The sequence below is a fragment of the Glycine max genome, chromosome 11 (assembly GCF_000004515.6).
Source record: "Glycine max cultivar Williams 82 chromosome 11, Glycine_max_v4.0, whole genome shotgun sequence".
In the NCBI taxonomy this organism is placed as follows: Eukaryota; Viridiplantae; Streptophyta; class Magnoliopsida; order Fabales; family Fabaceae; genus Glycine; species Glycine max.
In genome coordinates this window covers 5,743,232-5,815,320 of record NC_038247.2, presented here as the reverse complement: position 1 = coordinate 5,815,320, position 72,089 = coordinate 5,743,232, and the positions used below count along the sequence as shown (strand labels likewise).

At 32.4% G+C, this 72,089-nt stretch overlaps 4 protein-coding genes and 1 pseudogene across 6 annotated transcripts; 1 reads left to right on the top strand and 4 right to left on the bottom strand.

The window, feature by feature from the left end:
- Positions 1-13,231: 13,231 nt before the first annotated feature.
- Positions 13,232-14,117, bottom strand: LOC100800959 (chaperone protein dnaJ 11, chloroplastic-like). The gene has a single exon (NM_001254354.2). It carries the CDS (start codon positions 13,991-13,993, stop codon positions 13,517-13,519), a length of 477 nt encoding a protein of 158 aa, NP_001241283.1. The 5' UTR covers positions 13,994-14,117; the 3' UTR covers positions 13,232-13,516.
- A 7,522-nt stretch (positions 14,118-21,639) lies between these two features.
- On the bottom strand, positions 21,640-27,245 carry LOC100805954 (calcium-dependent protein kinase 28). Its single transcript, XM_003538831.5, has 12 exons — positions 26,532-27,245; positions 25,434-25,564; positions 25,187-25,228; positions 24,910-25,021; positions 24,745-24,823; positions 24,456-24,625; positions 24,177-24,303; positions 23,138-23,253; positions 22,943-23,050; positions 22,756-22,818; positions 22,372-22,545; positions 21,640-22,183 (listed from the first exon to the last, which is right to left on the bottom strand). The coding sequence occupies exons 1-12, from the start codon at positions 26,937-26,939 to the stop codon at positions 22,025-22,027; spliced, it is 1,689 nt and encodes a 562-aa protein (XP_003538879.1). The 5' UTR covers positions 26,940-27,245; the 3' UTR covers positions 21,640-22,024.
- Positions 27,246-33,949: 6,704 nt separating this feature from the next.
- On the bottom strand, positions 33,950-34,313 carry LOC112998336 (naringenin,2-oxoglutarate 3-dioxygenase-like; annotated as a pseudogene).
- Positions 34,314-35,413: 1,100 nt separating this feature from the next.
- On the top strand, positions 35,414-37,221 carry LOC100805416 (uncharacterized). 2 transcript variants are annotated; one of them, XM_003538830.5, is made up of 3 exons: positions 35,414-35,641; positions 35,724-36,106; positions 36,486-37,221. In XM_003538830.5, exons 1-3 carry the CDS (start codon positions 35,557-35,559, stop codon positions 37,056-37,058), a joined length of 1,041 nt encoding a protein of 346 aa, XP_003538878.1. In that variant the 5' UTR covers positions 35,414-35,556; the 3' UTR covers positions 37,059-37,221. The 2 variants fall into 2 exon arrangements, with proteins under 2 accessions (XP_003538878.1, XP_040862574.1); XM_041006640.1 differs by having other exon boundaries at positions 35,448-36,106.
- A 2,757-nt stretch (positions 37,222-39,978) lies between these two features.
- Positions 39,979-71,884, bottom strand: LOC100800422 (transformation/transcription domain-associated protein). Of its 2 annotated transcripts, XM_006590663.4 has the most exons (35): positions 71,432-71,884; positions 70,201-70,916; positions 68,357-68,482; positions 68,189-68,274; positions 67,429-67,537; positions 65,437-65,532; positions 64,865-64,927; positions 64,718-64,777; positions 62,008-62,076; positions 60,461-60,542; positions 59,933-59,985; positions 59,755-59,820; positions 58,447-59,679; positions 57,113-58,105; positions 56,696-57,031; positions 55,693-55,948; positions 55,374-55,596; positions 54,900-55,287; positions 53,253-53,402; positions 52,954-53,175; positions 52,608-52,829; positions 49,093-49,743; positions 48,075-48,335; positions 47,644-47,991; positions 46,609-47,021; positions 46,101-46,530; positions 44,461-45,759; positions 43,832-44,092; positions 43,449-43,739; positions 42,885-43,364; positions 42,177-42,608; positions 41,769-42,047; positions 41,046-41,594; positions 40,708-40,917; positions 39,979-40,394 (listed from the first exon to the last, which is right to left on the bottom strand). In XM_006590663.4, exons 1-35 carry the CDS (start codon positions 71,487-71,489, stop codon positions 40,275-40,277), a joined length of 11,631 nt encoding a protein of 3,876 aa, XP_006590726.1. In that variant the 5' UTR covers positions 71,490-71,884; the 3' UTR covers positions 39,979-40,274. The 2 variants fall into 2 exon arrangements, with proteins under 2 accessions (XP_006590726.1, XP_025980155.1); XM_026124370.2 differs by lacking the exons at positions 62,008-62,076; positions 64,718-64,777; positions 64,865-64,927; ... (4 more) ...; positions 70,201-70,916; positions 71,432-71,884 and adding an exon at positions 61,313-61,931.
- Between the last annotated feature and the right edge of the window lie 205 nt (positions 71,885-72,089).

Sequence of the window (72,089 nt, the reverse complement as noted above, 5' to 3'; positions counted from 1 at the left end):
GTACCTAGTATGGTATTATCCTACGCCACCAGAGATTCACACACAGCTGCCTTTTCCTCCAAAATCAGTAGTACGTACTTCAGAACCACCGCACGTATGATTGTACGAAGGTGCACTTTCCCTTTTTTTAATTTCTGTGTGTTCTGATTTGAGCTTGTATTTGGAAAAAGGAGTCATCCTTCATTTATTTCTTTTTAGTTTGTGGTAAGTGATGGTAACTAACTCACTATGATTCACGTGGATTCTTTACACAATTTTGCTTCCTTTGAAAAGAAAACTTAACTGAGTGAGAATTTGGTTTTATTCAAAGAATGGCTTGAAAAGAAAGCTGCACTGAAAAATCCAAAGTGTCTTATTGGTTTCGTGTTTAATTACTTAGGTTGAAATATCACCTGGAGTAGTTATAAATAAATTTTTATATTGAGAAACTAAATTAAACAAAGTAAATAAAAATAGAGATTAAAAGAATAAATTTTACCAATATTTTTTCAGTGACAGATGATGGCCCAGGCAAATGCCTTTCCACATAGTACCACGTATGTATGAGACCCTCCCCTTCCCTGGCGCGCTGATACAGTAGCGTTGAACTGCAATAACTAATTTGGACCAATAATTGGAAAAATATCATAAACAATCTGTCATGGTTGATGCTTCTCACAGATTCAATCCATCACATGGTATGTCAAAACCAGCAATGTTTTTTCAGTTTTCACTCTCGTCATCTTGTAAATTAATTTGTAGCAATATTGTTGTCTGTGCCGTATTTTGCCTTGAAAGGAAAATTGTGCCATATTTTTATAATATTATTTCGTAAACAACAAAATAATAAAAACACTTTTGAATAAAATATATTTTTAATTTGTGATTTGGTTTTAAAAAATAAAGACAGTGTTGAAGCAACATGGTTCATACTCTATTTTGGTCAAGATCAACTTAATTGGTTTACTCCCAAAGACAATCATCGTCCAACTATATTGATCATGCAAAGTGTGTTTGGTTACCGGTTGAACTATGTTCAACAGGATATATTTTTTCATTTTCCAAAACAAGTAGAAGCAAGTCCATTGTTACTTTAAAATGAAAGCTCGTTACATTCAACATATATATAATTAAATTTGAATAAATGAAATTAAAAAGAAAACAGAAAATATAATTAATTTTTGATATATATATTATCAAAAAATTAAAACTAGGAATTTTCAAGGAAATTTTTTTCACACTCCTCTTAGGGTGTGCAATAAACGAGTCAAATGAAAAGAGATAAATAAATAAATAAATAAAAACAAAGAGAGAGGGAGAAAGAATGAAATTGTGATAAAACTTGAAGAGATCGATACATAGAGAGATGGAAAAGAAAGTATTAAAAAAGAAAAATTATAATTTGTAAGACCAATTTTATTAGACTTAAATATATTTTTCATTCCTATAATTTAGTATTTCTTATTTTTGTTCTTATAAATTAGTTTTCTTTTAATCTTTAAAAATATATATTTATTTTATTTTTTGTCCTTAAAGTATTTTAAATAACACTTTGAATGGTAAAAAAATATTTTGAGTAATAAAAAAATACTATTTAAAGTACTTTAAAGATAAAAATATATATTTTATAAATACTAAAGCGAAAAAAAATATAAAAAATATTTAATTTCAAATCCAAAAATATATTTAAGCCATTTTATAAGTTGGTAGCCTTTACAAGAAATGTGAGTTGATGTATATCCTCACTTACTTTGAATTTCTAAAAGAGAAAAAAACTGGTGGCCTTTGAAATGGCCGAAAGGGTATTATTGTACGTGTAACATGATCTGAATTATGTGTAACACGATCTGAACTTTACATGGCCATTATTATTCCACATGAGCAAGGATTACCTGAGGCCCAAGCCTTTTTTGTCCGGTGACATACGACTGATACGAAAGTTGAGAAAAAGAGATAATAATTGGGGTCCCATTGCCAACAAGATTGTAAACAACAAGGCCCGTTGCCATCTAAAGTAGGTATAATAACTTTATACGTTTACATGGGAAATATGTCTTTCTATGTTGCTTTGTATGTGGATAACGATAAACTATATATATTGAAGCTGATGCACCAAATATTGCATGCACAACTGTTCCATAACTTATTTAAAAAAAAAAAAAATTGTTCCATAAATCGTAAAATCATCTGATCAGTACTAACCCCTTTTAGTGGCTAATTTGCAGGGAAATCTGCATATCAGTTAATGGTCAAAAGGACCAATTCAGTGGCATTACCAATGAAACAAAAAGCTAGGAAACACGACAAGGTTAACTAATAGCTAGAAAATGTGGTGACAAATTAACGTTAGTGTTCCGCATAATGCATGCTTTCGATGTTACATGCATTCACAGGATTGGTTCCTTTATATTTGAGCTGATGAAGAGCATACGTTAGCTTCCTATTTGTAAGTATCAGTGAGACACAACAGTACATAGTACATGTCTAAATCACATATATGGCTTTATAACATGCTCCTTAATTATAATCTTCTTTCTCAGTAGTACAAACTTTCGAGGAAGCAACCTCGTCTGGATTTTACTTAAAAACTACAAAGGAATAATGATAGGTCATTTTCTAAACATTGCCGAATCTGATCTTTTCCGCACGTTAAACTGTACATATTGGCCCAAACAATAAAAGTGAGCACAAAGCAATGTGCATATAAATAAGCTACTCATGAGGAAAAATTTGGGAGCTCTTATCACTCATTGTCTCCATACTACAGACGTCTAGCTGGTATCAGCTTCACAGTCGTCAATTAATTAACCTTAATTTCACTTTCAGGGCTAATTAGTTCTATTACTTTTGTATAATACAAAATGAGGGAGCATCAAGTTCCAGACTGTGTATCTTATAAAGATCAAGAATTTATATAACCTTTGTCAATATCATCAAAACTATCATGCACATTATCAGATAAATCAAACGTATATATAGTTATATATTATCTTACAATTGATATTTATTTGCATTTCAATTAGAAATTATATTATGCATTAAATTAAATTTTATTAATGAAATATCAAATAATTATAAAATTTTATAAAAAAATGTAAATTTGATTCACTAGATAAAAAAAACGTTTAACAGTTAAATTATTAAAATTCAACATATACAAATTTTTTTATCAAAAATAACTTGATCCTCCCTTCTATAATATAGAATAGAGTTTCTTTATTAGTGTCATTATATATGCCAGTTACCAAGGTCTCACGCATCAGAGGTTGCTTTGCTTATCATGTAAACCTTTGGAGTGAATATAAGTAGAATAAAAAACTAATAAGAAACTCATGGTTAATTTTTAAAAAAATAGAAGGACAAATATGGGTTAAATTTTTTACATTAAACGAGGATGAATAAATTGAGCTAACATATACGAATAATTGTATACTTAATTTGTTAAAATATTGGATTAATTAGATATGATATTTTGTGGGTGTGTGTGTGGGTGGGTGTGAGAGAGAGAGAGAGAGGCCATATTTGGGTTTCACACGAAGGAAAAGTAGGTCCATATTTGATTATTTTCTGCTCTTCTACATGTGACACAGTGTCACACTGTTCTGTCTTGCTCTTGAATAAAGCAGAGAAAATGAAGCCAGCACAGCCCTTATCCAGTCCAGGACTCTACCCCAACCCCATTTGTCAGCTTTCATTTTCCCGGCTCATTGTGAATTTGGGATGGTTAGAGTGCCTGAAAAGGAAAATGCTTTGTTAGACACCCTAGATGTGTCAATACCTTGAAAGAGAAAGGAAGAGACATTGATTCAATGATGATATAGTTTGATAGGGAAAAAAAAAGATAAAGAAAAATAAGAACTATTGATATATAGGGTGTTTGAAATTTATGGATGTCCACACTCACCTGAAAAAAATTTGTATGTGTGGGTGGCATTTAATTAGAAGGGATAAGTTCATATATACACTCCTCCTACACCCCAATTATAGATAGATTGTTTAGATGTTTATAATCATTTTTCTCGTCCTTTTTATTTTAATTTCTCTGGAAATAACCAATTGTTTGAAGACTGGAAATCAATTATGTAACCAAAAAGAGAAAAGCCATCAATTATTCCAATTGTTTTGTACATCCGAGCCTGCATTTTGGACGCTTTTGTGAATGTGAATAAAGATGCACTGTTCTTTCTATTGTCAAAACTACATGCTAATCGACTATGTATGTTACCATATTCAAGTATTTCAGTTTTAACCCTTCATTTGAGTGTTTGACAGTGTAGAGTATCAAAATAGTTCTGATATTTGAATATAAAAAAATAACAATTTTTTTGCAATCCATTTATCTTCCAACCGAGAGCTTAAGGGACTACATGATTGAGAGATGTGGTTAATTATTGACCGGCCATACTGCTTCATGTTGGTAATGATTGAGAATGAATCGAGCCAATTCAAAAATATTTTGAAATTTAATTAATTTGATACTTAACGCATTCAACTTTGCATGAACCAAATAAGTGGGCTGCAGAATTATTTTTTCCCTTGTTCTCACAGCCATAATTAAGCTTACCAAAATTATATAGTACTGAAAAATGATAATACGTACAGATGTTTGGAGCCAAATTAAAACACGTACTACCAATCAGTTTGTTTTTCACCGACCTAACACCTTGGAAAAAGTAGGAACATCACAAAAAATAGTATGTTTGGAAAAGTTTGGTTAACGACTAGTGTTTAATGCCCTTTTTCCTGTTTGAGAAAAAAAAAACATGCACCACTTTATAAGAATTAAATTATTGCTAATCACTATTTTTACTAAGGATATTCGTTAAAAAAATCAATAATTTTTTTTATTAAAAATAATACTAGAAGAATATTAGAAATTATAAAAAAGTACGCTAACAATATATTTTCAATAAAAAAAAACTATTTTGTTCCTTAAGAACACTTGTCATTTACTTCATAAACAATTATCCTTTCACTTTCGATACACAAAATCACATTCTTCTTTTGCCTTGTCACGATGGAATGAGAGTGAGGCAGAGTGAAGCAGAATCGCAGTTGCGGAAGAGTAGTTCTACTGAGGTCGCGGCAGAGTGAAAGGCACCAGAGAGTGAGGGTTCGTGTATAGAAAAATTAATTTAGTAGTAAACTTAAAAGACCATTTTCTTCAGATTGTCATTGTTGGCTTAAAATCAAAGACGTAAAAAACGGTCGTAGTTTCCTACAAATCAAAGATGATTTGATATAAAAAAAAACGTTGTTAACACCTTCTATCAAACTAGATTTTTATAAAATCATCTTAAAAAGTTAGACTTAATTTAAAAAATATCATCGCTTATTTTTTTATATTGATTTTTCGAAAATTGACCTAGATAGTAGATACAACGATATTAAAACACATTTTTTTAATAGTGGTTATATTTTCTTATAGATTTTTCTAATTTTGGTTACCGTGTTTTGTCATATCTTCTCATCTTGTTTCCTTTTTTTAAATGATATTCGGTGTGTTTACTGTTAATTTATTTAGAGGTGCCAACATAATTGGAATCTCTTCTGCTTGTAAACGGTTCACACAAGTTATATATATATATATATATATATATATAACAGGACGAAATGTTAGTTTCCGGATATTTGGCCTGATATTGTGGGGGCAAAGTTTAGGCTTTAAACTAGGAAGGATAGTAGGATCAAGGATGCAGATAGGGAAGATGCAAATAAATATTCGTTTTTAAAATTTTTATGTAATTAAGTAGATAAAGATATTTTGACACTTCGTACGTACATGTTTAGAAACAGACTATTTATGAGAACCAGTTACCTTTTTCATAAAATCTATAAATAATATAACAAAAAAACTATTTCTCCAAAATCCTTTAAACTAAAGACATATTTCTGTTAGAATAATGTTTGATCAACATCCATTAACCTATCCAACACAAATAAAAAGATAAAAATAAGAAGAAAAAAATATAAGTATAATAAAATTTGTGATATGATAGAAAAAGAAAGATAAAGAAAAATATATATGTTAGTTTTCTAATTATTTTTAATTATTATAATCATTTCATGATAATTCCAATGTTATGTGTTAGATAGAGTGCAATAATAAGTATATACATAGAGTAGTGAAGGTAAAAAATTGATAAGAGTATTAATGAATTATGTGAATGACAAAATTAAGAATAACAATCATGAAAATATTACGTCGTGATGAATATAATCAGTATAAGAAAAACATGATTAGTCTTAAAACTTTAGACAAACATTAATTTAATTTAAAAATAAATGAAAAAGTGCATAGAGGATGAGTATATCTAACATTTTTTAATTTCAAAAGAGTAGAAGAAACATATATAACACACATCTTGAAGAATATTAAAAATATAAGAGAATATATGTGATGAGAGAAAAAAAATTTAACAAAATTTCAAGTATTTTCTACAATTGTATATTTTTTTAATATCAAAATATCTTTTATAAGTTATAAAAAAGATAATTAAATATCACTATATTTTGTTGTCTTCAATTAAAAAAATTCAATTAAATAACACATAACTTATTTATTTTGACTAAATAGCACAAAACTTTTTTATTATATAAAAAAAATTAAAATCTTTTTTGAAATCCTAATCTAATTTCGATCTTTTTCTTTTTAGTCGACAGAGTTTTTCGACCTGAGAGGCAACAATTATCCTCTTTTTATAACACCTTATCGGCCCAACGTCCTCCAGACCCCAAACTTTTAAATTGGGCCATCATGTAAGAACTCTGATCACTCTTGGGCCATACATTAATTCATAATCCAGAAGTTAGACATTCACGTACCTATATATATATTTAAAAAAAAAAAAAACACTAAAGCTTGCCCCAAAAAATTTTCTACTATCTGTTACCGGAGTAAAAAATATCTCTTTTCTTTGAGGAATGGTTAAACTACATAAACTTTGCCAATTGTTGGTTTAACTAAAACTAGACAAAGCATTCTTATTTAAATAAGGAGAGTTCGAGCAGCTGTGTGAATAAAAAAAAATATTAGAAAGGAAAAACTTTATTAAAGATATTAATCTTAAGAAAAATATTAAAAATACAATTTCTAGCACATTTATTTAAATTTAAATTTTTTTATTGGTTAAAATTTATTAAAAGTGATAAAATTTAGTAGGTCTCATATGATATTTAGTTAGAATTCTCCTGTAAAAATTTATTGACGAAATTGATAAATATTTGGTACTTGTAAAAAAAATTACATAAACTTTGTTTGGCCGAGCTTTCAATTTGGTAGTCAAATTTACAACTCATTGGTAGTGTTTGATTAGTTTTTTTCTTTAAAAAGATAAATTAAGCCAGACATTTTAAAAATATCTTTTCAAAATAAAGAGCTTAATCTTTATCAAAATGGAGAAAAATAGCCTTTAAGAGAAAAGAAAATAATTGAAATAACTTTTTTAAAAAAGTTGTATATCTAACCCTCCTATTATTCTCCTTCTCACAAGGACCTAATAGATGAGGGACAAAAAAAAACTTTTAGTTTAAAAAAAAAATTAAATTCTATATATTGATGGTAATCATAAATTATCATTTGAATTATTATTAGATAATTATTTTAAAAATCAATAGACTTATCATACAAGATGAATTGTGATTCGATAATTACGTAAAAAAAATTAGACTGATACATAACTTTTTTCTGATTAAAATAATAATAAAAAAAATATAAATTGTTTGATAGTTAATTTTAAAAGTTTCTTTTAAGGAAAAAAATATTTAAACATAACTTAAAGTTATTTTACACTATCTATATATTCTAATCAAATTGAAGAGAAAAACTAAGAATCCAATTGGTTTATGATGAATTATTTACCAATGCCAAAGTGGGTTCTTTTCATAACTTGATATCTGATTCAGCATTTGGCACCGAGGAGCTGACATTGATTGCAATCAAGTGCATTTTTAATTGCCCATCGGATATTAATCATAAAGATAAACATATAGAGACTAGAGGGAGAAAGCGAAAACAAAAAACATATAATACACATATAACAATAAATTATATAATAATTTATACAACATCATATTTTATATTTATTTTTTTCCTCAATTTTATCATTTATTACAATTTCATTTTTTTTTATCTCTTCTTCTCTCTTAGTTGTATAGTTTGTTTTACAAATTATTTTACAAGTATCATTTCTATAAAAAAAACGTCTACGAACAATATTTTTGTAGTTTTATTTATTTATTTTACTAAGCTACCTAATGAGCGTTCGCATATGAATTAGCTTCCTCAATAGATGCAAGTCCAAGTCCAAGAGACACTATTTGCAGCAATTTTGAGTGAGTGTTTGTAAATGATTATATATTTAATTCGGATGTCTCAGAGCTCAAATATGCATAAACAAGACTTTCCATGTGAAGTCACTTGCACGGTGAATACTAAATAGCTTGGATCATTGTGAAACATGGGTGGTGTTGTCTGTGATCAATGTTATCATTGATTTAGGTTGTTTTTATTCTGATATTTATTTATTTATAGGATGAAATACAGTTGAAAAGAGGCTCTTTGATGTTTAGAAATGAAAAGATTATTTTTGTAAAAAGTAAACACACCTTTATATAATGTGTTCATGAGATTTAGGTAGACAATAGATAATCCAATGTGGAGTATTGAATTTCAATGTTAACCATGAAATTACAGCAAGCAACAAATAAAAGTCATTTGACTTAAGTTGCCTCAAGTTTTGCATCCCTCCCCACTCAATTATCCCTTCAGGCTTCAGCCTCTCTTCCCTTTGCAATGGAGAGGCACAACAACACATGTAGGTCCTCAATAAAGATGCTTCTTAATCATTAAGGACTAAAAATTATTTTTCAAAACTATCTGTTCAAAAATCATCTTATCCGTTCATTTCTTAGGGTATATTGTATCAATGGATACGATTGATCATGGAGGCTAAATATTTGGTCGTACTCTGCTCCACCGTAAGTAATAAAACCATATTTGTTTATATGTGAATCTCAACACTGATAACTTTATTTAAGGTTGATAAAACAATTCATGAAATCATGTATAATGAAATAAAACAAGGTAAATCTTCAATTTGGTTCTCTAAATTAATTACTTACTTATATATATATATATATATATAGATATTAGTTTTTTTTTTAAAAATGGTAATTAATTCAGTCCCTAAAAAACATCACCATTAGTGTTTTAAATGTTTTTTGATTAAATTAATTCTATAAAGATTTGACACATGGTTAAATTAGCTCTTTAATATTTAATTTATATATTCTAGTCTCTGGTTTCCAGAGTGTTGCACGAGGTTTGAAGAAGGGAAAAGAGAGTCTTCAACAAAGTGTTTCTTATCCCCATGGTATGTTCTAGTGTTCTAGAAACACATCTACTATAAGTATAAGCATATCAAATTAGGCACTGTTTCTTATCTCCGTCACATGGAAGGTTGTAGAAGTTTGTTCTGCGAAATCATTGCACACTGCAGCCTGCAGGTAAACCACACAGATTGCCCTTTTTGTTTTAAATTCTATACCTCGTTCTACAACTAAAAAATAATCAAACAATAAAAATATTTAAAATTTAAGTCAATGATAGCTCATAAACTTCTGATGAGATTGATTATTCCTGTGATTATGGCGTTTCTATTTTTCTGCAAAATTATAATATATATCATCTAAAATAACAAAATTTACAAAGTGAAAAATATAAGTATATGTACCTTTCCTTTAAATTAAAATAACTTATAAATTTAATCTTCTATAGACTAAGGATAAATATATTTGTATTTTGTATATCAGTAAAGGTTTTCTTGCCTCTCGGGAAAGTTAACTTATTCCCTAGTTGGCCCAAAAATTAAATAGATTGAATCTTGTGAACTCAAACTGATTTTATGAAGATCGATCCGACAATATTTTGAATAAAATTGGGTCAACCGAGTTGTTGGCATAATATATTAATTTTACCATTATATATAGTTAAATTATAAAATTAAAGTATAGGACTATAATTGAGGTATATTTTATAATTATATTTAAGAAAAATCATATCAATATAAATATAATATTATGTTAGATAAAACATTATTTATCAAGTCTAAGAATTTGCATTGTTAATATATATTTGTTTTAAAAACTATATTCATTTTCTTCTTATTATAAGGTCCAAATTAAAAAGTATTACTTAGTCTTTTTTATAAAGTTCAATTTAAAATGTCTATTGCATTATTTTTTTTTACAAAAGTACTCTTAATTAAAATTTAGTTATAAAAAAATGTAAAAATAAGAGAAACATAATCCATTTAAAATATTAACTTGGGACAAATTTAATGCTCAATTAAACTAATCAATTTATTTAATCCGATGAATTAGTTAGTTAATCCTTAGAATAAGGACCGAAAGTAATACCTTTTTTTAAAAATGTAATTAAATTATAGATTGAGTTGGAATGGTTTAATGTGTAACTCGAATTTGTCCTCAAAGTACATTAAATTTAATTTTTTAAACCCAAATTTATCGTAAATATTTTCAAGCTAGACCAAAATTTTTATATATGTAAATAAATTAATTATTAGATCAAAATTAATTGTCACAAAATTTATTATCTAAATTTCCATGTGCATTAAATATGTATTAAAATTTTTAGTGTTATATATAGTGATATTAATTATTTTATAACATAATTTATCTATTAGTTAAGTTGGTTAGAGTATCGTGCTAATAACGTAAAAGTTACAAGTTCGATCTGTGCATGAACTATTAATTTTAAATTAATTCATAAACATATTTTTGAAAGAAAAAAAAAAGTTATTTGAATCACTTATGGATTGACAATGAGTATACATATTACCGATGTGTATAAGCTTTAAGGAATGACAAAATTAAAATTACACATATTATACTGAGTGTGGGCTTGCAAAGCAATGCTCTGCGGTAGGTTCAGGTTGTGGATGTCATCAGTGGCGTGAAAAATGAGAAGAGAAGGGAGGGATATCAAAGGGTTCAGTAAAAAGTTTTTTATCATTTACTATTGGCAAACTTCCTTTTACTACTCACACCTCTTATTTCCTAGTTGTCTTCAAGCGGTAAAATTGAAAATGCATAATTATTTTATCTATTTATTTTTCTTTTATTACTCTTATAATCATTTTAATTTAAAACTTTCATATATTTTTAACTTCATTTCATCAATATTAAAAAAATCATCTTTTTTCATCTCTCACATCTTCATTCTTTCAAACATACTTTAATATCCTAGCAGCCTCTAAACATCTAGAAGGTTTTTTTTTTTTTCTTTTCTTATATACATCTAGAAGGTTATCTTCTCTCTAATGTTTGATTGTGTCTACTGGAATAATTTGTCATATAGGTTTGGAAGATAGTGTCTAGTCCATTACAGTGATAGATAAAATAATATGTTTTATTGTTTGTACCATTCAGGGCCACAATACACATCACGATGAGTTTGCTACATATCTGTTTTTTAGAAGGATAGGGGGACAACGACAAAATTAATTAATTTTCAAAGCTGCTGAAGAGTCACCTCCACGAGAAGGAAAATAATGCCATTTTCCTTCGTTTCATAACCTGTGATTCGTTTTTATCATTTTATGTCTGTATTTTTTTCTTTACGTATTTTCTCTAAAATGTAGAATGGTATGTAGTTAGCAGCGTGAAAAATTTGTTATCACGCTAAAATTTAAAAAAAATACACTTAAATTAATTTCAACTATGAATTTTATATTAAATTATGTCACAATAAAATAATTTAATTGTTAAGTATTTACCAAAGGGGCACTTTGTTAATCATGTTTTCCGACACATTTACACAACTGTTATTTTCTCTTTCAGTTCAAGAGAATTAAAGTCAAAACCTCTGATCTGAATGAATATTCTTTCCCTTTCTTCTTTCGTATGCGGAGATTATGTTCTTAGGTACCCAACAAATAAAGCTTGTTGATATGTTTCGTTATTGTCTTGGTGGTCCATGCCTAGTGACACTGCAACAATGTCTGATATTTCAAATTTCATGTATATATTAATCATTTATCTATTTTGTTGAGTAAAATAAATATATGCAGTCAATATGAAAGTTTTGATTCTATTAACTAATTAAAAATCATCTTAATTTATACCATGTTGGTTTGTTATCCATTTTATGTGATAGAGTCATAGAGATAATCAAGTAGTTTTCTATTGGTGGGGTTCGCATGAATTGGAAGCGGATGTTTCTATTTATGGAATAATGATAAATCAATCACTCATTAATTTATTAATTTTATACATTTTATTAATATTTTTTTTATTTTTTTCTATTTTTTTCTATCACATCATATGATCATATCATATGTTGTATCACATATATATATATAATCTATGATTTTTTTTTTATCTATTACCCAGAATAAAAAAACACGGAAAATTTTTAAAAGAGTAATGCCACGGGATCTTAGCACATGCAGGGGTAATAATGTATAATTTATTAGATGAATATTAAGAAAATAAATGATGAAAAGTTTTAAATAAAATATTTGAGAACTATTATTTGAATATAGAAAGCATCACTAATACTATTATGAAACACATTTGTCGTCCATTGACGCCAATTTTTAATTTTATTGAACACTGAACACATACCTAGATGTAACATGAAGACATTATAATTATAAAAAGACAAAAAAAAAACAATATTGAACAATAAACAAATTTGCGTTTACCGGCTAACTGTTCGCAATTTCAATCGGAACACGCACCTTACTTTTCTTGGTTTGTCCTTCGCAAGTTGGAACTTGGATCACTCAAAAAGGGAAAATGAAAAAGTAGATTCACATCATCACATGAATTAATAAAAAAAAATGCATAAAAATCAACGATTAATTAATCAACCGACAGTAGAATCGCAAAAACGGCACGCTACTCCATCTTCTAGAAACCTTGAGCTTCTAGCACTTTTTCGTTATGGTGAACGACTCATGAACACGCCAAATGCAGTTGACTTTGGATTCTAATAATAGAACAAAAAATTCCAAATTTCTAGGGCTCCAAGCAAATTTGATTTAGAAAAAAGCCAAATAACCTTCTGTGCTTTAGGTTAACTGCCCCTAACTCAATCAACATCACAAATCTCTCAATCATGTTCTCTTTTTTTCTTCTTAATTTCTTGAACTGATCAATAATGAATCAATAATAAACCTAGGATGTTCTTAATTAATCGAAAAAAGTAATAAAAGAAGCAAAAGTAGATATTGGGCAATCGCGTATACCAAAGTCAATTTTCTTTTCTGTTTTTTTTTTCTTTTTCATCCATAAAATTTTTGATGAAAAGTTTATATTACAAGAGTACTCAGTACAAGTGGCAGTCTATTCTACTCTACGCGTATATGTATGTATGTAGCTATACATATACGTAGTATCATACAAACTCTAACGACTAACTAACTAGTGATTAATTACTTATATGCAAAGAAAGGCGCTTCAATAACCGCGTCTTCTCTCATTCACTCGAGCGAGTCGACTCAGTGACTCACTACCAGCACTGATCCGTTTCCCAGTTCCGACGCGTGTAACCGGAGAACACCGCCGCCGTCGACAACGGCCGTTGTCGCCGGAATAGGCTCCGATCGTAGTTAGCGCGCTTGTCGGGATCAGAAAGAGTAGAGTACGCGGCGTGGATCTTCATGAATTCGTCAGCGGACGAATTTTTCCGGTCGATGGCCGCCACGTCGGGGTGGCAGACTCTGGCTAGTCGCCGGTACGCGGCCTTGATTTCTTGGTTAGAGGCGCCAGCGGGGATGCCGAGGATATCGTAAAGCGAAGAGCAAGAGGAGTTCAGATAGGAAGGTCTCGGTTGCTCCGTCCAGGAAGAGCGAGCTTCAGCGGTGGCAGTGGCGGTGGCGAAGGCGACTATTGGCCGGGATTTGACGCGGCACGACGGCGAAGCCATGGCGTTGCCGGAGAAGTTAACGGCGGGAAGAGACGCTGGAAAGGACACGGAAGAAATCATGTTTGCTGCTTGCTATATTGGGAGCTTGTGATACGTTGTCGTGGGAGAAATTGGGAAGGAATGTGAGTAACGAAAATTGGGGATTAGGGTTGTTATATAAAAGTGAGGGGAGAGAAAGAAGGAATGTGGACCCCACAGTGAACCGTGGTTTTGGTGTGTTTGGATTTTAGGACACGGAAACAGAACTTATCCAATGGGCGTTTGCTGGACGATGTGCTGAGTCAGGACGTATCTGGCTTATATTATCTGCTTCCAGATCCACCACTAGTGTTCTCAGTTAAACATCCTTGTCATATATTTATGCATTGCACTTGCATAGTTTTCCAATGCTATTTTTTTTCCTGCCACATTTTTATTCCTGTCTGTGAATGCCATTCAATAGTTTTATCTGATTTTTTTTTTTTCCCCACAAATTTTTCTATTGCTCTGGTAATATAAAAGTTACTGTATTAATTTAAATTTTGGTTTTTTTTTTTGCAGTGTCTAACTTTCTATTAATGGATTTAGTAGGTAAATCAGTGATCGGATATCAAATAAATATAAAAAAGGGCAAGTTATCATAAGAAACTACCTAAGCTGCCAAGGAATTTAAAATAAAAAATATTTAAAATGTCATTAATACATTTTTAGTGTGATTTCTAATGTACTCTTAAAGTGAATTCTAATAAAAAAAATATTTTGAATTCTTTTACTGGGTCAGCAAGACCTGAAAGAAAATCCTATGGGTATTTTTTATACCAAAAGAAGTTTTTTTTGTTAATTTATCATGAATTATAGAAAATCCATCACTAATTAACATTCAATATTATTTGTTGGGTGGAGGAAGATTTTAAAATTATCTTAAAATCAATAATTGAAAATAGTATTGAATGTTAATTCTAGTATTGAATGTTAATTAGTATTAACATTCAATACTATTTTATTATATAGATTTTAGTCTTTTAAGCTAGTTATATTGAAGTATCCATATTTTTTCAGATGTATACCGTTCACATAAAAATTTGAAGATCTTGGATTCAATATTATTCTTCTTTGTTTTTTTTTTTTCATGCTATTGAACACCAACCTACGGTAAGGAAGAAGAATCGGCGTGTCATTTGCTGTCGTATTATCCGTAGATTCAGCTGCACATAATTAATTAAACACCGTAACTTTTGTTTATAATTTCTCGGATGAATAAGCTCCAACTTCCCTCCCCCATCTCAAAAAATAAAATAAAATAAAATTAGGGCAATTAATTAAGTTGGAATACTCTGAAATCAAATCGTACGCGGGGTTGTTGCACCACAATGAGATAATTAAAAAAAAAAAAAACTGAAATCGTATTTAAACATAAGATTTCAGTTCTTAGAGAATTTTTTTAAAAAAAAATAAAAGTAAAATTATGCTTTGATTATACAATTTCTTGTGAAACCATATACTATTTATCCATTTTCATAATTTTTTTTTAAAATACCCATTATAATAATTTTATAATTTTTTTTATCTATTTCTGTAATTAACCTCGTATGCGGCCTCTGAGCAAGGGCCCGCCAGCTATCTTTGTTGCAGAATTGGAAGATGAATTGAAGAGCATCATCATGTTGGTGTATACGTCAAGTATCTTTCTTCTAGAGACAAGGCCAAAGATATCTTATATACCACCACCAATGCTACTTACATACGACTCACAAGTTGCGCCAAATGCATGACCCCAGTGCTTTGCTCAGATATTCAAATTTACATGGAAGCAATGTATACTAGTTTGATTCTAATTAATCTATAGAAGCAATTAAATATGTCTCATTCCGTTAATTAGTACTAGTATTAGGTCTAGGCTTAGTTTGAATTATCTTTTAATTTACGAGTCCTTTAATCAAAATAAGTTTGAGGATGATGCAACTTATATATTTAAATTTGGTATTTATAGAAGAGTTATTGGAAGAATGTTATACAAAAGTTAAAGGAAAAAGTTCCGGAAAATATTTATATATAAATATTTATTTTAATTTATGTCAAGAGTTTTATTAATTTTATTTGTCTTCTTCAATAAATACTTTATAATTTTTTTATATGCCGGACAACATGAATGTCTTTTAACTTACCAAATCAAAGACTAATCTCACTAATACTTACAATGAATAATTATTACAATGAATAATTATTATTAATTTGAGAAAATTTTACACGATAAAAATCAAACATAATTTCTCTTCCTAAATAAATTATTTTTACTTATATTAATGCAACATATCCTTAAACTATTTCGTCAATCGCTTTGGTTAATAAGTTTATTTAAATTGTCTCACAATAACTTTGCTTATAATTTAAAGATGACTACAGTAAAGTATGAACTGCGAGGGTGATGCTTAAGCTTTCGATTAATGATTTAATAAGAAAAATACATTTGGAGAAAAAAGAGTGTACGTCCGACCAGAAAGTCTTTTTGGCTTTTTAATTTGTCGGACAATTATGAGTTTTTTAGTAATAGATAAGAGTTTAACTTGAATGCCCAATTTACCAATTTTTTTTAATCTATATTCTGTCAATATAAAGTGATAAATCTGGGCAGAGTGATAAAAAAAACTTCACATATTAATAGGATTTCATTATTTTAATTACCACATCATTTTATTCATTAATATGATGCAGTGATAGTGTGGATTTATAATGAATGTCGCTGAGTAAAAATATTTTACACTCATATTATATAAGATTTAAATTAAAAAAAAATTCTTTATAATTCAAATTATTAATATAATAATTTAAAATCTTCCTGCAACACTATTTCGAATCATCCTACAATTACTATAGATGAAAACACTATTAAATTAGACTGATAGTTTTCATTTTTATATTAAAAAAATGTTGTGCATATATATTTAGTAATGTAAGATTAGAGGTTTGGTGTCACAATAATCATAACTGCACTATTAAGCATAAATGCATAATGCTTCTTCATTCATCACAATATAACACCAGATAAATATGGAGATGTAAGATTGATTGATTGTTTAAGAAAGAAAAAAAATAAGAAAAATGTCCTGAATTCAATTTCTTTTGGGGATATAAAAATATTCAAATATATTTTTATGTCATTTTATTTATCAACTAATTGAAAGTTTATTTTCATCAAATAATTCTAAGTTAACAATTTTAACTAATAATTAAATTTTTATTTTTAATAATTTTTACCTATTTTATCAGTTATCACATATAACCTAAAGTGAAAAAATGCTTTTAGAGAATAGAGTGCAGTTATATATCTTTTTTATTAATTAAAAAATCAATAGTAAAATAATTGACATCAGTGTCCAAATTCAATTTTAATATATCTATGTGAACCGTTTGGGTGATTATCACGCTGTGTACTGTGTATATGATTTTGTTGTACTCGTTGCACATCTTGGGCATCTTAAAGAAGGATGGTTCTATTTATAAGAAATAAATTGTAATTTATATATTATTTTTTTATAAATAAGATCAAAGGTAATATTTTATTGTCGAGAAAAAAAAATCAATTAGACGGACAAATCGATTGAAAATTTTATATATATTATATTTATCAGGATGCGACATCATTAGTAAAATAAAAGATTGTCTTGCCAACACAAATCAACATCAGCATATAAAGTAACATTTTTACTGTTTCAATTGCGGCTTATGTTTATCTAATACTACATTTTGAAATCGTGAATATTTTGTCCAAGACTGGTCTGTGTCAAACGTTATATTCAAAATTCCATTACTTGATGAATGGTTCTTATCTTCTAGAAGTGTTTTGTTTTTTGAAGGTCCCTATATGTGGTTACTAGCAGTTGCATCAGAGCGTCGAGTGGTACAACATGTATTTTTCGTCTTTGATCTTAATGGTCAATTTACGCAAAGGCATATTGATTTGCCACCCCAATGGAATATTCCAAAAACATATATCAATATTTTCAAACTCCAAGTGTATACGTTCCTACCATTCTAATTTTAACGAATGAAAATGGGAATGGAATTGGGTTTCAATTTTTTCCCATTCAAAAAGTTGAATTTGGGATGGGCTTGGCTATGTTATTTCTCGCTCTCACCCATGCCCCACTCAGATACAATAAATATTTATAATCTTATAATTTTAATGAATTAATTATTGTTTTATGTATTAAAATATTTTTTTCTTATAATTATGTATACTTTTTATTTAATTTGTTGTTAAACATTTGAAATTTCAATTTTGATAAACAAGATATCATGATGATTCTTTTTTTAAACTATTAAAAAATAAATAAGACCGAACAATTTTGTAATAGATTCAATCTAATTAAAAAAATATTATCTTATATTTTTCATTATAAAAAAAAAAAAGATAAGATCATAGACCATACAAGGATGGATTTAATTTTTGGACCCTAAACAAAAATTAAAGGTGAAAACAAGAAGGACGTAAAAAACAAAGAGACTAAACCCGTCCCATTATGGTGCGTATATCAAACAAGAGAAAAATTGCAGTTACATAGTATAAGACATATATTATATGAAGAGCGAGAAGATTCTATCTAGAATAATTAAAATTAATTTTTATTAAAAAACTAGTTTTGATTATTCATATGAAATAGTTAACATATCTTAATGCACCACATACACTTTAAGAAAAATGGTCATTGACTATTCTAAGTATGCTCCAAGTTCCCCTTCTTTGTCCCTTGCATCTTCCCAGTTATGTCCGGACACCACAGCTTGGCGGACATCATTTCTCCCAATTTTCTGCATCACTAGCAAAACAGGCTTCCTAACCACTACACTCCTAGGTGCCTTTTTTAAGTTGTCACATTCTTTTTTGTTTAAGGATCATTAAGCTAATCATATTAACAGTTCTGAAACTATCAATACAATTCTATTAGGATACATGATTACTTTTGTCCTGAAAATATAAAATACTTACACTTTAGTTTTTAAAAGAATAAAGATTTTGAATAGTCATTGAAAATGTAGAAAATGTGTCAAAAAACATCTCACCATTAAGTATGAAACGTCAATATCAAATTAATTATAAAAAACTATAATTTATTGTTAACTAATTTTTAAACATTATAATTTAATAACAAAAGAGTTCATGAATCAGATTTATAAATTAAATTTAATGTTTCACACTTAATGGAAAAAAAATAATTTGAAGCACGGACAAGAGTGATCATATATCCAATTCTCCTGTTAAAGAGAGACCCTTTTCCTTTTCTATATATACATATGCCCACATGAGAAAGTTGGATGCGTCCACACACAGAGAAAGTTTACATACTATCAAGTTATAATAAATAAGAGTATTTTGGGAATGTTCAAAATTATGGGATGCACTAAGCAAAAATTAGTTGCTTTAAGTTTTTGCCTTGATCTGGTACCAAAATATTTTGTTTGTTTCTCTTTTTATCTCATTTCTGTCTTGTTGTACTTGGCCCAATTGAGATTTTTTTTCCTGATATTCGAATGCTGCTGGGCTTGACCCATTTATGTCAACAAAAATATCAGCTTATGTTGTTACTTTGGGGCCAGGTATGCAAAGTTATTTGAATAATAAAGTTATGATGATACATTTAGTAAAAATTAAAATATGAGAAAAAATGTTATGGTTAAATATAAAATAATTTTACATTATCATTTAATCATAATAAATTTGTTAATTTTTAATATAATTATCTTTAAATTTTTTATAACAGTTATTTGTGATTGAATTATAGGATAAAATTATTTTATATTAATAGCAATTAATTAAACACAAAATATTTTTTTGAATAAAAACAAATATTACTAATCAGATATCTCTTTAATCAAAATTAAATACTTTGACATATGATTAAATAGATGAAAGCATAAAAGTTTGTTATGCTTTTTATGATCTTTTGATACTTTAATTATAGTTTTCACATTCTCAATTGTATAGAACAAAGTCAAAATCAAGCTATTCCTAGACGGGCAGTCTTTGTGGCCATCGTTTGCAGCTGGTTCCGTCAAGGAGTTTAAGCCTGAAGATGTCATGTAAGGCATTCTTGTTGAGCAACAATGTCACGAATGAACACATAATTTGCTTTTAGATTGTTAGAAGAAGAAGAAGAAGAAGAAACGATTAAAAGTGTTTTGCTGTGACAGAGACTATTGCCTCGAAAGAAAATTTTAACTAACCTTTAATGTAACCCATTATCTGATTTTACTCTTCAAGGTTTACCCAGTAGCTAGCATTCCTGGATTTATGCACTCAACAAGGCCTAACGTGCGTGGAGAAATACAAAACAATTGCCAAAGCGAGAGACGTAACGTAAGCTAAAACAAAAACGACGAGGAAGAAGAGTTTCCGTTACTGCCACTGCTTTCCAATGTTTAAGGTTTTAAACTGTTGAAACATTGATCCATTGGCAATGGTTCAACTTCAACATAAGATTTATAATAGCTTTCAATGTTAATCAATCGTGATAAATTTGAACTAACATGTATGATGACTAAATAAAACCGTTACTTGATAACAACAATTAATGATGGATGAGAATCCAAGTTACTTTCTATTTAATATATAATTTAAGATTTTGACATTATCTCGATGATCTTACACTGATATACATTAAGTTTTAGATAAATCTAACTTTTGTAGTTGGGTAATTTATAGTCAATATTTACTTGTATTTTTATTTTATAAAGATGCATTGTCTTGACATATTCCAGATCATAAAGAGTGGAGATTATCCTCCTCTTCACCAGCATGCTTCGCTGATATTGATGGTCTTTGATATCATCTAGAGGGTTTAAATTCTAGCTATTGATCATATTTATAGGAAGCCAGTAGGCAGCTCATTTTCTTTTGTTTATGGGGTTTCCTGTGTTTTTTATTTTATTTTTTCATCGAATAATAGAAAAAGATACATGACATATGTTAATTGTTAAATGAGTGTTATAAAATGATTCTTTATCACACTTCTTCAAACATACTTATCTATTTAGTTAAAGTTTATTAAAAATATAAAATAAGATAAAAATCATTAAATATGATATGAAATTCAAAATTGTCATTTCTAATAAATTTTAACTAATAAAAGAGTGTTTTCAAAAGAGTGTTAGATGTTAAATTGAATATATTTAATCAAGTGTCCAATGATTTTAAAGCTTTATAAAAAAATAAAAATTAGACCTGGTGTATTCAATAAAAGCAAAATATTTAATATTTAATATATATATATATAACAAAATTAATCTTACAAAGTTATTCTTCAAGTAACTTAATCCTCGTCCCCAAAATAATAATTATAGAAGTTATAAAATCAAGTGTGAATCAACATATCTATTTAGTTAAATTAATTTTTTAAAATAATTAAGAAATATAATTATTGTTCTTATTTTAATTAAAATTATTACCTAATGGTATCCTATTATATCCGTATCTATCTCATTGATTAATTTCTGCTATCATTTGTTAATCTTCATTTCTCTCTCTCTTAAACATAATTGATTAAATAATAATTAATTGTACACTTTCAAAATGACAAATAAAAAGGAACAAGACTTTATAAAAAAAGCCAAAAATTAATTATCACGATTTGACGTGCGAACAAGAAAAGAGATTAAAAGAGTAAGAAATAGAAATCTAAATATATTTCATTGGATGATTAATTGAAGGATTATTTTGGAGGGGGAGGAGGTGAGTAAGAAGTATTTTTATTTATAGTTACAATAGTATTACAGATTACATGTATGGCACTAACAAGCCCATAACAGAAAACCTTGGCACTTAAATGAAGTACACCGATGAAACTCTGATCCACGCAGGGTCTACATACACTATTTAAACTCCTCTTGAAATGGTCCTCTAGACTAAGCTTAACACAATCCTGTGCGATATGCCATAGTCAATATTGACTCTAGTTTCAGAGCCCCATATATTGATTGGTCATAGTGCAAAATGTGCAGCAGAATAGATATATCACAAGGAGGTCTTCAGCACAATCTGCATATAAGATCATCTTAAAGGAAATCCATTACTCTCATATCCTGAATTTTATCTCAGCCTCCGAAACAAATCTAATCTTAAATCTTTCGATGGCGGTGACTTGGGCTCATTATGGGTCGAGAACCCATGCTTGCAGTTCTTAGAAGTCTACGAAATTCTGGTAAGCTGATTTTTCCATCTTTATCTATATCGGCTTCCTCAAGCAATGGATCAATGGAGCCTCTCAAACCCGTATGCTAAAAAGCCAACAAAATTAGGTGATATTAGTTGCATGCAGCAAATCTGTATCCTATGTAAAAAGCATTACTCTACAAATATATAGAGCTCAAGCTGAGTATATTATTACAGTCCTATTACTAATTTCTAAGGAGAGAATTTATAGCAGAAAATGTTAAGGAAGACTGAAAAAAGACATGAGACCAACCATTCTAAGTTCATCTGGAGTAATAAAGCCATCCTTATCCAAGTCAAATTTCTCAAAAGCAGCCTGTGACCGCTGCTGCCACTTGTCAGAATCATGTTCCTCCAATTGATGTACATGTAATGTAGCTGCCACAAACTCGGTGAAATCCACTAGCCCATCTGTGTTGCTGTCTATCTGCCAACACACAAGACAAAAGCTATGGTGAATAGAGTGCCATTAGGAGAAATATATATTGTCTCTATAAAAATACAATAATAAAAGAGAGAGAAAATAATATCATTATACACCAAGGAAATTTCATGTGTTTCAAATTTTTTACAGAAAAGGGCTTATAAGTAACCAGCAAAATTGTGGCGCCTATAAAGGATCATTTTAGATACTAACCGCTTGCAATATCTCCAGCACACGTGATTCTTTCAACTTCCAAGGTTGATCTTTAGCGAGAGCCTGCACAAAATATACCCTTTAGACCGAAGCAGGGAAAATATATTCAAGAGGTTAATTGTTCACCAATTGATAAGTAACGAGTTTAAATTTAATACAGTCAGAAAACGGTCGATTAATGGGTTACCTGTCTCATCTCCTCAAGACTAATAGAACCATTTTTGTCCACATCAATTGCATCAAACTGATCTTTTAGATCAGACAACTCTCCTTCATTAAGTGTGCTAGCCAATGCCTGCATGATAATCAAGTAACAAAAAATCGGCATCAAACAAGTTTCATTGCTTCTAACATGCAAAGGCTTTAATTTGTCTTTTCTCACCCTTAGTGCAAATTGTTTCAACCGACTATATTTCACAAACTGTCGCATGTTGTTCAGGACAGATATATCAATAGGAATCTCTAATGCCTCTCCTCCTTCTCTAACCCATGGATGTGCTAGAAATATCAGAATTCATCAGTACAACACAACATTAGGGTATAGCTTTGTTTTAAATATGTTTAGATAAGGAAAAAAACTCCAGTTAGAATACAGTTAAGTTTGAGTCTCAGTTAATTATTAAATTGAGAAAACTCTGTACAGAAACACCATTTACCATAATTGCTGAGGTTGAACTGAAACAAAAATTCTATGAAAAACCAATGCATTAATTCAGCAAAACAAACTTGGCCGAACAATTAGGCAGTTAAGCCACTCGCTAATTTTGAAGATGAATATTTAATTATTACCCTTTATTTGGATTTAGATAAACAGTTTATTGATTGTAAATTTATTGTCACATCAGCATACTTGCACCAGTAAAAGGGCAAGCCTTTCCTGCAATGGTAGGGTTGTTGCCTATTGGCCTAGAGGTCACAGGCTCAAATCCTAGAAACAACCTCTACACTTGTGGAGGTAAAACTGTGTACATTTATCCTCTCAAAACACCACTAGGTGGGAGTCTTTTGCATTGGGTCACCTCACTGCTCCACACTTGCAGCAATGCTTATGTCCCTCTTCTGTTCTTTTTTGAAGATAACTTACCTGTGGTCTTTTGGGTTTATGCACAATCAATTTATAGTTTTCTTCAGTGTTTTACTCTCATTTTTCATTTTGAAAATTTGCTCCATCTATTTTTTACTTCAATAGTAATTCAACACAGTAACATACATTTAATTTAAGCAAGCATCATTAAAATTAATTGTAGCCTTTTTAATGAACAGCTTTTCAAATGCTATAAATTCAGTGCTTAAAGCATTGATGAATGCCCTAAATTTTAGGCAGCAATCAAAATGTAATTATATTTATTTCAAGGAAAGGAAACAAGATATGGTAATAAACAGCCTTCTCACAATAAGAAAACAAACAGTTGGATACATACATAGAGCCTGAGCAGCAGTATATCTTGCACGAGGATCTTTTACCAACAATTTCTTCACAAAATCTTTTGCAGCATTGCTTATGGTAGGCCATGGTTTCCGCCGGAAATCCGGCTTGTTCCGTAAGACCTGTGTATCATAAAATCATAATTTAAATGTAATAGCAAAATATTTATTCAAGTTCTTAAAGGCCAAAGATTCATTCAAGTTCATAAAGAAACAAGAATAGTTAAAAATCCCACATAAATTACAGGAAACTCCTGTCATATAATGAAATATACCTCCTTGAAGATACCATCCTCCGTCTTATCCCAAAATGGGCGTCTCCCACAAAGCAATATGTATGTAATCACACCAATACTCCATACATCTGACTCGGGACCTGACTTTCGTTTTAACACTTCTGGTGCAACATAGTAAGCACTGCCAACAATATCTTGAAACCTCTTTCCTGTTTTGTTTTCAAAGAGAGAGAACAAATAACTCTCAAATAAAGATTGCAAGAACATGTTGAATGCAAAGAGGGATAAAAAGGGAACAAAATAACGATTAACACATATTTTTGCTCACCAGGTTTTATAAAATCAGACAAACCAAAATCGGTAGCCTTTAAAGGTGAATCTTCTTTGGTTGACTTGAAAAGAAAATTCTGCATGCAAAGAGGAAAAATTTAATATATAGAGTAAAATTACACAACTCCATATTGCGTAGATATGCCAGCAAACTTGACCACACCTCTGGTTTCATGTCCCGGTGTACCAACCCATGTAAATGACACTCAGCCGCAACCTTAAGCATTTGCCTTACAACCACAGCTGCATCTTTTTCAGTATAACGACTGTCCTTCCTGATAAATGTGAAGGCAGAGTAAGTTCCAGTACAAGAAAAAAAAAATTTTTAGTCATCAGGGGTCATGATTCTGAAATTTGATCACCATAGACACACTGAAGAGCCACTTAAACAAGGAAATAAAAATAATCACATTCAAGATAAAAGATAAATTGGAACTTACTTGGCCAATATCCGATCTAGCAATTCTCCACCCTCACATAGCCTAAAAAGGTTCACAAAGTTCACGTTAATAATAACATTGATGTATATACGAAGGAACATTAGAAAGAATAAACACAACACAAATGATTTGACAAATCTGCTCCCAAAAGATATATCCGGAGTACATTGCAGTTAAGTGATGCTCAAAATCATATTAACACATTGAAGCAGTATAGAAAAGAGACTAAAAAATAAAAATAACTTACTCCATAACTATGTACACGTATGATTCATCATCAAAAGCATTATGGAACTGAACCACATTTTCATGGCCTGTAAGTTCTTTCAATATCTTGACTTCTCGCTTAACATCCTCAACCGCTATGGGGAGAACCATCTGCCAGTGCCACCAAATTCAAGAATTGATTCAAGAATGCACGAAACTTCATATGAAAACAAATCGGAACATAAATAATAAGAAAACCCTGAAAACGAGCTTGTGTAAAACCTCTACACAAAATCCGTATTTCACATTAATTCAAAATCATTGCAGGCATCAACATAGCTAGCCAGATTCATTATTACCCCGCCACTCTTTATGTGAAGTGGGTGTTTGGAAACAGATCGGGGGCGTGGTTTTTCACATCACAATGGACACTACTAGTTTTAGCTTTTACGTTTTTCACGTCAAGATCATGATTTGTTGGTTGTAGAAGTAGAACACGTTACCAAACACAATCGAATTCACACAATTCCATATAGCATTAATTATCTCTATCACGACCTTCCTAGGAGGATGCCGCGACATAATGGTGAGCTAAAGTGATATGCAAAACGGAATTGTCAACAACTCGTACTGTTTTCTACAAGCAAGAGCGAAAGGAAAACACACACACACACAACCAAGTGGCTTTATATACAGATTGCAGAGAAAGGCATAATTTATCAACCTTGTTATGTCTAATAAAAATCGGGTATACAAAAACTTCAACCTCGAAACCGGAAATTTGAGCTAGTTGAGGTAAACATCGAACAAAATAATAGTAGATGCAGTAGGGGAATCAGCAGACATTCCAAAAACCCCTTTTCCAATCAACGAAACAAAATTAAAAAAAAATCATCATTATCCGATACTCCAAACAAATTAATTTACCAATCTCCAGCACCAAAATTAGTAGTACCTCCAGAACCGGGAACCCCAAAAAAAATAAAAAAAATCATAATTCTTCCTACCCATTGACCAAAACAAAACCATAATTGGAGAAGACGAGAAAAACAACAGAAATTTACTTCCATCACCGCACAACGATCACAAAATCTAAACTGCGTATCCACGGAAGAACAAAAGACACAACTTTGAATACCTTGCTCTTCTCGAGTCTCTTAACGGCGACACGATCCCCATTTGTTTTGTCTATTCCAACGTAGGTGTAACCGAATTGTCCATGTCCCAACAATTTCCCGAGCGAGAATCTATTCTCGAAGTCTTTCTCGTACCCGAAATCCGTTCGCTTTCCGCACGGAACATGCGTCCCTTGCCGACGCGCACCCGCTTTGTCTTTGGAGCGTGGGTTCTTCTGCGAATCCTCCGGCACTTGCCGCCGTTTAGCCTGCGACGGTTGCTTCTTCTGCTTCCCCGTCACCGGCTCCAGCTCCGGCTGCGCTGGCGGCGCCGGGGCCGGCGCGGCCAGACCTTTGCGGTTACGGTTGGATGCGGCGGCGTTGTTGCTGCTAGAGCCGCTGACCTTGGTGGCAGAGAAACAGATGCCCATGATCGAAGAAGAATGGCAGAGAGATCAAAGGAATAATGAGAAGATAAAGATATTACCATTCATTCATTAGCAGAGAGAGAGAGAGTTGAGAGCTATATGTGTAGTGTGAATGAGAGAGAAAGAGAAAGAGAAATAGGAAGAAGGAAAGAAGGAAGCAGCGACGACGAAGAAGGGAAGAAGGTGGTGGTCAAAAGAGACTTTTTGAATGAAATGAGAGAGAAAAGAACAGAAAAAATGGCGTTGGCAAAACTAAACTACTTCCAATAATTCCCATTGGGCATTGTAATTTTATTTTTTTAATTCTTCATTCTTTAAAGTTAGCTGGCACTTCCCCATGTTAGCCTTTTTTGAATAATTAATTAAATTCATTTTAAATAAACAGCTTGGTTTTTGGTGAGGACTGCCTTAGCTTGATTTTGCATATGTTTTGATTCATTTTGTTTTTGATAATATAATTCATTTTAAATAGATCAATAAATATCTGAGTTTAGATGGAGGTTTGGAAAACAATAAATACATCTAATGAATGCTAATCAAACTTAAAAGAATTTATTAAACAATAAGTGTGATTATTGAACAAGGATAATGCATTGCTTATTAATTAACGAATTTAAAATAAAAGGACTGCACTATTTTAAAGTGATGATCGAATTACGACTCACTCTTTATTGAAAGAGATCCATATTTAACAATTAATCGGATTTCAAGTAAAATCGTCTATTACTGAAAATATTGTGAGAAAAAATAATACTTATTTATTTAAGATGGATTAATAATGCCAACACGTTTTAATAATATTTTTGGGGGACATGTTTTAATAAGGATACCGTAAAAACTAACTATTTAATAAGAAGAATAAGTTTTACCTAAGAGAAGATAAGTTGAAGCTTGTGGTAATTTTGTAAAAGTTTCATTCTATTAGTGTAAATATTTTTAAAATATCGATTAGAAATGATCTTATATATGACTTTTACATTGTTGTTATAAAAGAAATCAGTGTATTCAAATACTTTTTTTTTATAAAAAAAAACATGGTGACTATAATGAAACTTTGAGCTTAGAACATTTTTCAATCTATTTCCATGAATTTTGAATGTTATAATACGATAATCTCTTTTCTTATTTATTACTCTTACTAAATGGAATACTTTCATCACCAAAATCATTTAAAATTAGAATTAGATTTGAACATTAATGATTTGTCGTGTACTAACTCATTTTTCTTTCCTTTTTTGCTTTTTAATGGCCTCCCAATACCACTTGCTCGACCTCTAAAATCAACTTCACCAATTCCAATTCTAAATTTCACTCTATATTTTCACCTACTAACCATAACAGAAAACCACCGTGGCACGTACGTCGTCATGGCTCAAAGTGGCATACACAACCTAAGACACACCACTAAATACACTAACCTCTCCATGGCATGGACATCATCTATGGCTTGCCATTGCCAAAATGGACATTTGCTTAAGGTGTTTTCATTAATGTGAATGGACAAAAAGTTGACGTTGAGCTCAATTACATCACTTTCATCTCACTCTTCTCTGGTAACTGATTCCTTACATAGTAGTATCTCCTTTAGACATTAGAACTACCACACATGCACATACTCACAAATTAACTTGGACATAAACGATACCATGCTGGTCACTACATTGATTGACATGTGTGCTAAATACTATGGTGAATTTTGCTAAGTTAACATTCAATTGTAAAATTAAAGGGGTGTTAGAAATTCGGTGTCTTCGAACACATGATTGATAGGTATATCATATATAAAAAAAGGAAGTTGAAGATGCCTTCCATCTTTTCGAGGAAGATAGGGAGGACACATACCATTGCTTGTAGATTTGGGATATGAAGTATTCTTTCTATATTTTCTACAACTATCATATTATCAATTATTTTAAAATTTAATTTCACATTAATATTTTATCTCAGATTTCAAGTTCAATTATTTTAAATTGAGAAAAAAAAAGACTATATACTAAGGGTGTAAAAAAAAAATTATACGCTTATTTATTCAAAATTCATTATGTAGGATAAATTTATCGATTTTTTAAATAATTATTTTAAAGTAATTTAACATTTATTTGTAATTACATGACGATGTAAAATTATTTTAAACATTAAACTTTTCTAAATTTTGTATGTAATTTTTATCTCAATTCTTGGCAATTTATACGTTCAAAATATTTGAAAAAATTTAAATTTTTCTTGTTCCTTTTTTTTCTTCAGTTTCTCACATAATCTTTTCTTAACAAATAATTTTATTTGAGATAAATAAGATATTAAACATTAATATCTTTATTAACAAAGATTTGAACATTAATTTATTATATTATGAGAGACTGACATCTTTTATTAAACTCAACTCTTGAAGATTTTTTTTCTTATTACGCATGAATCTATATACTTATTTTTTTCTTATAATTTTAAATTGTTTTATTTACATTTTTTAAATCTCCCTTAAATTAAAAACATTTTGTGCAGCATACAAATTTATTGTTAAATTAAACTATTTTCATGGCACATTTTGATTCGAATATTTTCATGTGTATATAACTATATCTCTTTCATCCAAATTTCATGCCATTTTTTTTAATTTAAATATCCTCTCTGTTACTTTTAATTAAATACTAAGATTTCATACGATAAAATATCACAGGAGAAAATTTAAACTCATTATAATTTTTTTTTATCGTGATATTGATGTCAAATAATTTTTATTCATAATCATTAATATACAATGGACATTCAAACTCAAACTCGCCATTTGTACACTTCATTTGACGATTTTATTAATGACTACAGTACCTCTGAATTGAATATCCAAAAAATCACGCGAGATTTAGAACACCAAATGCACTAATGTTGACCAAGTCTTTTACTCTTCAAAATAAAAATACTATGATCATTTAATCGGACAGTAATCAAATGAACCGCAATTTCTCTTTCGTTGGGTCCTATAGTTGCTGTTTTCTGGCAATTTCCTTTTTTCTATTGCTATTCATTATGACAAGACATTGACACAATTTTAATACACATGGTTTTATTTTATAATATAATAGTATTTCTACACCAAAAGTTTTAACTACTTATATATCCGTTTAAAAAGTGTACAGATTGACAAACGAATCTGTAATTTAAGTATTTGACTTCAGCTTATCAATTCAAATTATGAATTTATTAGTTGGCAAATTCATATAACTTTCGTATTAATTTTGAATTAAATCATCATTTTTTTACTGAGAATTAAATCATCATTGTCAAGCACAAAATTATGTAAATAACATGAAGTGCAGGTATTGTTTTCCTATAGCATTATTTTCTAGAAACAAAAACACATACGCTAACCAAATCCAAAAGTAACTCTTGCATTTCAAATTAATTTAGTTAAGTTATAATTGACGTATAACTAGTAATCAAATTAGTAGTCTGTTAGACATGATTTAACTTATTTCACAATACAAGTTGATCAAAATTGAGTATGAATTTTCATATTTATTTATTTATCTATAAATACGCATATATATATATATATATATATATATATATATATATATATATATATATATAATCTTGCAAAAAATACAAGTCATAAATGATTTGGTATTTTTATCAAATACCACAGAAAAAAGGAAAGAAAAAAAATCCACACATAAAAAAGTACCAACAGTCAATCACACCTATAAAAGTATCAACAGTCAAACACGCACATACATACATAATTCATTTAAGAAATTATCTACCCTTCTTAAGTTGTACTATTACTAAAAAATAAGGAAGCTCCATTTATTAATGTTTAACACCAACTTTTTAAGTACTTTCATTAATTCAATTGTTTCTTTTCAGTAGTAACGTGCTGGACTGTGATGAGTTGCAACGTCATGCTAATGCTATTGTCAGGTTTTTATTATTATTTTGCTATAAAACAAATAGAGAATCCAGAGCCACGTCGTGCCATGGATTATTCCTAATATTGATTGTGTTGGCAATAGAAGAAACATATCATTACCAGGAACGAAAGAAAAGGAGATGATGGAGTGTGCATTGGTTGAGTCTTGAGGATATTCGTGTATATATAATAGTATATCCTAGACCATTATTAATTCTTTTTCTCTGGTGAAAATAATTTAATAAGAAATTAGACTTTGACTTTAGCACTTGACTACGGTTTTCCACCATACTGTTTCTTGTTAGGATGCTTCAATTTCGGACAACGCGTAGACTTCCAAATTCAAAGTTTCCACTGATCTAGCCTCGGCGGAACTGAAATAAATTACGTAGAATGTACTGTTCCTTGATAAGGTTGTGTTTGGCTACGAAAAAGAGAAATAAAGAAATAATTGTGTGAATTATATACATGTTTCGCATTTTTTACAATTTTTTTTTTAATTCTCTAAACCAAATACAACATAAATACTCAATCCGTCTTTTTCTTAAGAATTGGTTTTCAGAAAATTATTATTATTTGTTGTTTTTAAAAGTTTAAAACAATCAATATTTTTTGTCAATATATTATATATGATATGATAGGATTAATATTTAATTTTTATATAATTAAATTTAAAGTAAACAAATATTTTAAATATAATGAATAAATTATAATATAAACTACTATTTACTATTGATAAGTAATTTAAAATATATTCAAATTCAATTTAGAAATACATATAAGAAAGGACAGAGAGAAAGAGATGGGTGATTAGAAAGATCAAATATCATAGGTACAAATAAAAGAATACATTTTGAGATGATCGATTTTTTTTTTTTTTTGGATGATACACTAAACATAGCTTTAAGTAAAAAATATTGAAAATGTTTAACAAAACGAACGGGGAGAGTAAAATGTATGACGAGCATCCCAATATTTTTTAGTAAACCTCATCAAGAGGTGGAAGCTAGAGAACTTATAACGAAGGGGACTTTTACACTAAGGCAAATGTTTGACGAGCATGGCAATATTAAAAGACATGCAATAATATTATTAGACTTAGGCAAGAATGTGTCATCAAGAGGCCTATTCTTAAGGTCCTTGTTGTGTACATGCAGGCTTCTCTTCCTTTTCAACTTTGAGTTTTGGAATGTGGCTATGGATACTCGGCTGCAGCTTCAGCTCACCACTGCTTGGTGATCATCAGCACTCTTGAACCTTCCATTACTCGATCAGATACTGCTTCACAAATATATATATATATATGTTACCCGCATCATAAATTAATTTAATTACAGGGACTCAAAATAATAATAAAAAGTCAGTCCTCAAAAACCATGAGAATTTAGGATGACAGAACCATTAATACGGTACCGCATTACTCCCCAAAAGCTTTGGATAATTTTATTCCATTAAAAACACACATGAACTTTGTTATTTGTACATGCATGCACTATAAAAACATATTTTAACCTATTATTACACTTAATTACTTAATTCCTAAAGTTAGTTAATTTAGTTGATAATAATAAATTTATTTTAAATTTTAAATTTTGTTTTTAAAATTATTATTGTGATTGATATTTCTTTTTTCTAATAGGTTATTAATACATTTTTTTTCTTTAATGAGAAATATTTTTAATCTAAAAATAATAATTAATGCAAGAAATATTATAAATTGATTCTTATAAAAATAAACAAATATTATTTTAAATTTAAGTTTTATAAATAAAAACAAAAGTATGATGTTTAATTTCAAAATATGAAATCATCTAGTACTCCATAATCAAATAGTAGTGTATTCATATGAAAACTTAATCACGGCAGTTGCTATAATTCAAGGGGTGGTATTGTGGCGCCTGTGTTTATGGTTGTTTGGCACTTGGCAGTAGTCGTATTGATACAGGAATAACTAAATGTTGATGTGAACTCCAACTAATGCAATTAAAAGCTGAACTTTTTTGTTTGATTTGAGAGAAAATTCATAATAAGTTATACATGAGAAAATATCAGTGTGGGAATAAGAGAAGAGAAAAAAATTATTATACATTAATAATTAATTTTTTTTACATAATCATTTAATAATAACTTATAATTAAATGTTATATAAAATTATTTCATAACTATTAAATTCATAAGAAAATAGCAAAGCAACAAATATATTATTGAAAACTAAATTTACATATTTATAATTTATTATATTCTACAATTGAATTTAACTATCTCAATTTATTTAAAGAAAAAATACTACCTAATAAACTAAAATATATACACAAAATAGAAAACTTGTTTTTTTAGCCGTCCTATTGTCTAAAAGTCAAATCTAGCTACTTAGTCAAAAGCTAAAAAATGTAACTAAAATATTGTAAACGCAGAAGAAAGAAAAAAAAAACGTTATTTTGGAGAAATTATCGTTTGGTGATGGAAGAATTAATAAAGGACATGTTATTCTTATACATTTGATACAAGAATTTTGTAAAAGAAATGACAAAAACAGCAAAACCTTAATTTTTACAACTTGTAAAATTTTCAAAATAAAATAAGTGTTTTATAATATTAACATCGACTAAAATAGAGTAAATAGTGAATATATATATATATATATATATATATATATATAATTAATAATGTAAATAAGTTATTATATATATATATATATATATATATATATATATATATATATATAGAGAGAGAGAGAGAGAGAGAGAGAGAGAGAGAGAGAGAGAGAGAGAGAGAGAGAGAGAGAGAGAGAGAGAGAGAGAGAGAGAGAGAGAGAGAGAGAGAGAGTTTGCTATTTTAGGGTATCCAATCCCGGGCATAGCCTCAGACAACACCTCCAACAACTTGCATGCCAAATCCATCCCATTGTCATCCCTACGCACAACTAGTAGTGCATGCATTGTCGTCAGTAGGTGGGAATTCAGATGCCGTGAGATGATGGAATAGACCAACTTGCTCTCCAACAGCAACAGATCGATTTTATCCTTTTAGTGATTAGAATTTGATTCTTGAAAAAAACAAAAAGAGACACATATCCGAACCTTAGTGGATGAAATGAAAGAAAGTAAGCTTATGTTACGTAGAAGAAAGATGAAATGCAATTAATAGGATTTAGGAAATAATTTACTTGAAGGTGGCTGGAGACTAAGAAACCTCCTTTCTTGCCACGGGTCATGTCAAGGCGAAGCTTCTCTTCCGGCGGCAATGCAAAGACAGCATGATCAACAATCTGGAAAATACCCCACTCATCACTCCTCAAAGGCCTTCACAATCTTCTTGCATATCTCTCCTCTGCGTCCATCTACTTGTTCCAACCCAGCAAGTGAAAATCACCGGAATCTCGTTGCTGAATTCGTTGTAAGCTACCTTAGGACGAAACGAGACTCGAGAGTCTTTTCCTCAGCAAGAGAAGTCAGCGTTTTTGCCGGTGCCATATTGTGTGGAAGAGTTTTTGTTTGTGTTTTGAGTTGTGCGTGTGTTAATGAACAGATGGCGTTGTTTTATAATGTGGCAAGAGAGTGAATGATTTAAATTTCTAATTAAACCTTAAATGTTAAAAATCAGTGGATTCATTGCTACCAACCCTTCTTCCTCTTTTTCTAGAAACTATTTAATTTATTCACAATAATGTGCTCATTTTACTCGATCTTCATTTCAATGGAAAGAAAATAAAAAGAGAAAGAGAGCTTTAAAATTTGAATTAAAAAAGTATTTACTTCTTCTCATTTTTATCTTCATTTTTCTTTTATAGAATAAAAAATATATTATTATTATTATTCATATTTTCTTTCTTTATTTTTTTTCATTTCTCTCTCTGTCTTTAATTATATATTTAGGGTCAATCTTAATTATTATCTCCTGTCAAAAAGAATTTATTATCCTCTATATTTGACTGATTATTACATGATGTGAGATTGTATTTTCAACTAATTTTTACTTGACATTTTTTTACTGCACGTCACATGTTATCAATACTCTTTTTTTATAAATTAAAAAATGTAATTATATGTTAGGTAGAGGCTAACTATGTAAATAATATTTTATATTATTAATTAATTAAAAAATATCTTTAAATATGACTTTAAAAATTAAATATTTTAAAGTCAACAGTATTATCTTTATAATTATTTTATTATCATTCAGTAAAAAAATAATTATTTTATTATTTCAATTCGATTATTTAATTGTATGTTATCTGACCTTGACCCAAATAAAAATAAATAAATAGTGAAAGGAACAAACAACAAATTTTGTCAAATTATTTCTTACAATATTTTTTTATTAAAACAATATATACTCAAATAATATAAAAATTATTTTACAGTTCATCTAATCATAAAACTTCACAAAATTAAAAAATATAATTATAATTCATTACAGTGCATAACCGTTATATTATTTTTCTTTTTATTTTGTTAAGCAATAGTTCTTAAGAGCAGGCACAACGTTTAGAAGACTACAACAGCCCAAAAAGAAGGCCCAGAATTAAAAAAGCAGAAACTAACGGCTACTTCCTTTTCAGAAAGGTTTAGGAAAAACGCGTAAGCGTCAACGATCATATTCACTGTCTTTTACAAACCCCACAACTTTGTTCTCTTCTCTGCAATTCGTTCAATCTTTTTCTGAGCAAAGCATTCAACTTTTGGCATTTTTAGGTTATCTTGAATCCGATTATCAATGGAGACCCCATCGTCCACCAGAAGAGTAATAACAAGATCACAGACTTTATCTGCTTCCAATGATGCTCTCATCACAGTTTTCAGTGAGTGATTTTTTCTCTTACAATTTCAATTTTTCTTTCTCCAAACTCACCCAAAACAACATTACTCGTTTGTCTTTTGCAGGAAATATTGAAGATTCCGAAAAGAACACATCAAAGTCAAAAACAAGGGTGCAACAACAACAAGATCAATCAGCACTAATAGACATAACAAATGATTCTCCAATCGCGGGGCTTGCGAATGGGGTAATTCTTGGTACCCCATTGGCGAAGCAGAGAAGAAGCAAAATGAAGAACACTCCAGGGTCTGGGGAAGCCTTGCTGAGGGGACAAGTGAAGACCCTTTTGCTTAAGGTGGAAGAAGAGGTCGAGCTTTCCAAGTTCTCGCTTGAAAGCATGGAACTTGTTGCACCAATGCCCGTGAATACGCCTCAATTTCAGAATCTTTCTGGTTTGGCTTCAGTTACCAACCCTTCTGTTGTTCTCAAAAACCCACTAATTCCTCAGGTTTGTCGATTCTTTACCAATGGAAAATGCTAACAAACATGTTCTTTTGACGACTAGAGTAACTAGGGCGTGCTTGGTTGGAATTATTTTCAAAGAAATAACAGCTTCATTTTAGAATGAGACGAAGAAGATAAAAGGTCATTATTATTTTTAAATAATCTGAATCAAACCGTATTGAATGGTTTATTGAAACCCATATGTTTGAAAAGAGTATAAGAAAGAAACCCCCAAAATATATATTCAATGTTTCTTCTACAAATCCTTAAACCTACGAAACAAGTTAAAAACAAGGTGGTATTTTATAATTATCTTTTTAATTTTGATGCATCATAACATCATGATTTTTATAATTAATGTTATGTCATAACTTTGGTGGCAGGTGGTGAATCATGTATTTGATGGTTCTGAATCTGAAAAGAGTGTAATAAGCAGGTCCCTTTTATTTGACTTCTCAGAGAAATCTCAACTTTCGAATGCATCAGAAGAATTTTTCTCTGCGCTGAGTTATGAGGAACTAGTACAAGCTGGAAAGGAAATTAGTAGCTGCTGCATAGAAGGTGATGATGCTTCTATCTGGTCAATGCAGGTCAATGCAAGCACCCATGATGAAGAAGAAGATGATGAGGTTACAACTGCATACGAAGAAGATTGTTGTGAGGATGTTGAAGGAGAAGAAGAAAAGGAAGAGTATGATGAAGGAGGTTTGCTGCTTGATGAACTGTGTGAAGGGTTGAACAACATTAGCATGAATGAAAGGATAGCTCCAAAATTTGAAGGAAAGCACACAAGATTTGTTTACAACAGTGATGATGAGATTGTGAAAGAAGAGGTGGAAGAGAACTTTGGTGAGAGTGCTTCTTCAACTAAGATATTGCGTTTGAAAGGATTGCCGACTCCAAAAGGGAAACACTTACGCTTTTATGAGGAAGAGGATGGAAAATCTGCTTTGTGATTCCTAGATAGACTTTTTGGCATATTTGTGAATGCTCTAAAATAATGGTCATTTAAAGTTTTTGTTTCTTTTGGTCCCGACAGAGTTCACTAGTAGATTCTTTGGATTTTTTGTTCGAGAAATGAAAAACGAGTGACCACACAATTTAGTGGTCAAAATAAAACGTTCATCTGTTTGTATTTTTATGAAACTATTTTGTACTAAATGCATTCAACTTATTTTTTTAGAGATAATTTAAGTTCGACTTAATTCACCCAGTTAAATGGATTATTAATTTGAAAGGATATGAGGGTCTTTTTAACAAATTTGTAAGATATTGGTTAAAATATACTTATGTATCAAATGCTTTAGGACTAAAAGGGAGAGTCGTCCGTGGTGGTGCGGGAGGCGGTAGCCACCATCATCTTGGACACTCTCAGGAACTTTGCCTTCGTCACCGTCGCTGCCACCATCTTCTTGAAGTTAATCCCGCACTTGTGCAACAACTCAATCGAGTTGCACGCAAAGATGCCTTCGCTTATGTTGAACTCGCGGAAGTTGAATTGTCAAATGCAGGGGCTCTCCGTGTCGTAGGTAGGGAGGTTCCCGTCCTTGTTGGAGAAAGTGAGACCTAATTGAATCAGGTTCAACATGTCCACGTTGTCCTTCAAGGTTTGGTAGTTGTAGTCGTTGATGTTCTTGAAATTCTCCATAGGACGGAGAACCACGCCATGGAACTTGGTATCCATCGCCACGTAATTATACTCATCCACGATTTCATGGATCAACATGAACTCCTCCTCGAGGTTATCGTTCCAAACTTCCCTGATTTGAACCGAATCGCCTTTCGATAAAATCAACATCTCAAACGAACAAATTCAAGCAGCAATGTGAGAATCGCAATCAAACCCCCCAGATTTGTAACAAAATCATGCAAAAACAGTTCAGATCTCAAAACCTAAAAAATCTAGAACGAACATCGATGATATTTCAACGAACGAGGAAATAAATCTAAACAAAATCAACGAGCCACGATACTTGAAGAGGATTTAAGTGAATAGAGCTTTGAATTGGAGGCGTGTAGTCAAGCTTCGAATCGGTGGCAACGACGACAAAGGCGAAGTTCCAGAGAATGTCCAACACGGTGGTGGGACACACTTATAAAAAAATACCATTTACCTATTTTTCTTTTTTATAAAATTATATTATATTCTTTATTTTCTATATTTTGGGACATGTTATTCTTTGGTTCGAGATTCTTTTCCTACATTGGATTGAATCAATGACGTCATCATTGGACGTCATCACTTAACAAATATAGACTAACGACAGATATTATAATGAAACCTAAACTTTTTAAAGTATCTAGAGAAAGAAAAATGAATGTTAAATAGTTTTTAAACATGAGTTATATTCTAGGTATGAAAAACTTAATTAAGACTTATCTAAAAAATGTTAATTTTTTGATATTTTAATTCATAATTATTCTTTTAGATTGTATGAATCAACAATTTTAGTTTCTAAGATTTTTAAGAATCTTTTGTTAATTTCTGATTTTAAATATTTATTTTAATCTCCTTTTTTCATTTAATATTTCCCTGTCATCTTGTATAAAAAAATAAAAATGAAAGACAATCCTATAATTTATGCTCTAAAAGAGATTTAAAATCTCAAGCATAAAAGATTCGATTCAGCATATCTAAAGAATCACATAAGTGAAAATAATCTATTTAATAAAAAAATTTATGTTTGATTCTCACTTTATGCATAATATATTAAATATTAGGTTAATTTGAGAGTATGGTTATTTTTAATATATTAAATATTAGTTTTAATAATCAATATTTATTTTTACTTTCATTTGTTATTAATATCATTATTTTGTAGTATCCACTATTTATATGATATTAGAAATAATTATAGAAACATAGTTTTTTAATATCTTGTAAACTATATAATTATAGGAATACAATTTAGCATTTTTTAAGAAATACAGTATTAAGAAATTTATAATACTCATATATTATGTTCAATCAATTTAGCTAAAATCCCTGATTTACATGACGCCTTTGATCAAATAGATAAAATGTTCTTACTATTTTTTTATTAATATATTATAATTATAGCTCAATTTTCCTTAGACTTTCTTCATGGCATTTTTATATGAATATTTATTGCATCCATTGATTACAAAACATACTTTGTCTAATACTAGACTTGTTAGTTTTGATACATTCTTGAAGTAAATATACTTTGAGCATCTTTTCAAGGTTGTGCAAAATTAATATTTTTTCTTAATTACCATTTATATGAATGATTATGTTATAGTTCTTCATCCATAATCCATGATCGAGAAAAGATGCAACTGGTCTTTATAATAACGGATGAATAATTATAATTAGTTCCCATATAACCACACTCTTGGAATCCACGCAATCATTGTTTTGGATACATTTTTTTTTGTACATTCCACACCATTTATTATATCTACTTTAAATATCATGAAAGTAATTTAATTATTTACCACGCCACATCCTAAACCATGCAGACAATTATTTTAGATTACTCATGCTACATTATACGTATAAAGACAATTTTTATTAGTTGAAAACTAATTATTTAATTGCATAAAAGAGTTCCAAAAGTTATCCCATGCAGATGAATATGAAGTGATTTTTTATTGACTAAAGCCAAATAAATCCTTCAAAGGAATTATAGCACGAAAGACATTAACAATAAACCCAAAAGAACCGTAACAAATTTGTTAAACTCAATAGGATAATACCTGTAAAATTTTACAAGTTATTATCCAAAATAACAATTCATTTGATGATTAAAATCCCTACCGTTGAGGGTACCTTATGTAGTTCTCAATTGAGGCTAGATTGCAACTAATTAATTATTTAAATAATAAAAGCAACAGGTTAATTCTGCACAAATATAAAAAATCGTCTTCTACTCATGATTTACAGATGTACACGCATCGTACCGCGTTAAATAACCCGCGGACCACTTCTACAAAGCAATGACACCACGTAATAATAAATATGGGTACCGGGTCATGTTCTTGTAGGTAATATTCTACGGTGAATCGCTCTAGCCTATAGCAGAAGAAGATAAATGAAACCCAATATAATGATTTACAATTGGGTTTCAATATAATAAAAAAGCTGGAATATGTACACACATATTTACGGTACTGCTACATACTTCTCAAGAAAAGACTGCCATCAAAACTTAGAACCAGGGATGCCACGTTGGATCCATCATGCACAAGTTCCTTGGGTTCAAGGCAGCTTCAACCAACTCAGTAACACCCCTCTGCACAGGTTGTGGTGGATCCATAACATTTTCCTCCTGTATAAAAATAAATTAGGGAGAAAACTTGTGATAAAAGGCATTCAATTTACCATGTGATCCCCTTTTCTTCCCCTTTGTCTTAGTAATTGTTAAAGAGCATCCATAAATAAACTTGTCCAAAGAATAAAAATGATTTGCTTTATTTTTTACTAACCCATAAAATACTAATAAATTTTTACATTTCCAGTTCTTGTTCCATCTATAAAATAATTAGAAAGGAAACCTGATTGTAGAATTTCCAAATGAATTAAAGAAAAGGTTAAATAATTTCAGAAAATTGAAAAGGGAACGCAATTTTGTTAGTGCTCACCTCTTCAGAAAAATTCTGAGGAGCAATTCCCTTAACCCTTGTAATAACATGTTCCACATTTGTGATAACTTTCTGTTTGAAGTCAACAGGACTCATAGTACCACCTGCAGCCATAGGGGCCATGGGCATACCAAGCGGTCTTCTCCAAGACCAAGACAGTAGCTCGTCACGGAAAAACATTGCTAGGTGATGCCATAGGTGCTGACTTTGCTGCAATACCAGTAATTTAAGAACAAATCAATTGGTGATCTTGCATAACATGAATTAAAATCAAAATATTGATATTGAAAAGCATTCAAGTTTATGCATGTATGTATGTATGTATTCTCAGTTCTCACTTTAGGTGAAGCCACAGCCTGTGCAGCAGCACACATTGAAGATACAATAAGGCCTTCCACTCCATGGGAGAAGAAGGCTTGCATGTTCCTTGTCAGCCTAAATGGGACTGGCTCATTAAACTCAATCAATCCATTTGCATCATATGCAGGATGAAAATCAGTTTGAAATATTTTTCCAGTGTTCTTTGCAAACAAGATCTTGTTCGGGGATCTCCCACCAATTTGCAGCATGAAGGACATGAAACTCGAAAGGGCTAACTGGATGGCGAATTGCTTCTTGAAAGCCCAACTATGGTTGCCACTAGGTAGAGTTTTGTACATATACTGTGAAAAGATGTTGTCATTAACTAGATTTTTAGTTATTTCATTATAGGCTTGCAGACGAAGATCCACAACAGCTTCTGGTGATATTTGGCCAGATATAGCTTGGTTCAATTGCTCCTTGAAATAGGTTATTGGAAGATCAGCCTCACGGTCATTCCTTGCACAATGATTCTCATAGACCTCGAGGAAAGTGCTATACATCAAATCATCTTCTACCATGCGAACCTGTCCACACAAAAATTCAATTAAGATTATTAGAATATACTTTTAAGTAGGTAAAGGTTTCATTTGCAGTCATGGTAGTCTTGATTGCAATCAAGGTCATGAGTCCATCTCTCTAAAAGAAATAGAAGTGAAAAAAAGATACAATAATGTACAGGGAAAATTAATTTAACTAACCTGGGACCAAACAGGAATAATTATCGGTGTGTGAATGCATATGTGACGGCGTCTTGATTCCTTGTGCTTCTCAAACATTTGGTTCATCACACGGAAAAGCTGCAGTATGCGTTCATCACTTCTAGCATTGGGAGTCAAAGATGTCTGGACAATAAAATGACGTTGGGAACCATCAGAGCCAATTAGAGTCAAGCGCCGGAAACTGCTCCCATGCCTCCGCACAATTGGAATATCAGCTGCAACCCTATCCAACTTCACGGTATGATCTGGTGCAATTTCCTGGAAGAAAATAAGATAACTAAGAATCAGTATGGGATGCACCAAATACTCCCCAAGTCAACTCGAGGTTATTTTAATCAAGATCCATAGCTTCTGGCATTGTTTGAAAAAAAAATCAAAAGCAGTCACCTGGTCAGTGAAATATTGCCCTGGAACTTCAACATCAATAACGTGAAAGTCCCGCAACACCTTGCTTTCTTCTTCCAACTTTAATACTGCTGGAAACCTATCCTCAACATTGCTTTGAAGAACATTTTTCCAGTGTTTCAACCGCTCAGTCAGTTGAGACAGGGTAGATGGGAAAGTAGTAATGCTTTCTGGATCAAGATCACGTTCAAAATCCTGTTTGTACTCCCTCACAAAATCAACATGCTTATTTACAGCATCAGCAGAAAAGCAAGCCCTACAAACACCCGAGAGCTCTTTCTTGAGAGACTGAGGGACTTCTGCAGTTGTAGCAGTCGGATATTTGTAGCAGCGGTGGAGCAAAGCATTAACCACTGCCAAAAGTCTCTCTTCTGGAAGAGTGACAAACCTTGAACCAATTTCTGTTAGCAGGATCTGCAAAATAAAATGTTGTCATAATTCAAAACATGTAGAAAATGCTGCTACATATCCAAGTTTTTATCAAATATATACTGTTCTTCATGTGCCTTTGTTCACAGTTGTCTCATCGTTTGTCCTAATTCCCAAGCAGCAATACTTTAGTTTAATTTTGAGGCAAAGAGCAGAACTCTTTTACGCATGCAACCGGGAGAAAGGGTGGGAGATGGTGAGGTTGCATAGCGTTACTGTTAAACAAAGCAAATAAACTTAAAATGCCTGAAAGAAGATCACCTCAAGTTCACTAGCCAAATTAGCATGTTTTCCCCGAAGAGCCTCCATTATATCTTTTGCAGCATCAAAAGCATTGGCAGCTGAAGCCACAAATCCTAAAGCACCAGGACGTCTTAAAGTATTTTGACCACCTTCATTTCCAGAACCTTGCTGCAAAGGTTGGTCATTTCCGTTGTGCATGCTGCTTTCTGCACTTGTAGACCTTTCGGGTTCTTGCCCATGTGAGTTTCCACCATCATGAGATCCAATTCCACCTGCCGGCTGGGAGCCTTGGTGAGCTTGAATATCAGATGGCAAGTTACTGCCAGCTTGACCTTGTACTCTTGCATTTCCATCAGTCAACCCACCAAGAGAACCAACACTAGTACCAGAAATACTTTGTTGAGTTCTTTGTTGAGCCATTGCTATTCTACCAAGTTCAGATTTATTGGCAACATCACGTCGTTCCAGTAAGTATGTGCGCAACCAATAATACAGAGCCTGAAATTCAGGAGAAGAAACTCAAGATAATTTAGGATCTACATAACATTTGCTATGTACAAAAGCAATTATGCAAACAATCACCTGAGGATACAATGTTGCAATCTTCAGAAGAACAAGTTTACAGTGAGGAGCTTCTGTTCTCTGCAGGGAGAGTAAGAGCTGTGGAATCCAAGAAAGCCAAACCCAATGTGGTACTTGTTCATAGTACTTATCAAATGACCTTCCAACAGGCTCATTAGGAGTATCAAAGCTAAGAAGATAAAGCACACGAGCAAGATGGCTTCTTGAATTGGACACACCAAATTTTATACCTTGCAATAAGCAGCTGACAGCATATTCCAACCAAATCTCATCCTGAGTTTCTCTGTAAGCCTATTTGAAGTAGATGACAGATAAGTACAAAGCTCAAGTTAATACGTAATGGTCATAGAAAGTAACAACATGAAAAGCAGATGAGTAGTTACCATATCGCAGTAGTTTCCCCAGCTTATCCATCCTTTAGGCAAGTTTTTGAAAAGACTAATGGCATTTGAATAGTTAAGATTAGCAGACTCAGAATCATTCAATTTTAACAAGAAATCCCCTTTCAGACGGAAAATTTCAGCCTTGTGCTTTGCAGGAAAATACTCTAGATTTGTGCTGTTGATCAGATTAATACCATTTGTAAGTTCTCCCTTATTTTCTAGGTATGCCTTTGCCTGTTCAGTTATCTTAACAAATGCTTCCTGTAAATACATCAAAAAGAGCAGATCAAATAAAGTCTACACAAGCTCTCAAATATCAGAGTTCACTGTAGTCAAATATGGACACATACTCTGGAAATAAAACAGGTATACTATTACTAATGTTATGTGTATATGTTCAATTATAATTGTTAAGAATTCCTATGTATACACAAATACCATTCAAATTAATCAAAAAACAGAACTTGACATATGATGATAAGGTCAAAAAATTATCAGAACAATTATCAATATAAATGAATGTAAAGCCACCCCAAAGAATAGGCTCGTATTTAATTCAAAATGTATAGATACTGACATAATGATGAAAGCAAAGAATTCTCTAACTACAACAAAAGTGGTTACCATACCTGCACTTCCATGGTTGAATGGCCATATAATTTTTCAAGTATGGTGACACAAACATCAAAAAGGCTTTGCTTACGAGCAATGTGAGCAAGCCTGTTGACAGTCCATGCTTTGTCACGGTAACCAAGATGATGAAGTGCTGAATTTGTGGTGCCAAAATCTTTGAAAGCGTCTATGACAGAGTTGTACATTTCATTCCTCCACTGCAGCAAATCATACCAAACAGACATATTATCCCATTCATTTGGAGTTCTTAGTCTCCACGTCTCAAGGATGTCCTTGAGATCAGCATAAAGGTTTCCTTGCACACCAACCACCGAATTTCCAGAGAGTTTATTTCCATTGGAAATATCCATTAGAATCCTAGCTGACTCTTGAACTTCAACTATTTGTTGGAATTGCTGCAGAAGAGGAATTCTGGAATGAACAGACATTTCAGGCAGCTGCCACCATTGTTCTAGAGCAAGATCAACACCTTTACCTACCATATTCTCAGCATCCCCCACACCATTTGTATTTTTATCATGAAGAGCAAAGTATGCTTGAATTAGACGAAGCTTTGGAGTTTCTTCCACTTGAGCCTTGGGAATGACATGCTCCTTCATATACGTCCAGTCAGGCAGTTTCCAAAGACTGTCAAGCAGAATTTCATAGTTCTCAACACTCTTGCCAAAGTCAGCTAGTGCATCCCATTGACTAAGTTGACTAGCACAATATAACCATTGCTCTTCCCATAGACACATCTCAGCCTTGGGTACAGTATTATTATATGTTCCTTGAGTTGCCTTCACCATGGCTTGATAGAAGAGGCTTTGGGCACGGTGCCAGTAACCATGCTGAACAAGAGAAAGCCCAGCCCGGGTTTCTGCAGTGACTGATCTCTTCTTCCACAACCCACATCTCATATCCTCTTCATTGAGCAAACGATAGAGCTCAGCCAGAGACTCGGAGCATTTGGAATCATTTGGAAACAACATAACATGACTTTCCAGCAAAGCCAGTGCAATGTGCCATGCATTATAAGTTTTCCCAATATATTTAATAAGCTCACTTGGCATTCTGGGTTGAGGATGGCTCAACTGAAGACCTTCTAATAGAGCTTGCACAACATTTGGTCTGCTGGCTTGCTGCCTCTTATGGTAATCTTTAGACAAAAGATTAATCATTGGTTTAGCAAGTGTTACTTGTTCTTCTTTAAGCAATGTAACCCAGACAATTGGAAATACCAATACCCACAAATGGTATGCAACATTAGCATCTGTATGGGCTAACTCTCTCAATGGAATTAATAGATCAGCCACCTGGAAGAATTTTTATCATTGAGAGACAGTAAAATATTCACCAATAATTGCACAACAGATAGTTACAAATTAACAATGGGTGTCACAGGAAACAGAGATAGGATCATAGTCCTCTTCAATTTGACAAATCCAAAGGAAAATGCCAAAAAAAAAGTTTTCACCATTTAAACAATGTTCTTCACATTAAAATATAGGGATTTTTCCATAGTACTGTGCCACTACTATATCTTGGACCTTCATTACGTAATAAAATAACCAAGGCAATAAAACTAAAGATATACAACCTTAACTATGACAGACAAGTGGTACTTAAAACCTTAGTCATTAAACATTTAGTTTACCTGGAGTTTGCTCATGCTGTTAAGAAACTGGGCATGCTTAAGCACAAGGGTCTCAAACGTTAGTGGAGCATCCTCAGATCCTTCAGATACATCATTTACCTTGTGTGGCATCCCAGATAATTCCAGAATAGAACTTGAAACTAAAAGTGGTTGAACCCTGGCAGAATTTGGAGCTAGTGTAATAGGCTTATCCTCAACTAATATTGCCAGGAGAAGATCAAGGCCTTGTTTGAGCCAGAAAACATCACTCAAAGCCCCCCAGTCTTGAATTTGGATAATAAATTGAAGTCTGGTAAAAAGTGTTTTCCTGAGAGACTCATGATAGAGAGAGAAGAATTTCATCCTAACTTCAGGATCTCTGGCTCGTAAACCAAGCATAAATAGCCTTTCCACCTTCTGAAAAACCTCTTGACGCAAGGGTAAAGGATATCTGGAAATTATTTAAAAATAATCAAGACAGAATACAATTCAAGCATAGCACATACAAACTTAAGATGAATAAACTTACTTATTTGAATCTGCACAAATCCCATAAAGAAGTTCAAGATATTTCCTGTCCCACTCATTGAGAGCCACAGGTGTGAAGTTTTGTTTATCTACTTGTGACAGCTTATGAAGAAAAGAAACTATCTCCTTAGGAGTGAGAAAAGAACTTGGTGTGACTGAAGTTCCTTGTTTACAGAAGTCATCTTCAATCCACCCTTTAACCACATCAAGTATGCAAAGAAGTACACTAGCATCAATTCCTCTCTCTGAGAGTAAAGCATTCAATATTTGAGATACAGATCGCTTGCACTCGGAAACAACCATCACTCTATCAGTGATAAGTTTCAAAATTGATTTTAGATTTGAAATAACTGCTCCAACATCAGCACCTTGACGAGAAGACGTGACCGCTGAATCTGGATCTGTTCTCTGACCCTAATAATGTAAGAAACTTTATTTAGTCAAAAAAGATTTGAAACAGAAAAATAAATCAAGCATAATTGTTATAGATTTTAACCAAAAACAAATCACACAATCAATAAGACAAGATATGTTAATCACACTAGATAGACTCGATTTAATCAGACTAAAGTAACAGAGGAAGCAAAAAGGCACAGCCGCACAGGGAATGCCTGCTTTGCTAGAAAGAGCAAGGCTGCAGGGTAGGTGTTACTAGATTACACAATGGAATTTTATTTTCAACCAGCATATATGAAAGATATAAACAAAAATTGGCATGTATCCAAAAAATAAATATAGGAATAGACATAAACACTTAACAACTTCACTCTGATTAAAATTAAGCACATCTATAGTTAGTATCATTAGCCTTAACTGACTCAGGTGAATAGTACTGATTAGACAAATGATATTTTTTAAAATTAATAATGAACATAATTTAATGCATGTATGTGTTTACTGATTTATCATGCATATTTTACCTCTAAATTCTAACTCTAATTCCTTTTGCTTCTACAATTTTTATTTTAATAGAAAATTCATTTTAATCCTAGACTTCAATAAAAAAAATATTAATTCAAAAGGAAAACAAACATACTTGTCTTGAATGAGAGCCTGCCGATGAACCCATATCACGTTGCAGCCGCTGGAGAATGCGAACCAAAATTAAGGGATCAACAAAGTTCCTTTGTACCTCTGTCAAGGTTTTTATGACAAGCAATAGGAAACTAATTGAACTAGCATTATTATCATCACTAGACGTTTGAGGAGCTGTGACAGTGGTAACATGCTTCTGTATCAAATCATCAAGCTTCTGGTGCAACAACTTAACATCAGCAGGTGTGGTAGTTGCTTCTTGAGGAAAAGCAACAAAAATCATCTTCAATAGTGAGCAAAAAGATTTGCCAGCATCTAAAAGTTTATGCTTGAAACATGGTTCAAGAATCTGGGAGGAAAAACAATTACCCACTATAAAAATTGAATCATTCAGCAAATAAATAAAAAAAACAAAAGGTAACAATGCCCTACTTGAGAAATCTGGTTAATGTTATTTCTTATAAACAAGTGAGGTTGTTTCTCTAAAACTTTGTTCATGACATCTAAACCCTGTGCCAGTGCAGTGGATGGATCCTTTGCTTGAGATGGCTGTATACTGCTCAGAAGTTTTTCCAAATAATTAAATTTTACATTTGCATTCGGCCACACTTCCAAAGCTTGTGAAAGTAGCTCCAAAGCTTGTTTGTACATGGCACTTGCTTCTTTGTCCTTTGGCTCTATGACTAGCGCAACCTGATCCCAAAAATCAGAGACAATAATTGATAACATCCTCAGAAATGGAATATTCTAGAAGGGGTTGTTGAGTATACATTGAGAATCTTTTCAGCAAGCAATCATACTTTTGCCTCAGCATCATACTTGTCATCTCTAGACCTCAAAGGGCAGGTGACTAGGAAGCACAAATATGACACAGGACACAAGGATTTCTAATTTTAAAAATCAATTAGGAATGACACACTTATAATATAACATATAAAATCAAAATCTAAAACTAACATAAAAATATCTTTTATAACAAGAGAATATCAGAATACATATTTTGAAAATGAGCACGAGTCATTGCAAACATCATAAAATGTTAAAACTTATCCAATTTTTATTGGCATAAAAGTTTAAGGAAGAAAAAAAACTTACAAAAATACAACTAAAAATATTTGTTGTCCATGCAGTGTCCACATAGATACATGGAAGGGAGATATTACTATGACACAATACAGCTACTACTTAGAAAAGTCTGAGTTAGGCAAGTGAATATTGAAATACTAAGAAAATCATGTTACCCTTTGAACCATTAATACATAACAATGGCAGATAAGAGCTACACAAGCTATAAATCATAAATCATTTTTAGAATAAAAGAAAGATAGTATGGCAATGCAAGTACCAACATCATCAAATTCACAGCATAAAATATTGGATAGTGTTTTCATAAATGTAAAAAATCATCACCATGTGAAATGTAAAAAAACAGGTTAGAAGTAAGCCTCACTCTGATAAGAAAATTAATAATCATTTCCTCCATTGCAGCATTTGGTTTAAATTCTTCATCAGGTTGACTGGCAGATCCAGGGGTTTCAATGTTAGTGATTGATGAAGGACCACCAGGTGACATGACACCACATAGGGATTGCAGACCAGGCTCTGGCTTTACTCGCTTACTTGCATCTTCTGGAAATGTAGACCCATCGACAGATCGCTTAGAATCAGCTGAGCTAGGATTAAAGACATCATTGATTTGGCTAGGTGCATCAGAATCAGTAACAACTTTCATCTCATTTTGCCTTTGCCTCTCCCAGTTAACAACTAATCCAGCAAGTTCAATGGCAAGACGTCTGTTCTCTGCTGTGGTATTATAAGGCAATCCTAGGCGACTAAGAGAATTCACCATCTGAGGAACAAACTGTGCTCTGCAGCTGTAGAAGAGATCGGAATGGCGGACAATTAGTTGGAATATGTGAATAAGATTCGGAATTGAATGACCTTCTTCAACAAGGATTTTCTTGGTATATCTTATCCATATTGGCATCCGAGAATCACCAAGGGGCAAACGTCGAGGCAGTGCTGGCATTAGAATGTCAAGAGCCTGCTTGACCAACATTTTATTTTCCGGTTGGCAGGTCCTGAGAAGAGCAACAAAAACCTGCAGTTGCAAATCAGTGTCAAGGTACAGATACACACATTTTTGCCTGTGAGATTCAGTTAGATACCAAATAAAGACTGTATTTCAAAGCACGTTCATATTTCAGACAAAGCCAAAAACTACTCCCATTCGCTAGGCTCAGTAATAAATCTGTTCAATCTAGAGGCATCAAATTTTGACTTAAAAGCTCTTTAAATCCCACAAAAGCACCCTTAAAAAGCAAAAGATTATCTCCAACTTCTATGTAAAACAGACCCATAAAAAAGGAAAGAAACTTGGAGATGATTACATGCCATAAAATCCAGTCCCTTCAAGAGCAAAACATGAAAGATATATGTCAAACATGTCCAAATCTAAATGTCTACTATTTAAAAAAGGTAAACAGATTAGCCATATTTTGCAAGAAAGCATTCAAGCACTATACCACCTTACATTGATATTTTCCATTTAATGGTGCAAGTTCTGACTTCTAATAGGCTCCTAAGAGGTTAATTTATCCGACTCTTCATGGTGACACTTTCTTAGTAAGCTTTGAAATTAAAAAATTATAGGAAGCCTACCCAAGTGATTAGATTGAACAGCGTTCCATGATAAAAATATTCCACTCAATCATTTAGATGACAACTAGAGTGGTGTTAGAGTATGTGATTAGCATGCTGTATTTTGTATGTCCTATAACACATTAATTGTGTTAGTTATTTAAATCGTCGAGTAGTTGGTATATTTTGTCAAATGCATTAATTGTAGCAAATTCTGTTACCTTGTGTTTGGATGAGGAATTTTAAAATTTCAAGGAATTTAAAATGCCTAGAATTTGAATTGCTTTGATTTTAATTTCTTTTATTTTTCAAATGCTTTATTTGAATAAATCAATTCAAATTTCTTCCATTTTAAATTCTTTGTTTGGATAGGACAATTTAATTTCCTTCAAATGCAAAATTTTAATTTTATATCTTAAATAGATGAAATTTTAATATTAAACTTTATAGAAAATAAACACAATCTAATTTTGAAATATTAATTAAAAAATATTTTCAATTTTTAATAATTTATAAATATAAAATATTGATAATTTTAACTAGGGTTATTTTGCTTGACCACAACCAATGATGTTTTTAAACCGACATCAACCGAGGCTATTTTTTGGTCGACATCAAATAGGATTTTTTTTTGGTCAAAGTATGCCGAGAATATTTGTCAGCTGATAGCCAAGGCTATTTTTAGGCTAACGTTGGTTGAGTCTATTTTTCAGCTGATGTTGGCTAGATTTTTTTTACTAACGTCGACTAGGGTTTTTTTAGCTGACATTGGCTAGGGTCTTTTTGAATGACATTGACCAAGGCTATTTTTAGCCAACGTTGGCCTAAAAAATTCCAACAGGCGTTGACAAAAAAATCTACCCAATATCGGCTAAATAATAGCTTGGTCGATGCCAACAAATAGGACCTATCCGATGTCGGCTGAAAAACATCATTGGTCAACATTGGCCAAATCCCTAGTTGAAGTTAGCTAAAAAAATAGTCCTGACCAATGTTGGACAAAAAACCCTACCCAACATCGGATATAAAATAGCCTTGGGTGATGTTGGCTAAAAAATAACTCTAATCGATGTCGACCAAAAAACTCTAGTGGATGTTGACTGTAAGAAACTAGTCGATGTCGACTAAAAATAGTCATGTCGGATGTTGGTAAAAAATACCTAGCTGGTGTTAGCAGAAAAAACCCTAACCAACATCAACAAAAAAATCTAACTAATGTGGTTAAGAAATAGCTCTGGCTGATGTCAGCCAGAAAATCTTAGTCAATGTCAGCAAAAAAATCCTAACCGACGTCAGCTAAGAAAATCTAGTTGACATCAACCAAAACTCCCTAGCTAACATCGGCTAAAAAATAACCTTAGTCGATATTGGCTAAAAATAGCTTAGGCTGATGTTGGCTGAAAAAAACTAGTTGACGTCAACTGAAAAACCCTAACAAGTGTTTATTCAAAAGTTAGTCATGACCGATGTCAGTAGAAAAAATCTAGCCAACGTTGACAAAAAAAAAATCATTGATCAACATCAACTGAAAAAACCTGGATGACAACGGTCAAAAAAATCCTTGGTCGATATTAGCAAAAATTTCCCATGAGTGACGTCTGTGAGAAAATAACCCTAACCAACATCATCTAAAAAAATCATAGCCGATATCGACAAAAAATAGCTTTGGTTGACATCATACAAAAAAATTATGATCGAAAAAAACTCCGCCAACGTCAGTGAAAAACAACTTATGTCAATATTGGCCGTAAAAACTTTGGTCACCCGTAATTGTGAGTGTTGAGCGAAAAAGAGTCGCGAGCAAGAAGTGAGTTAAAGTGAGCATCTCCGAAAAAAGAATTTCAAATTCTATATCTTTTGAGAGAATTTGAAATTCCACTATTTTAGTCCATGAAAATGATTCATAAAAATACCAGAAATTCAATCTCCTTTCAAATACTCTATCCAAACAAGCTATTTTATCATGAATCATTTTAAATTCCTTGAAAAAATGAATTTCCTTGCTAAATTGCTCCATCCAAACATAGGGTTAGATTGACAAGCTGTTAGAGTAGTTAAAAGACTGTTAGAGAGATGTTAAATTCCATGGTAAGTCTCACATCTAAAACTAACTTTGCTATACAAATCCTGTTAGAATCTCTACAAATAGGTGTTCCCAGCATTTAGAGACACTGATCGTAGTTTTCAGATCAAAATTCTCTCAATAAAAATTCATAACTCCTTTTGCATTTTTCACCACTCTCTCATTTACTTTCAATTTCTCACCTGCTCATGTTCACAAGATATGAATAAGGAGCATTTTTAAAGAAGTTGATATTTCCATACCTGGAGTATTATTTTTTCTGGGGCTTGATATGCCTCCAAGAAATGGCAAACATTCACAAATGCCCATTGTTTGCTTGCAGTGTCTTCACGCTTAAGATGATTCCACCCAAACTTTATCAGTTCCTTCCTATGATGGACAAGATCATTTTGAAGATATTTAAGAAGCAAAGTGGCAAGCTGCAATAGTTCTATTCTTAAAGGCTCATCATACTCGGCAGAAACCTACAGAAGAGGGACAGAATGCATTGAGAGACACAGAAGAACTTACAAAGCCATATCAAAAAAACCGAATCATGAAGATTTCAACGAAGGGCCATATGAGAAATTAGACATAATAAAGATATACCTCCTCCGGAGGATCGAGAAGTTTATCAACAATTGTTTTTATTATAGAAGGATCAACAACTTCCCAACTTTGACCATTTTGAAAGGCATGTGCAAGCATTGGAAGAATGAGCATTTGCATCACAATCACCAAATGGTCATGATCAAGTTGTTTTGATTGGAAAAGGCTGAGAAAATGCAATAGAAGAGCCTTTTTCATGCTTGGTGGATAACCTTCTGCCACCTAAAAGGCATCAACATAATCAAATATAAGAATGAACCAAAATCTCAACAGGAATTTCAAATCCAATTATGAAGTACCTCAATAATGTAAAACTCCTTCAGGAATGTATAGTCAATCCGACTATGAAATAAGAATATGGTAAGTATATCAAAGAGAACATTCACTTCGTTTTTGTCATGTCTCAAGTAATTAAGGAAGCATTTGACAAGCCATTTGCTTTCTTTAACCTGCAATTCCATAATGACCATGAAAGCAAGTTAACCAGCCACTTAAAAGACAAGACAAATAAATGTACAGTTAAAATTATTTAAATTTAAAATATACTAAAATTAGCATTTGAACAAAGTAAAAAATACCATGAATACAAATTGATAACAGAAAGCAAAGCAATAATAGGGATTATGATAGAAGTAGAATAAATGGGAAAACATTAAGCAGATAATGAGCATAATATGCACATAAATTTTCTAATGGATATATTAAGTGTGCAGTTGCAGTGGTAGAACCACAATAAAAAAAATGACTTCAAATTTAACTTGCCTCAGATTGTTTGCTAGGAAGAATGAGCTTCTTCTAAGTATTAAATAGTGTGGCCTAAATTTTAAATAATGGCATCGTATAGTTAATGCACAACATAAAGTTCAAAGAGAAGAGATATCTAGTAAAGAAACCAAAAAATCAATACAAACAATTTGGTCAAGGAAGTAAATGTTTAATCTACAAAAATTAAGTGAAAAATAGACTGCAATGAAGTGACAACTTCTCCAATATGTTTTAACATTAAAGCAATGCCAACAAGGGTTTAATAGATGCCTTAAAAACACAACTTTCAAAGTTGGCAGTTGAAACAGGAGGGATCGACGGATTTGCAATGAATCCTTGAAGACAATGAGATTTGATGGCTGGTTCAACTCACTGCCTCCATTAAAGAAAATTCTTATCATCTAATTTTTCAGAAAGGTGTGAGAGAAGGTTGGGGGAGCGGAAGAGGTGGGAAGAGAATTATTTTCAGATCTCACCAAGCTCTGTATACCATTTTGAAGTTCCAAGAATATGATTTTATATTTCATTCACCAAGGGTAACAGTTACATCAGTGTATTTATAGGCTCAGCTGTCATAGTGATAGCTGGCATAACTAACCTAACCAACTACTAACTATCCAAGGACACGGTTGAATAATTTTTCCTGTTTACAGCACTCTCACAACAGACAAGTAAATTGATAGAAAATAGCATTAAGAGGATGAGATTTTAAAGCTGAATATGAGTAATTAATCCCTCTTCCAGAACATTCTATTTCTCAAATCATCACAAATCTGGATCCATGTCCACAGGGGGAAATTGCTGAAAAAGAATCATAAAGTCTAAAGCATTAAAAACAAACTGCTGGTTGAAGAATTCAGCAAATGCTTATTTTTTTGTCAAATAAAATGGTGCTGGCATGACCAGCATCAGCAATGCGAAGATGTCAGTGAACAGCTGGACTCCAACAGTTGAGAATCCAGAGCCCATACCTCCTATTATTCTACACTCTTGCAATTATACTAGGATAAAAAAACTTCCAAGATCAAAAGCAAAGAATGCAACTGCTAAATATCTTTAGCATGCCATGAAATTATTTAGGCAATCATTCAATAACAGAAACAAGAAATTTAAAAAAAAAACTTTTCCTAAATCAACAATGATGATACAACACTAACAACATTGAGCTTCCTTATACTTACTTGCACTAGGTTCAGCTCCTGTTCTTTTTGCAATCGGGATATTCTTGCAGGTGACTTCCAAACAAGAACTAATGTATCAAACACACTACGATTACTTTGTAACCAACCAGGGATTAATTTGACCAGGGTTTTTATAAGTGCTAGCCCCTGAAAGTAAGCATCGGATGTTGCATTGGGAGGAGGAGCAGGTGGATTAGAAGCATCAGTTGATGGAGCAACAACACTTTCTTCGCCTAATAAACTAGGTGTACTTGTGGATGCAGGAGCCACTGTCACATCAGATTTGATCGGAAATTCAGAGAATGCACTTGCAAGTATCTTTTGCGGTGATTTTGCAAGTTCATCTCTTAATGGCTGCCCAGCTTCTAAACGAATTATATACATGAAACTAAATTTACAGCAAACATGAAAAAAAGAAAGTCAGCATCCAACCTTAATAGGCATATAATTAAAGCTCAGCAGTCCAAAACTTACCGCCTAAAATACTTTGGTTCACTTAATCGAGCAAGAAAATAATCAACTGCAAGGGGTGAATATCGATTTAAAAACTTTGTAAGTGGAAGGCGATATGGACTGTTGATTTCACTATATACTTGTCCTGGGGGAAGAGCTCCTTCCAAGTCAATAGTCAAGGTTACAAGTTCATCAAGGAACTTTGAGGCAGCAGGAGGAAGCAAGTGAAAAAGCTCAATTATAGCTACAAGAATAGAGAAGACATATCAGCACAAGTATGATCTAAAGAAGTTGCACTAGAGACACTAGCATTAAATAGGCTAAACCATAGATGTAACACCTGCAGCAATCTTTGGTTCTTCACCAGCCTTCCATGACTTCTGACTCTGAGCCAACTTTTCAGGCTCCAGCCACCTCTTTAGATGCTCTAGAAGTTTTCCACCCAAGGTAACATTAAACCAATTGGATAACAGTTCAAGCAGGCGGGCCAGACCTAGCAGAAGAGGCATGCTGAGATTTTTTGTGTGTGCCAAATTGACCAATATAGGTCTAAGGCTGCTTTGTAGAAGTTCTTTGGGCATCCTTTGATTAATAACCTAGGTGACAGGGTGACAACGATGTAAATGAGGTTAAAAAATATTTCCATGTATATTAAAAGCATGCATGCAAAACTAAAGCAAACATACAGAACAGATAAGATCATGTAAACAAATTATTTGTTTTTTTAACACTTCCACCAGAATAATATAAGAAATAATGGGAGCGGCAGGAATATGGGGAAATGGATGAAGGAAAGGAAGACAACCATCAGATTTGGAAAAGGAGAATTCTTTATTCCTAGAATTGGAAGAGGAAAGTCTCTTCTATAATTCTGGTGAAAGCCCTATATTTAGCATCTATAATCCCATAGATTCATGAGAATAAGGGAATAAATAAATTCTTAAATTTTCTCCTCTATTTCCTTAGTTATGAACTAGTTCCAACTATAACATATTCAAATGTTAATTATGAATATGCTTTTAATTTGGGGATCTTTCAATTTATTTTTTAGCATTTGTGTACTTGTGTAGTATAAATTATTTAACATGTATTGAAAATATTAAATATAGCAGCCATCCTGGGAAAAGCTATCCAGTTATAGCACTTTTGGGTTTGGCTGCTCCACTATCTGGGGTTGATAACTATGATCGGGAACAAATGACCATGGAAATGATAGGCATTAAGACTTCAAATGCTCTATCAAATTACCAGATGTGTGTACACTTCATTATGGATATATTTGTACATGCATTATGATCAAGCCAATGAAGAAGCAGAAACTATACATCATAAAAGCTAACTACCTGTCGCAGGCCCTCCTTTGCAACAGCAACAATTTCAGGAGTCCGACAGGTTAAAGACTTGAAAAACATTGAAATAATCTTGGCACGCAACTCAGAGTGATTTGGAGTCTTAAAATCAGCCCATGCCATTGTTGTACAAAGAAGCTCAATGCAAGCTGTTCGAAGTTTAGTTAACGATGTCATCACTTTGGGGTTGATAAACTTAGCAACCCACGCATTGTCATCAGATTCTGCTATTTGCAACGCTTCTTGCAGGAAGTTAACTAACTCTGGAGTCAACTTGAGAAGAGGTGGCCTCAATGCTAGACAAAAATTCAATGCTGTAACTGTTCCAACCTACACAAGATACAACCAAGTAAATTAGTAGATGGATAAAAAGCTCAAAGAAAGATCGAATAAACCGCCATCAGGAAATACCTGCTGATCAACAGTCTTTAACTTGAGTGATCGCACAATAAGAGGCTGGAGAAAAGGCTGATACAACGGCTCTAGTAATTCTGACACCTCACTGCCAGTCCTGCTAGCTAAAAGTGCCAAGCATGATTGTACATTCTTTCTCACAATGATAGATGCATTCTGGTTGAACAACTCTTGAGCAAGAAAATCAACCACTCCTTGGAAGCTCTGTTTACGTGCCTCACTATTAGCTTCATCAGCATTATTTACCACCCGAAGAACTTGAGTGAGCACTTGACTTGTCTCCTCCTGCTCCTTGCTAGCATATATGGGAAGCTTTTTAAGGACATATATTAGACCACGCACAATTCTTACTTGAAAAAGGCAAAGAGTCTCAACAGTGACCTTTCCAACCAAAGCACCAAGTCCCATGATACCACCCATCTGTGCTTGCCATGTAAGCCCATAGCAACAATGCAGAAGACGGGGCAACAGTTGTTCAAATACAGGAACGCGGACACTAGGGGGTGGAGAATATACAGGATTCATTGATGGACTAGAGACAATCATAGGTGTACCTGGCCCTCTGGACATTATGAAGTCAGTATGTTTTGAACGAGCTAGGAATACAAGTGTTTCTGCAAACACATTTAAAGCACCAAGAGCAGCTTTGGCATGGAGCCTGTTTTCATCTGCTAGTACATCAACTAAAGCATCCAAGAATATTAGAGGGTCCAGCTCCTTCAAATTTGAACAAGCATTGCTTTTAAGCCTAGAACCAACATGAACACTATTTGAGAGTGATGAACCCCCAAGTGCAGCTGCTGATACATTGCTGGATGAAGAATCAATGTGAAATATCACTGCAAAATGGCGACATATATTGACAACAAAATCATCTGTGGGATCTGTGAGATCTGCCCCACCATTGGCAGCAATGACAGTCATCAAAAGAATCTTGAAAACAGACTTCTCAGCCATAAGCTGGGTCTTTGTCTTTACACCTAAGTCAGCCTGAAGATGAAGTGTTAATATAATATTCCAGAAAAAATACTATAACATAAACCCATCTAACATATGCCAGTACTTAGTAAAATGTTGGAGAGCATAAGACGAGACCAATTGGTGTATAGAATACCCAAATGTAACCACAGTTAAGGAAGTATAATGTGATAGAGCAAAAAAAGACTGACGGTAATGGCGGCAGCAGAATTTTTTATAATTTGATTAGACTATCATGGAGAAGTGATCTATGAATATGGTGAACTAAGAGTTATTTAGTTCCACACTTTAATAAAAAAAGACAGCACAATTTTTATAGGATATTATATGTACTTAAACAATAGCAAACTAACCTTGACTTCCATTAACTCAGACCTGCGTGATGATTGATCAACTGTAGAAACTAACAATGCAGATAGCTGCTTAGACGTACTCCCCTCATCAGCAACATTTCCAGGCAAATTGAGCTGAGATGATAGGCAAACTCGAAGGAATTTTAGAGCTTGCTTCCGATAGAAAGCATCCATGCCACAATTTTTGTTCATTACAGCTTCCACAGCAAGATTTATGCATCGATCAAGTGGCACCAAGAATGGGGTTGCAGGCTCAAATGTCAAAATCAGGCGAAGCCCATGCTCAGGATTCTCCTTACACTCAAGTGCTAGAGGCTCTTTGAGGAATCGTCTGTTTCGGCCTCCTAACTTGCCAAGAAGCTGCAACGCTTTTGCACCCCAGGGATAGGGAGCTGGTCTTAAGTGAGACCACAAAGCAAGAATCACCTCAGACATTACACTAGCCATAATGGGTTCGAGGAAATCGGGATTTAAACTATCAACCCAAAACTCAAGTGTTCGTAAACCAAGACTCACTAATTCGTCACTTCCCGTAAGACATAATACCAAAGGTTTCATAAGACGAGAAAGGTATGGTAACAGAGAGCTCAAACGGGCAGGTAAGGTTAAGCATAGCTCCAATAAAAGGTCTCGCATATCTTCAGCAGTTGGCCCTTCCAACATAGCCAGCAGCATATTAAGGCAGGGCTGCAACATGGGGACCAAATCCCGGAGCAAAAGTTCATATTTACACCCTGAAAGTGCCTTGAACATTGTACGAAGCAACTGCATGTAGCCAAGAGGTCTTTCAACTTCAGTAGCATTTTTCATGCAAAATTCCATTATTACAGGCGCATGAGGCTGCAAAATTCGTTCAAAATCAGATGGTGCTTTAGCCACGGCACCAAATATAAACCGAAAGAGATGCAAAACCAGTTTTGCTGCAGGTGAATCTGGTTGCTTCAAGACATCAAGTTTGCTGCTCACAAGAAAATTAACAAGCACATCTGCGAATGGCCGGTACACTTTCTGTGCTGCTAGAAGGGTAGAGAATATATGAACAAGTTGAGTGTTGGAGATCATGCACTCAAAAAGCTCAGGCATACACAGAGAGAACATGTCCATAAGATCTCGAGGTTCCATGATGGCCAAAATCTGTGAGAAGAGATGCAGCATCTCCCTCTCCTCATCTTTCTCCTTGAAAAGTGCTAAGCAATGAACACCACTTTTTAAAACACCAGAAGCTTTGCAAACCTACACAAGACTCTTAGTTAATTTAGCCATTAAAATTAAAAACACTGATGTTAACATTAAGCCTATCTGTAGTACCTCATCTTCTCTCATGCCCCTCACTCCTTGAGGTGGTGATAAATTAGAAGACGGTGAGACAAGAGCCTGTAATGTTCCATGGATAGGGAAAATCTCATACGTGAGAAATGTTATATGTCAAGGAAGGGTGGGGTTGGCAAATCCACAGGCAGAAATTATTGTACCGAGGATTCATTACCTGAGGTCTTGGGGAATGTGCATGGGTGATGCTCCATATGATGGTCTTCATTCCTGAAAGTTATTTAAGAAAGTTAAAAAATAAATAAACATATGATAAAAATGTATATTTATCAGTCATAAAATAAGGGGGCAAAAAGCAATAAAATTAGATGAACAAATAACACTAAAAAACCAAAAAATAAGAAACTACTAAGGATAATAATGGATCCAATCCAATCAGTAAATTTGACCAAGACTAATCCAAACTAGAGAAACACACGTTGACTTGAATATTTGGATTAAATTGGATCAAAAAGAGCTTGGCAGGACCATTATCATATTAGGTATATGATCATTCAATCTCAAATCCTTTGAATGACCTTTTTCTTCTTTTTTATCATTTTTCTATTTTATTTGGATTTCTTATTAGTATTGTTTAAAAATTTAAGGAAATATACAAATATATTGGATTTCATTCAACACAATCCATGATCACCCCTGTCCCCTATGAACTACAGAAGGTTTAACGATATAAAATATAAATTACCCATCACTAATGTCTTAATCAAATGTTTGCAATCATTAACTTCCTTTGAATGTTCTACAGGAACCTGCAAAGCCAAAACTGCCTGCAAAAAAAAACATGGACCAAAATCACAAACGCAGATATCCATCTAACAATGCAGAATTAAGAACACAAAGTAATAGTGGTTTAACACAAAGACAAGCATATTATGCAACAAAATACGAGAATCATGATTTTGCACTAATAGCTTTAGTAGGAGTGAAAGGGGTTTTATTCCCTTCTAGCCAAAACAAAGAATACATGAACACGGTAAACATAAGAATTAGAACTGTACAGTCAAGTTCTGGTTGAAAAAACAACAGAACCATATTAAGTTCAGGAACAATAACTGAACAATTAAGTTTTTGTTACTATGAAAAACAGTTAAAAGCAATTGCCAATATAGCGTAGTTAAAAAAAAAGAGGAAGAAAGCAAAAGAAATAAGAAGAAACTAAAAATCAAGAAAATAGTCCCTTTTACTAAAATATGAAACAAAATGAAGGACTAAAATCCACATATAGCGTAGTTCATAAAACTGTCATTAGTACAAAGGGTGCACTAAAAAAAGGAGTGTGCATATTTATAATAAAAAATAATTAGTCCAGTATATGATTTTATCAACAAAAAAATCAACAGGTGGGTTAACAAAAATTGTAGACCTGATCACATCAATCTGTATAATTTAAATAAAAAATGCCATGACTAACAAACCATACTGCTTTTCATGCAATACAGCAATATGTGGTCATTACTATTAGACCAAAATGTCCAACTTACTGTCAGAATGCCTCTAATTAAAACAAAATGACCTTATTCTCAATTGAGAAAATAACCTGAATGGTTCTCAAAATAAAGATATACGTTTACTTCCATCCTAGTTATGATTTCTTGAGTTCTCCATCATGCCTCCCTCTTTGTTTACACCAAATGCCCAATTTTTGTATAACATAAGGTGTTCCGTGTTCCCGGATGGAAAAGATCCATACAAGCACCAATAAAGATGTTTAATCAAATGGAAAATAGTCCAATAGGAGATCACAGAAACTATAGCACAAACCATCAAGAGGAATATAGAGGTAAATGGTCCATTTTTAACTTAATACATGACAACATTAATGGACTCGCATGATACATGTAGCCAACCCCTTCTAGTGTGAAAAACTGAAAATGCTTAACTGATGTTGTTTATAAAGTATTCCCCAAAATTAGAGAGCTGAGGGCCTGATTATGAAGTCCAAAATTTAAAATCCTCACTTAATTTCAATTATAATTGCAAAACAAGAATGGCAGTTTCTCTCATTTTTTCTCAAAAATAATTCAAGATGGACAGATAACTGTTAACCATTCTTAATTTATTTCCTTTCTCCACTAGCGAGTAATATTTCTTTGTTTCTTTCAAGAAAATTTAAAATGTAGTACAAAATAAAGAAAATCATGACAATCTGACACCACACCAAATGTTAAGATAAACATGCAAGTGCAATTACATAGCCTGAAAGAGAATCTCAAACACAAGTTTTCTAACAACCTGCACAGGGAGTTCAAGCTTTGATCTCAAGGTAGCACGATCCTTTCCTTCCTCACCTTCCTCCAAGAGCTATATAAATAATAGCAATAAATTATATTCCTAATATATTAAGAAATGTAGCAACACAATAACCTGTAGATTTACATTAATAAAAGTAAAGCACAAGTAAACATTGCAAGACTAATTAGAGGCAATTTATCAGCCACCTGAGCAAAAAGCTCAGGTAGTAACCTGACTCTCCATCAGATATCCTAAAAACAAAAGCAAAGAGGTCCCTAGTCAGAAGCTACCTCAGTTATGTATATATTGATTGTACAGAGGAAATGTTTGCAGAACAACTTCAAACCAACATCAGGTGAGATATGAAAACTTATAGATAGACATAATGATAGGAACAGAAAAAGCAGAGCATACTTTATTGATAGAAAACAGCTAAAATCCCTTCTCCATGGCTGATATCAGAAGACATGCTGATAGGCCACATGACAGAAGAATAAAAGATAATGGGGCAAAAAAGTTAAGAAAAGTCACAGATCTAATTAGCTGGTTAAGAATAGTTACAGAATTAGTTAGACGGTTAGAGTTGTGGGAGCAGGAACTGTAGGAAGGGAATAAACTGTAAAAGAGGATTCATTATGAATTGTAGCATTTAGGAACCAATCAATAGCTTAGTTGTAAAAGGGGGAAGTGGGGGACCTTCCGAAGGAGAATTGTCTCCTCTTTTTTCTGTTTGTCATTCTATTTACATCACAGAACTGTTCTTTTTTTTTTCTCTATTCTCAGTTTTCTCATCTCTGAAATCTCAGGCTTAATTGTTGGGTTGGTTCATTGCAGATGAGAATTTGACAAGGACGGTAAAAAAAAATGGAGTTAGTATTTTTTTTTTCAAATATTGTGCCTTCTTTAAATACTTTTGCTAACTTCATATACTTCAAAGTTTAGTTGGAACCTTGGAGTTAGTATTTTTCTTTCATAGAAAAGAAATTCATTACGTAATAGAAAAAGAGAACAAAGGAAGATAATCTAGAAACCACAAAAGTAAGTCACGTGACAAAGCATGCTGAAAAAACAACCCTGTCCCAAATGTTAAGTTCCCTTGAAAATTCTAGCATTCCTTTCCAGCCAACGACAATAGAGAACTACAAAGGCAAAGCCCTTCCCCAGAATCTAAGATCTAAGGTTTTTTACAAAAACCAGAATCTCTAAATTTAATAAGAAACTGAACCAGATACTTAGGGAAGATTTAATTCACATCAAAAAACCCAAACCTGAACATGCAAAAACAAAAAAGAGTGCCGGTTTCTGAATAAGCACAAGCACATCACAAACATATTAGGACATTAGCAGTGAGTGCTGAGTGCTTTTGTAGCATGTCATGTCATGTCATTGATGTTAATCCTGTTAAGAACATTTTATGACGCCAGGGTACTCCTAAATGGTTGTCATACCTATACCGGGTGCAGATCAACTACAAGTATTAACAGATAATTATTGAGAGAGCTCATGGGTACAACATACGCAATACCAGTACAAGTATTAACAGGTAACTGTTGAGTGCTCATGGGTACAACATCTGCAATACTCACCTATCACTTGAGTACAAATCATCCAAACAAAAACACCAAGTTTTGTTGCTAAGTTGTTTGGTTTGCTACCAAATGAAGCAATCAGCTACTTCACTCTGATGAAAACTTGAACCCTAAATCTTTATGCTAACTTGAGTTAAAATACTATGAAAATTGTATTTATCTTATGATTGAATTCCATTAATGTTTATTTTTGTATAAACCATAAGGTGTCCCGTGGTACCCAGAATCAAGCTTTTAGAAATGTTATCCCATACCCATATCCACGAAACTTAGAGAATTGCAGTCCAAACAAAAGGGTTGACCTTAGGCGACACTTTGGATTCCATGTGGGTTTTTCCAGAAAACAAAAACTATATTATGAGAAATACCCAGGAACTAAAAAGAAGATTTGCAAGAGAAAACACCTTTAGAGTCAAGAGAACAAATTCTTGTCTTATTACCAGAGGAAAGATGACTGAACAAAGTCAAGCAAGGTAACATCGATATTAACTCTATCATGCCATCTTCCAGAAAAAAAAAATCCAAGAAAAGCTTGATGAAGCAAAATTGACATACTGGAGCAACATGAACAGTTGGAGTTAGAATACTAAGAAATTGTATTTATTTTATGATTTAATTACTGTACTGCTTATGCTTGTATTTCTGTAAGACACATCCAAGCATACTAGTACCCTAATTTTTAGGAATTTTGTCATAACCAGAACCCATACCAGTACCATACTCATACCCATATCCATGAAACTTGCTAGCCTACCTTATAGACTGCCTTTAAAAGATGAAAAATTTGCAAGGGAAAACATGAGAAACAATCAGAAGCAGGATTATTAATATATGAACATTTTACAAGAACAAATACGATGAAGAGAAGAAAAGTGCAAGGAATATAGAGACGATAAGGGATCCTGTACCAAATCCATTTTTGAGAAAACTCCCTTAAAAAGACCATGTGCTTTGAACCAAATAAAAGCCAATCACTTTATGAAATGTATTTAAAAATGTACCGTACTCCAAGAAAATGACCGTGCCCCAGCCCCAAAGGTTATCACCAATAATCCATAATAATCAATTATAATGCGGCAATTGTTAGACATAACATGAACTATAAATTGATCCCAAGTAACCTGAGGAATTGTTCGTTTGAAAGTACTGAATTTCCCAACAAAAGCGTCCAGAATGCGGCCCTACAAAGTAACACAATTTAAGTCAGTCCCAAGAAACAAAGTAAAATGCAAAAATTGCCAAAATCCAGCAGAAATCATGTAGCAGACCAATAGAATCCTTGCTTCATCTGTAGATTGTTGATCAACCCCTTTCTCAAAAATTGGTTCCACCTATATCAAATGGAAAGAAAATAAGAAGACTTCAAGAATTTAATCAGATAACAAATCCTAAATCTCTTCTTTTGGGGAGAAGGGGAAAACAGAAATAGAAGAGAGGTTTTACATTTTAGGTCAGAAATAATCACCATTTTATAAAAACTCTAGAAGCAAGCAAAAAAAATAGATTATTTAGGAAGAGGCTACAAGAGAGAAAACAAGATATACTCCAAAAGGACAAAAGAATAGCAAAAACATTAAGGAAAACAAAAATAATAATACAACCACACCCTCCAATCACATGAAAAACAGTTAGTCAAGCTCTGAACCAACTGCAAGCCAAACACCATAGAGACGCCAAATAAACAACCATGTTCTAATTCCCAAAGCTAAGGAGGCAGCAGCCTAATTTTATAATAGCTCAAAATGAACATCACAAATACTTTCTACAAAACCCTTGGAGCTAATTGTCAGTGAAGACAGAAGGTGGACAATTAAAACAGAATAAGAGTTAGGATACGCACCAGATTCAACATCAAGCGAGCACAAGTGGTGTGGATGCTCAATGATAATGAAGCATCATGCATATTACTTGAGAATAAGTAAATAATTCGTGACAACTGCAACCATAGAGAACTCATATTAGCAAGATCACGTCTATCAGAAACTGTCAGTTAAGGATATTTGCAGCAACACAATGAGATGAAATATTATGTCATCCAATTGAGAACAAATTTCCATGTATATATAAATATCAATTATCATCTTACCCCCATCAAATGTTTAAACTTTTCCCCCACAAATTTCTGTTGACTATAAAAATAATAGAACTATAATCTCTATTTATTAAAAAAATATTACATGTAAATTTGTGAACAAATGTATAACAAAAATTATGAATTGAACTCCAAGGAGATGCTGTTTTTTCTATTATAGATCCCTGGCAATCAACTCGCTTGTGCAGCACTTTTTTTCTTCTCTTAAAATTAAATGTATAAAGCATTTTTAAATACATAACTTACTACATATTTTGATATTTCTTTCTTATTTTTCCTTAAACTATTTGTTTATGTTTTTCCATTATTGGTGTGCATTCCTTTCTTATGAAACATTTTTAAAAGAGAAGAAATTTTATTAAACAAGAGAATAGAGGAGTATGGAGTAACAGATATAATATAATCCAATCCAAATTCCAAAATGAAACCCGTAAATACAAAAATAGAATAAATAATTCAGCTAGGGAAGGCTCACAATCTTTCTCTATATCCAACAAAGAGACCCCACTAGAGCCATTAGCTAAGCATCACAAAAAAGCTCATAACACTACTTTATAACATACCAAACAATAAAACATTATCCTTGAAAACATTCATAGTACTCTCCACAAAAAACTTTTCTTTTTTACTCTTCACAAAATCTATAATTGCTCCAAATTTTCTACACAACATGATTTGTTGAATTACTCCTCCCTTCTTTACCAAATTTTGACTTTTAGTTTCCAGCATGTTTGGTTGAATTACCATATGCTTCTAATAGTTATTTTATTTTACTTTGACAAAAATTTATATGATCTGTTTCTTAAGAGTAAACCCTTATTTTAGTCCTTGAAAGATTTTGGAAGATTGACTTGGTCCGCAAATAATAATTTTTGACATCTAAGAGTCCAAAAGTAACTAAAAAATTATTGTCAATGACTAAAAAATAAAAATCATCATTAGAGGGTTAATTTAATGTCATAATCTTTCAATGACCAAATTATTAGGAAAAACACAAATCCCACAACGGTTAGAAATAATGCCAAGATAGAGTATATAAGTGGGGAGCAACCCTCACCCTACAAGTTGATTTTGTAGGATTGAGTTAGGGCCAAACCCACATTCTAAGACAAAACTGTAACATTCCTGATTTTCAACTTCTTGATAACTCTCACATTACGGCATTTCACGCAGTGATGCTTTATTCAACATCTTTGTTGATCAGAACCCTCCACCAGTATCCCTTTCCAAGACCTTGAAAATAAGTTTTGTCCGCTTCGAGGATCAATGATTGACCCCACAACCAACACAAGACTTTTCAGTGTGTTTTATCCTCAATCATGCTTTCCGGGAAACTTCCCAGAAAGCAACCCATCTCATAACTACTCCAAACCAAATACGCTTAACTATGAAGTTCTTAAGTGATGGGCTACTGAAAAATAGATATATCTTGTTGGTATAGGTAGTATCAATTAATTCCTTTAAGTTATCCTCAACTGTACAGTCTCATACCTGTACATCCCCTGGATCTTTCTCATTCTAGTGTGATTCGATCGAGGTGTTACAAAAATGACATTTCAAAAATCTTTCAACAAATACTAATCTAGTGCTTTATAATAATATTAATCAGTAAACAATTGTTAAGACGACATGATAATAAATAAATAAAAAATCCTTAATTTACTATTCTACAAGAAATTGCTTTAACAAACAACTCCTATATTAAATAATAAACAACATGGAATAAAAAGAAAACCATACTTGTGATAAGGAGAGATCTTGCCGAACATGATGCACAATCTCTGCCAGAAGACTATAAGCCAAGGGCCTCAACGTCTCAAAGCATGCACGTCCAGTCCCAACTAGAACCCTAAAAGTTTGAATTATCTATAACATAAGAGAACATTCAACTTGTATTGATGTCAAGTTTTATTTACTCTGACTATTCTAAATTCTTGGTCCACTTTTCTATATTCTCTACTAGCTAACAGACATAGATTCACCCATTTAGATTCCCACAACTCAACAAGTTTTACTTCAATCTAGGATCTCAAACATCTAACATTGGAAACACAAATCTAGAACCATTATCTGAGAAGCTACAAGAACACGGATCTAAAACAACCCAAATTATGACTCTTAATACAATTGACAGATAACTTTCCAATACAAATATAGCTCGTATAGTTTAATCCTTCTTTACTAAATAACTACACATGATTGTCCTATTAGATCAATTTAAGACCATCTAGTGTGTACTTTGCACCACTATTGATCTTCTAAAAGAGAAAAAGAGAATTACAATAAAGGTTCTCTTGATAAAAATATGTACTACGACAGAATAATAATGACAGAGTGGTTATTCAAGTCACATTAAGCTAATATAGTAGACATAATAGCCACTAGACACTTATAAACGGTTATTTATACTTCATGTAAAAATATTATTAACAGGAATCCCTTATTTGGAATCCATCCAAAAATATCTGCACCAAGATCTCAGAATAGGTCATCAAGTTACCTTTCTTCTAGTAGTGTATCAATAAGAGGAAATAAACCTCTCCTGAAATCTGTTCCAAGGACATGTTTCAGGGATATTAATAGTTCCTGCATCCAACATCTTTGTCTTTAAATCAATTAAAAAGAAATCCAATAGGGAAAAAAAAGACAAAAGCAACAACAGTATCACCTTTCTAATGGATACAGAATCAGAGCATGTTACAAGCAAATTCACAATGCTTTTACATATACTTTCTTCATGCGGCCTTATATAATCAGCATAGCTCTTCAACAGATAAGTTAAAAAGGAAACTGTCTGCAATAACAAAAAATGAAACTAGTAAGTATATAATTAGATGATATCAAGAGAAGGATTAGTTAATGAAAAATTTGTGGCTTTTCGTTTTCAATTGTTCACCCCCAAATAACTGATAAAGTAGGATATATATCCACAGGTGAACCAAATGCCAAAACTGACCATCCTCGTGATGTGACTTTCACCTCATACTTGAAAATTTTAAAGGACTTGTTAATCTGACTACATAAGACAAAAAGGGACCAAAGAGAGTGAAAAAATAATAGCAATTAAGAGTAAAAGAATTGTCTTCAAAAACCTCACTTGACTAACTCATTAACTAACAAAATTTAACTATTTTGCAGATGAAATTTGAGAGAATACCAAACAAGAACAACAGTGGTTATTTCATTTGAAAATGTGATCTTTACCATTATTTGTCATATAAGTTCTATGATGCCCTCGATAAATGGAAATCTTTGGGGTCTTGTTTTCTGTTTCAATTAATATGTTTTCACTAATAACTACAAAAATACCAACTTGTTTTAGTTTAGAAGGAAATGACGAAATAGTGACAAAAAAATGTTGTTTTCACCATTGTCAATACCAGCGTAGCGGAGCGGAGCGGCCAACCCCAAAAGTGGGATAGCGGGATAGCGGATAGCGGGATGACCGCTATTCTAATGTTTTTTTTTATATATGTTAAATAATTAATAATATATATATGTTTGAAAACAAAAATATAAATATATATATATATATAAGTTTTTAATATTATAAAATTATGATATTATTATATTTATTTAATATTATTTCTATACTATTTAATTATTAACATTATTATTATATATTAATATTGTTTGGCTACCATTTAACTAGATATGTTAAACTTTAAAACAAAAATATAAATATATAAATAATTAATAATATATATATGTTCGAAAACAAAAATATATAAATATAAGTTTTTAAAATTATAAAATTATGATATTATTATATTTATTTAATATTATTTCTATATTATTTAATTATTAACATTATTATTATATATTAATATTGTTTGCCTCTACGTAAGCCAACCCTAGTGGTATATATGTTTTTTTCCTGAATCCCCTAATGGTATATTAAAACTGCGCCGCAACACAGAGCCCTCTCTCTCTCTCTCGTCCTCCCTCCCTCCCTCTCTCTCTTCCCTCTTTCTCTTTGGAAGAACAAAGCAGACGAAACAACACAGAACAGAACCTCCAGTGCTTCGAAGTAGTGGCGCGAAAAACAGCTCCGCAACCCGCACCGCTCCGCCGCGACCCAAAACCGTGCCGCTACACACGTGTCCGTCGCGGATGGGTGCCGATCCGCTCCGCCCTGCCGCTATTGACAACTATGGTCTTCACCATTTCTTTCACAAGGTGAAAACAAAGTGGCGCTTTTTTAATTATTAGTGCAAAAAAATTAACTGAAAATTAAAGCAGAAAGCAAATCAAACACCAGATTAATTTCCCTAGTAATTGCTAACTTGCTTATGCCAAGTTTATGTGTGAGATGTTGAAAATTCAAAATCCTAATAGTGGGTACGCCATGACCAACATGGGGGTTGGGAGGATTTTGATGTTCACATATATGCCAAAGTTGTACTATGCTCCCAGGTGCTTAAAATACTAAAATCTACACTTACTAAAATAACTACTAATATAAATTGCAAAAATATTTAGCCAGCCTTCATTTTTACCATAAGCACCTACCTTAACTTGTGCACCCTTGAGCTCAATGAAGTGAGTTTTCAAATGAGGAGGAACCCTTTCTGGGCCAGGAACTGATATAGCAGCAACCATCAATGGCAACAATTGAGGAATATTTGCTTGCACAAGACGACTATATAATTGAAACAAAAACATCACCACCAATGGACTCTCCGTAACAATCTTGAATGAGCGAGTACTTGGATTAAGCAGTGAACCAGTTGCAGTGGTGTTGTTTATACCTTGATCAGAAAGTGAAGTCTCCATGGGTTTGACATCTTCCCCAGTCATTGCCATGTTGTCAAAGAAATGGCTAACAGTTAGTTTAAAATTTTGGTAAATCTTGCAGACGAAGTCCAGAAACGGCTGGACTTCATTTTCTAGAGTTGGCCTAAAGTTCCTCAAAAGGTCAAAGATTATACGGATACAAATTAAGCCGTTCTCTTCATTATCGGTGGTAAGCACTTGCATGGCAACCTTCAAGAGGTCTTGTACAAAGGGGCGGAGAACTTCACTGTGCGGAAGTCTGTTCAATATCTCAACCACAATATTCCGAAGCTTGTGCTCCTGATTGTCCACAAACTGTGGCTTCGTAATTTGCAGCAGAATTGCAGAAAATGCCCTGAAGTAGCACTTCAGAAAATTTAAGTACTCAGCAGTGTGAGCTATCTCAAGACTATCCCTAACCTCCATCACCATCTGCAGTCTTGCCGGAATCGCTGTTTTCAACCAGAAACACAAAAACAAAAACAAAAAAATTAAGCAAAAACAAAACACTAAATGTCAAAACAACGAAAACTGAAAGCACTTAAATGCCAATACATCACAGGCATAGTTGAATCCATTTTCCTACGACAAAAGAACATGAAAATAAGCACTAAATGTAAAAACAACAAAAACTGGAAGTGCTTAAATGTCAATACAACAGAGGCATAGTTGAATCCATTTTCCCACGGCAAGAGAAGATGAAAATAAGCATCAAATGTCAAAACAACAAAAACCGAAGGCACTTAAATGCCAACACAACACAACACAGGCATAGTTGGATCCATTTTCCAGCTGCAAGAGAACATGGAAATAAGGAGAAAAATAAAAAGTAAAGCCGAAAGCAACGAGTAAAGCATCCATTTTTAATGTTTCAATCATCACGCAACTTTTTTCCATTTCAATTCACAATCAAACAGTAAAATGCTAAGCAACAATTGCTGCAGATAGAGGGGGAGAGAAAGCATACGGAGGTCTGCCTCCACGAGATGACGAGAATGCTGCTCGAAATTCTGAACAGGACTCATGTTGGCGGTGTAGAAGTGGGAGGGAAATCAGAAAAAGCTCAAACCCTAAGTGGCTAGCTTCAATCTTCAGAGAGAAGAACAATTCAGAGTCGAAAACGTTTATGCTATGATTCTATCTCTAGGGTTTAACAAAGTAACTCTAATCTAAATTCTAAAGGCACTGTGACTGTGAACTCTCTGCCTCTTGCTGCAATTGAGAGAGAGTGGTGTTCAACAACAGATACTTGGAGCGATTGGTGGAGTTAAATAAGAAGAATTTGCATTCTAACTACGAGTTAGGGTATGGAATTTTGTTAGGGCTTGAGGAGCGGCTTTGAGTAACAGTGGTTTCCCCCCTTTCTTTCTAGTGTCGGGTTCTCGTCCTCAACTCGGCACCATGGGAATTGGACTTACTCCAGGGCCAGTGCTTACGTTTAATACGAAAACACACTTACCATTTTACCCTTTTGAATTTAATTGTCTTCTATAATTTAGTCAAACAGAATTAATTTCTCGAGGCTAAAAGGATAAATTAGTTTTTATATTATAATTATAGATCATTAGCGGAAAACAGGCAATTCATGCCTAATTTCTTTTTTCATGTTTTTTAAAAATAAAAAG

Excerpts from the sequence above, each read along its gene's own strand:
- LOC100805954 (XM_003538831.5), bottom strand. The coding sequence starts at position 26,939 with ATGGGCATCTGTTTCTCTGCCACCAAGGTCAGCGGCTCTAGCAGCAAC. Across the intron at positions 25,565-26,531 it reads AGAGACTCGAGAAGAGCAAG|ATGGTTCTCCCCATAGCGGT; the intron begins GTATTCAAAGTT and ends TGGCACTGGCAG. Across the intron at positions 24,626-24,744 it reads GTCTGATTTTATAAAACCTG|GAAAGAGGTTTCAAGATATT; the intron begins GTGAGCAAAAAT and ends AAAACAAAACAG.
- LOC100800959 (NM_001254354.2), bottom strand. The coding sequence starts at position 13,993 with ATGATTTCTTCCGTGTCCTTTCCAGCGTCTCTTCCCGCCGTTAACTTC.
- LOC100800422 (XM_006590663.4), bottom strand. The coding sequence starts at position 71,489 with ATGAGTCCTGTTCAGAATTTCGAGCAGCATTCTCGTCATCTCGTGGAG. Across the intron at positions 59,821-59,932 it reads CACATTCCCCAAGACCTCAG|GCTCTTGTCTCACCGTCTTC; the intron begins GTAATGAATCCT and ends GGAACATTACAG. Across the intron at positions 40,918-41,045 it reads AGGCTGTGGCTTCACCTAAA|CAAAGTCAGCACCTATGGCA; the intron begins GTGAGAACTGAG and ends CTGGTATTGCAG.
- LOC100805416 (XM_041006640.1), top strand. The coding sequence starts at position 35,618 with ATGATGCTCTCATCACAGTTTTCAGTGAGTGATTTTTTCTCTTACAAT. Across the intron at positions 36,107-36,485 it reads AAAACCCACTAATTCCTCAG|GTGGTGAATCATGTATTTGA; the intron begins GTTTGTCGATTC and ends CTTTGGTGGCAG.